This window comes from Dermochelys coriacea, chromosome 3, assembly GCF_009764565.3.
Source record: "Dermochelys coriacea isolate rDerCor1 chromosome 3, rDerCor1.pri.v4, whole genome shotgun sequence".
NCBI classification, from domain to species: Eukaryota; Metazoa; Chordata; order Testudines; family Dermochelyidae; genus Dermochelys; species Dermochelys coriacea.
In genome coordinates this window covers 34,309,382-34,381,470 of record NC_050070.1, presented here as the reverse complement: position 1 = coordinate 34,381,470, position 72,089 = coordinate 34,309,382, and the positions used below count along the sequence as shown (strand labels likewise).

At 43.3% G+C, this 72,089-nt stretch overlaps 1 long non-coding RNA gene across 4 annotated transcripts; it reads left to right on the top strand.

The window, feature by feature from the left end:
- The first annotated feature begins 20,585 nt into the window (after positions 1–20,585).
- On the top strand, positions 20,586–58,565 carry LOC122459628. 4 transcript variants are annotated; one of them, XR_006280438.1, is made up of 6 exons: positions 20,586–20,609; positions 31,092–31,312; positions 35,161–35,168; positions 54,686–54,692; positions 57,599–57,603; positions 58,554–58,565. It is a non-coding gene; the product is annotated as an uncharacterized LOC122459628 (long non-coding RNA). The 4 variants fall into 4 exon arrangements; XR_006280436.1 differs by lacking the exons at positions 35,161–35,168; positions 54,686–54,692; positions 57,599–57,603; positions 58,554–58,565 and adding exons at positions 50,277–50,279; positions 51,733–51,752 and having other exon boundaries at positions 31,092–31,316; XR_006280437.1 differs by lacking the exons at positions 35,161–35,168; positions 54,686–54,692; positions 57,599–57,603; positions 58,554–58,565 and adding exons at positions 38,236–38,240; positions 46,955–46,966 and having other exon boundaries at positions 20,587–20,609.
- The last annotated feature ends 13,524 nt before the right edge of the window (positions 58,566–72,089 follow it).

The following is a 72,089-nucleotide window of genomic DNA, read 5'->3' as shown; positions in this document are numbered from 1 at the left end:
AGGAGCCTCTGCAGGTTCTGGAGGCGGAAGACATGGACCTGAGTAAGCAGACATTTTAGGCCCTGCCCTCCCTCCTCCAGAGGTAGATGGAGAACCCCTGCAGGGACCCAGTGCAGTCCTGACCAAAAGAACTCCAGAATCGATGTCCGGAGGTAGACCAGGAAAGCCGGGGCCGGGACCAGGGTGTTGAGCCGGTACCAGATCATGGACAGGACTAGTTGATTAAGCACTAGCGCTCTCCCTCGAAGGGAGAGGCACCGGAGTAGTCCTGTCCATTTCCGGAGCCGCTCTATCACCCCACCCTCTAAATTCTGCCAGTTCTCCGGCGAAGAGGGATGCGTGGCAGAAAGGTAAACGCCCAGATAGAGCAGCAGACCCGTGCTCCACCGGATGGCCTGAAGCGCGGGTGGGAGGGAGCTCGCCTGCCGCCAGTCCCCACTACCAGCTCTTGACCCAGTTGACCCGCGTGGAGGAGGCTGCCAAATAGATGGCCTGGCAAGCCTCCACCCGCACCAAGTCGCCCGGGTCCTGGACCACGAGGAGCACGTCATCAGTGTACGCTGACCGGACCAGCCGCAGCTCCGGCTCCCGCAGCTCCAACCCTGTCAACCTCCTTCGGAGGAGACAGAGGAAGGGCTCGATCGCCAGAGTGTACAGCTGGCATGAGAGCGGGCATCCCTGCCGTACACCTCACCCGAAACTGACCGGTTCGGTCAGGGTCCAGTTGAGCCTGACCGGACACTCTGCGGAAGCGTACAGCTCCTGGAGAAAATTCACAAACCTGGGTCCGAAGCCAAACGCCTGCAGAGTGCTCAGGAGATACCCATGATCTATCCTGTCGAACGCCTTCTCCTGATCTAAGGACAGGAGGGCGAACGACAGACCATCCCTACACCCAAGTTCCAATAGGTCACGGACCAGATATAGGTTGTCAAAGATGCTGCGGCCCGGGACGGCATAGGTCTGGTCTGGGTGGACCACGTCCGCCAGGACGGACCCTAACCGCACCGAGATGGCTTTTGCCATGACTTTGTAGTCCATGCTGAGGAGCGAGACGGGACGCCAATTTCGTAAATCGCGGAGGTCCCCCTTCTTCGGCAATAAGGCAAGCACGGCTCGCCTGCACGAAAGAGGGAGGACCCCGCTCTGCAAAGACTTGGCCCTGACGGTGAGTAGGTCTGGGCCCAGGATGTCCCAGAATACGCGGTAGAACCCCACAGTCAGCCAGTTCATGCCTGGAGATTTATTGGTGGGCATGCGACGGAGGGCTTCCGAGAACTCGGCCAGAGTGAAAGGCAGCTCTAGCCGGTCTCGGTCGCCCGCGCTGACCATCGGGAGCTCCTCCCAAAGCACTCTGCAAGCATTAGGATCAGTTGGATCCGGGGAGAAAAGGCTTGTGTAGAAGGCTCTCGCCCTCCCGCACATCTCCACCGGATCCGTGAGGGGGGTGCCATCTTCTGCCAGTAGGGAGATGACATGTTTTTTTGCCCCCCTCTTTTTCTCCAGGGCATAGAAGAAGCGGGAGCCGCGATCCATCTCCCGAAGGAGACGGATGCCGGATCGAACAAAGGCACCCCGGGACCGATGGTCCTCGAGGGTCCGGAGCTCCTCCCGCTTCTCCCGGCACGCTCCGCAGAGGGGTGGATCCTCGGGGCTGGCGGCCAGACGCCTCTCCAGCTCTAAGACCTCCCGTTCCAACTGCTCCATCCCTCCGTCGGCTGGCGCCCCGGGTGTAGTCACGGCAGAAGAGCCGGGCGCGCACCTTCCCTACGTCCCACCACCGCTGCGCCGAGGGAAAGGCACGCCGCTGCCCTCGCCAGGCCAGCCAGAACTCCCGGAAGGACGCCACGAAGCCGGCATCCTCCAGCAAGCTGTTGTTAAAATGCCAATAGGCCGGCCCCGGCCTCTCCGCGCAGAGGGAGGCTGTCACGGTGGCTATATGATGGTCAGAAAATGGGGCCGGCCGGATCCTGGAGGAGTGGGCTCATGAAAGATGAAAGCGCGATAAATAAATGCGGTCCAACCGGGAGTGGCGCGACCGATGGGCCTCCACCCGGACAAAGGTGAACGTGGAAGTGTCATCCGGGTGGTGGTCGCGCCAGACGTCCACCAGGAAGTGGTGTTCGACTATCTTCTGGAGGACGGCGACGGCGGCCGGGCTCTGCTCGGTCCCCGAGCGGTCCCGCTCCTCAAGGATGATGTTAAAGTCCCCTCCCAGGACCAGGCACTCCTGAGGATCCAAGGTGCCGAGGAAGGCGGATGCCTGCTGATAGAATTGCAGCCGCTCTGGGCTCGCTGCTGGGGCATAGATGTTGACGAGGTTGACTACGAGCCCCTCCATGTGGACCCGGAGGTGCAGCAGGCGACCCGGCACAGCCTCGGCGACCCCCAGCACCTCGGGCCGTTGGTCGGGGGAGAACAGGGTCGCCACTCCAGCCGTATGAACTGTGAGGTGGCTAAAGTAGACCCTGTCCCCCCAATCCAGCCGCCAGCTGTCTTCGGCGGTCGGATCCGTATGGGTCTCCTGCAGGAAAACCACAGAGTACCTCCCCTCTCGAAGGAAGGAGAGCACCTGGGACCTGCGGAGACCCATCTTACAGCCACGGGTGTTCAATGTTGCAATGGTAAAGGGTGCCATGAGGAGGGCTGGGGGGGATCCTCGCCGGCAGGGATGCTCGTGGCTCCCGGCGGGCCGCGTAGCGGTCCATGACCCACCCCGTAGGTGAGTAAGGAGTCACGGAAGTGGCGGACCCGCTGGTAGGCCGCGGCGCCCTGTCTCCCGGTCCTTTTCCCCTCCCCCATGAGGGCCCTTGCGGCCCGGAGGATTTGATTAAAGTCCCCCCATCGCTGGAGGGCAAGCTGGACTTTGTTGCGGGAGCCACGGACGTCTTCTAGGAACTCCCGCAACTCCTCTCGCAGCGCATGGGGGGCTGGGGTTATGGTCTGGTTGCTTCCCGATGGGGCCCTTGGTACAGCCCCCTGGCCCAGCGAGACGGGCAGACAGGGTGCGGACCCCCGACGGGGCTCTTGATGGGTTGACCTGAATGCTGGGGCGATAGGGGGCGGCGGAGGGAGGATAGCAGCCTCTGGTGGGTCGGGACGGGCAAACACAAAGGCCATTCCCTGGGAGTCATCTGTTGGAAAGGGGAAGGAGACTGTCCCAGGGGTGGCAATAATATCTCGGGAGGTGGGCGGGAGAAGGGCAGGGGCAGGGGTAGAGGTGAGAGTCTGGGTCGGGAGAGGGCTCTCACTGATGCCGGGCGCAAGCTCTCTGGTGGATTTGGCAGCCACGGCATCAGGAGGTGGACTTTCTTCTGTAGGGTCCTCTCCCGGGAAGGAGGTCGAATGCTTCTCACCAGCGAGGGATGCCCCTGGTGGCTCAGGTTCCAGCCGCGTAGCAGTGGCCGTCGCCTCAACTGGCTCGGCAGCTCTCAGCGGGGTGCTCTCTGCAGCCGGGTTGATGGAGGAGTCCAGGGTCTCCTCGGAGGTGGGAGCAGAAGTAACGGTTAGGGGGAGGGTACATGGGGAAAGGGGGGCTGGAGTGAAGTCGCCCAGATCGAGGCCCGCTGGCATAGGATCGTCCTCCCCCTGGGTGACTGGGGTCAGACCCAGGGCCTCGATCTCCTCATATATAGATGGGAAATTGTTTTCCACTACCCCGGGATTCTCCCTGCCGGCACCTGAAGCGACGGTTGCTTCGGGGCACACTGGGGTTTCAGATGGTGCCTCGGGGGTCTTGGAGGGGAGAGACTCCCGTGGAGGGGAGATACCGCCTTCCAGTGCTGCCACGTCTTCCCCAGCCGGCTTTGGTGGATGGAACACACCCGTGGATAGAGCGGAAGGCTCGGCATCAGTGCCCCCCTTCCTGGTCTTCCGGGGGGCCTCCGCGTTAGATGGAAGGAGTGGAGCTCGAGCCTTCCGCTTGCCCCGCTTCCCCTGGACTAGGGCCCAGCCCTCCATGGCATCATCCGGGGGCTGGCTAGCAGGGGTTGTGTCATGGGGCAGAGGCAATGGCTCAGGGACTCGAGGGGGTAACGGTGGGGCAGCACAAGGGAGGGAAGATTCCCCTTGGGGCGGGCCCTCTCCCATGCTTGGTGGTGTCCCTACCGCACCCTCCTCCACAGGCTTCGCCAGATTGCGAACAGAGGGGGCAGGGTTCTCCCGCTCGTCTGGGCATAGTTGGGGAGGTTCCCCTTGGGCCCGAGCGGGAGCAATGGTGGACTGGGAAGGAGGAGGGGTGGTTTCAGGCGCTGGGCAGCCAGGGGTGTCGGCGATGATGGGGCCCGTGCCCTGCTGAGACTCGGGGGTCCCCGATGCCCCTCCTTCCCGGGCTAGGGGGCAGTCCCTTCGGACGTGCCCCATCGCCCGGCAGAGGTAGCACTGGGCCTCCCCCGTGGAATAATGCACCCGATAACGGGCCCCCTGGTAGGGGACTAGGAAGGACCCCTCCAGTACCTCTCCGTCACGCGCCACCGGCGGCAGTTGAAGCTGCACTTGCCGGCGGAACGAGAGGACGTGACGGAGGGCGGCGTCTTTGCAGCCCAACGGGAGAGGGCTGATGACAGAGATGGGCTTCCCCAGGGTAGAAAAGGCAGGTAACAGGGCGGCATTAGGGAGAAAGGGAGGGACGGAGGTTAGGACCAGGCGGAAGCCCAGGTCCTCTAGCGGTTCTAGGGGGACAAAAATGCCCCCTACCGCGAGGCCCTTCTCTACCGCCTCCTGGGCGGCGGCCTCCAATGTTAAGAAGAAGACGACCTTGCCATACATTTTGGAGGCCGCCACAATGGCCGTGGACCCCACCACCCTCACCAACGCCTGCACATAGGTCTCCACTTGGGGCGAGGTGGGCACCAGGAGGCAACGAACGCCATGCTTCCTGGTCATGGTGGGAAAGGGGCCCCGGCCGCTATAGATGGTAGCGGAGGCGGTGGGCTGGAGAAATGACGTAGCGGCAGGCGGGGGGCTGCCGCCTCGTGGGCGTATGCTCTGTGGGCCGGGGGAGGGACACCTGCAGAGCTGGTGGAGGGAACAGCGGGGAGGGGCGCCCCAGCTGGAGATGGGGCTGGGGCATTGGGGGCAGCCCCTGCCATGGAGGGCCTGGTCTTCTTAGCGGGGCCCTTTACCTTCTTCTTCCCCTGGCCCTTCCCGCCGGCTGGGGGGGCTCCCCCTGAATCTGAGTGGGGGAGAGACGTGGCAGCAGTGGAGGTCACCCCAATGCCCGTCGCTGTTGGTGCCCCAGTGGAGGCGATGGCAGATGGTTCGGCAGTGGAGGTAGAAGCTTGGGGGGGTGACGGAGGGGTAGGCGGGGGAGGGGGAGCTCGGGCTGCTGGAGGGGCCCCACCCGTCTCATCCCCCGCTATCATGAGCAAGGAGGAAAGGGTGGAAACCAAAAGGAGGAGGGGAGAGGGGAAGCAGGTCGACCACTCCTCCCCGCTAGGCTGCAGGCAGGGGAGGAGGGCGCCAAAAGTGGGGGGCTGGACGGGGGGCAATCAGGGGTTGGGGTCAGTCACCGACACAAGGTGGAATTCTGGCTCCTCTTGATGCACTGGGGAGGGGGGGATACAACAACATTGGGGGTGCAGTGAAGAGGTTGTAACTGAAATGGGGAATTGCACAAGCGCATGGGAGGGGGCATGGGCACACGGAGCGAGGGGCTAAGCAGTCTGGAGGTAGAACAGGGAAACCAAGGGGCTAGCTTCAGAGGCTGGGGCGGGGCAAACAAACAAAGGCTGCAGAAGGAAATGGGCGGGGCAGGCAAACAAACTGAAGCTAGTTAGGGGGTCTGGGACAAAAGGGAGGGCAAAGCTACAAGTGGCAAATGGGGCAGGTAGTAAAGGGCAAAGCTGGGGTGTAGGCAGTCAGGGGGGGCACATGTGCCCACGTGCACTTGCACAAGTCTTTTTTTAAGCTGGCTGCTGCTTCTGGCCCAAAGGGTGGAAATAGGGCGTGGCAAGCCAAGCAAGCAGCTGAGTCCAGTAGCAGGAGCTGAGGCAGATGGTATAGTGCCAGTGGGGGTGGTGGAGGGGGCAGCGGTGGTGGTAGCAGTGGTGGGGGTTGGGGGGACACACAGATGGATTGGGGGGCAGCTCCACGCCACACCCCCTGTGACCCTGGAAACACAGTCAAGACCCCCACCACAAGAGCACAGTTTGAAAATTACTCAATCTTAGGCCCCCTCCACGGTGGTCTGCAAAGTCTCTAGGTGTTTCCCCACTGGTAGATGGTCCTCTTCTTCTCCTCCTTGGGCTTCAGCAGCTCCAGGCAGCGGCCTCTGCAGGAGCAGCAGCTCCAGGAACTCCAGGTGGTGGTCCAGGCAGGCAGAAAGGACCCCTCTCAGGTGGTGGTGGTGGTGTTCACAACAGCAGTGGCTGGGGTCCCTCACTCCTCCTCTCTGGGGAGTGGGCTAGCAGTCCCCCCCCCCCGGGGCTGCAGTTGCAGCAGTAGCAGCACCCGAGAGTGGGGGGTCCAGCAACCAGGTAGGAGAGAACGGGGGCGTGGTTTTTGGCCCAGCCAGGGGAGCAGCTGGAGCAGCAGGGAGAGCTTAGGGCCTAGCAGCAGCAGGAGTAGCAGCTTCCCACCTCCCTCCAAGCTAGAAGGGTATGGGAGATCAGTGGGAGGGAGAGAGATTCGCTCCAGGCTAAACAAATCCTTGGGACCAGGTTAAGTGAAATGGAAGCTGCTCCAGGTCAATTAAGACACTGGGGCCAATTAAGAACTTTCCAGAAGGCAGGGAGAAGGCTAGGTTGATTGGGACACCTGAAGCCAATCAGGGGCTGGCTGAAACTAGTTAAAAGCCTTCCAGTCAGTTAGGTGGGTGTGCATGTCAGGAGCTGTGGGAAGAAGTTGCGCGGTTGGAGAGTAAGTAGTACACACCATATCAGGCACAAGGAAGGAGGTCCTGAGGTAAGGGTGAAGTGGAGCTTGAGGAAGTGAGGGCTGTTCTGGGGGAAGTAGCCCAGGGAATTGTACATGTCATGTTTCTAAAAGGTCAGCTACCATAGCTGATACTATTAGGGTCCCTGGGCGGGAGCTCAGAGTAGAGGGCGGGCTCGGACTCCCCCCCCCACCTTTGCCACCTGATTAATCACTGAGACTGGGAGACAATAGAGACTGTGCAAGGAAGGATAACTTCTTCTCACCTCCCTTGCTGGCTTATGATGAAAATGGCTCAATAGACTGTGACCCTTGTCTCTAGAGAAAGAAGGCTTACGTGGAGGGTCACAGTGAGCCTCTGAGGCTAGCGAAATCTGCCAGGAAATGCGGGACCCAAAGAGGCAAGGACAGCTTTGTCACAACTGGTGTCAGGAGTGGGATTTCGTTCACAGCGTGGCGAAAGAAAGAGGGTTGTTGTTTTTTTTTAAAAAAAAAGTGCACTGGGGGTTTGGATTATTTTTTGTTTTGGTTTTTGTTTGTTTGCTTTGTACCACAATGGAGGAGGTGGTAAGAGCTCTGGTACAAGCCATGGCAGCCCAGCAGGAGGTGACCCGGCTTCAGGCAATGACACAACAGGGGTCTATGTGGCTACAGCAGGAAACCAATCAATTAATGATGAGCCAGGTGACCCAAGACCGTGCTATCTTGAGAGAGGTGGTGGACCAGCTGAGAATCTTCACCACCCAGGCCCAGTGGTCCGATGGGACGCAAACCCTGAGGGCCACTGGTTGTCTGCCAAAGATGACGTCAAGAGATGACATAGAGGCATATCTCCTCTCATTCAAAAGGACTGCTCAGTGTGAGGTGTGGCCCCAGGAGCAGTGGGCCAGCATCCTTGCTCCTTTTTTATGTGGAGAGGCCCAGAAGCCTACTTTGATTTTCCTGCCACGGATGCCACTGACTATACCCGTCTGAAGGCAGAGATCCTAGCATGAGCAGGGGTAACGACAGCGGTAAGGGCCCAGAGGTTCCATGAGTGGAAATATCAGGAGAACAACCCCCCGAGGTCCCAGCTATTCGACCTCATACACCTTGCACGGAAGTGGTTACAGCCCGAGGTGTGCAGGCCGGAGGAGATTTTGGAAACCCATTACATGCGGGGACTGCCGCCAGATCTCTGCAAATGGGTAGGCTAGAATGATCCGTCCACGTACAACGAGATGATAACACTGGTAGAAAGATGGATGACAGCCAGGGGACTGACCTGACTACCCAAGGAAGGCCCCTTTCGAAGCAAGCACCTGACCCCAACCCTGGAAGGTTGGTCAGCCAAACCCCTGGGGAGTCCTAGGTGGAAGAAGGGGGGGGGGGGCCGAAAACCAGTGGGGATCCCAGAAGGAAGGGATTGGCCTGAGTGGGGGAAGCCCCGGGATTAAACCCCCTAACCCCCAGGATAGGAGAGTGATTAAAAGCAATTATAGATGTTATGCATGTGGGGAGTGGGGACACATAGCAGCACAGTGTCCCAGCACCGAGGAGCCTATGCAATGTAACTTGGGGGATTGGGAAGTCCCATGCTCCCTTATCCACCTTATGGGGGTAGTATTAGCACCGCATAATTACACCAGGCCAGTGAGGATAAATGGAGCAGAGACTATGGCGCTTGTGGAATCTGGGAGTGCTATCACCCTCATATTGGGTAAGCTGGTAAAAAATAGTCAGCTTCTTCAAACCAAACGTTTAGCAGTGACGTGCGTGCATGGGGCTGTGAGCCATTACCCCACCATCCCAGTGGAGATAGAGGTTCAGGGAAACCCCATTGAGGTGACCATGGGCGTAGTTCCTAAACTCCCATATCCTGTAGTTATTGGGAGGGACTATCCAGGATTTGATAATTTACTCCCCCCGGAGAGGCTGGAGGGAGGTGGGGACGCTGAGGACAGCGACTCGTCGGGGGAATGTCAACTCCCAAGGTTCGCTGAGATTTCTCAGGATCTGTTCTCAGCCCCCTGAAAGACTCGGAAGACAAAAAAAAAGAGGAAGGCCGCGAGGGCCTTGGCAACCCGGATCCTGACCCAGGGCCAGAAGACCTCCCTAGTAGGCAGATGGACATGAGCAGCCAACAGAGAAACTTCAACCACAGAAGGTGAGCCAGAAGCTGCCACCAGCCATGATGGCGGCGAGCTGTTGGAAGAAGCAGAAGCCGGCCCCTGAGAGCTTGGGCAGGTTAGTCCCAGGAGAGAGACTTTTGGGCAGGACCAGGCAGAGGACCCCAGATATGATAACACCAGGAAAGAGGTGGCCGAGATTGATGGGATACCCGTGGATTGGAAGGTCCGGGGTCCCGGACCTTACTTTATAGTAAAGAAAGATCTCCTCTACCACATGGTGCAAATGCAGGAGCAAGAGATACAACAACTTCTGGTGCCACGAAAACATCAAAAAGCCATATTGAGTCTCGCCCACAGTCACCTGTTTGGAGGACACCTAGGGGTAGAGAAAACCCAGGCACGGATCATGCGAAGGTTCTTCTGGCCAGGAGTACATGAAGATGTCTGGCGATATTGCACCTCTCGTCCGGAGTGTCAGTTACCTAGCCCTCACCCACACTTGCGGTCTCCTTTGATACCTCTTCCAGTAATAGAGGTTCCTTTTGAACGGATAACCATGGATCTGGTAGGGGCCCTAGAGAAGACAGCTCGGGGCCACCAACATGTGCTTGTTGTACTGGACTATGCAACCCGGTACCCGGAAGCTGTTCCTCTGCGCAACACAGCTTCCAAGACAATAGCTAAGGAGCTAGTACAAATCTTTGCCCGGGTTGGGCTACCCAAGGAGATATTGACTGATCAAGGGACACCTTTTGTTTCCAAGTTGATGAAAGATCTTTATTCATTGCTCCATATACAAGCCCTACGGACCTCTGTATACCACCCGCAAACAGATGGCCTCGTGGAAAGTTTCAATAGGACCCTCAAGGCCATGATCAGGAAAGTGGCGAGTTGGGATGGGAAAGATTGGGATATCCTATTGCCTTACCTCATGTTCGCCATCCGGGAGGTTCCGCAAGCCTCCACGGGTTTCTCTCCATTCGAACTACTATATGGGCGCCACCCTTGGGGCATATTGGATATAGCCAGAGAAGCCTGGGAAGAGGAGCCAAATCCCGGAAGGAACATAGTTGAGCATGTACTGCAGATGAGAGATCGGATACCCGAGTTACGTCCATTGTACGAGAACACTTGGAGAGAGCACAGGAGACCCAACGAACCCATTATAACCACCAAGCAAAGCTTTGACGGTTCCAACCAGGGGATCAGGTGATGGTACTGGTTCCCACAGTAGAAAGTAAACTGTTGGCCCAGTGGCAGGGACCCTATGAAATAATCGAAGCTGTGGGAGAGGTGAACTATAAGATGTGGCAGCCAGGCCGCCGGAAATCAGAGCAAATTTACCGCATCAATCTTCTAAAACCTTGGCACAATCAAGAGACATGCTTAGTCATGCAGGAGACCCTTCCCCAGGAGGCTAACTTACACGAGCAAGTGAGGATATCATCCGACTTGACGCTGATCCAAAAGATCAAGGCAGCTGACATGATTAATCGCAACAGAAATGTGTTCTCTACAAAACCAGAGCGGATGACTGAGACCTATCACCATATCCGCACGATCCCTGGAGCCAAGGTAACATTGAGACCCTACCGAATCCCAGCAGCCAAAAGAGAGGAAATCAAGGCCAAAGTAAAGAAAATGTTAGAATTAGGGGTTATTGAAGAATCTTACAGTCAGTGGTCCAGTCCAATTGTTCTAGTGCCTAAACCTGATGGTACCATGAGATTATGTAATGACTTTCACCAACTGAATGAAATATCCCAGTTTGATGCATACCCCATACCACGCATCGACAAACTGGTTGACTGACTGGGTAGTGCTTGATTCTTGACTACACTGGATCTGACAAAAGGGTACTGGCAGATTCCTCTGACCAAAGAAGCTAAAGAAAAGACAGCATTCTCCACCCCGGATGGGCTATTCCAGTACACCGTCCTCTCTTTTGGGCTACTTGGGGCCCCAGCCACATTCCAGTGCCTCATGGATAAGCTGCTGCGCCCCCATATTAGTTATGCACCTGCATACCTAGATGATGTCATCATCCATACGCCAGACTGGGGAATCCACTTGGAGAAAGTTGAGGCAGTACTGTGCACCTTAAGGTGGGCTGGCCTCACTGCTAATCCTGCTAAATGCGTCATAGGGCTAGCAGAGGCAAGATACCTGGGATATATTGTGGGAAGGGGCATAGTGAAGCCCCAAACGAATAAGCTAAAGGCAATTCAAAACTGGCTCCGGCCGACCCGAAAGAAGCAGGTCCGTGCGTTCCTAGGCATGGTAGGCTACTATCGACGGTTTATTCACCAATAGGGCAAGGACCTGGTGAAGGCCCGAGGTCCACACATGGTAAAGTGGACCAATGCAGCAGAGGGGGCATTTACAGACCTTCGGACAGCCCTCTGTAATGACCCCATACTCATAGCCCCGGACTTTAACAGGGAATTTGTTTTACAAACAGATGCTTCTGAGGTGGGGTTGGGAGCAGTTCTGTTGCAAATGGTGGGAGAAGAGGAACACCCAATCCTCTACCTAAGCAGAACGCTTCCCCAAGAGAACAGAAATATGCAGTAGTCAAGAGAGAATGCCTTGCTGTCAAATGGGCTATGGAGACACTGCGTTATTACTTCTTAGGCCGGCGATTTACTTTTGTGACGGACCATGCACCCCTCCAGTGGATGCAGCGGAATAAGGAAAAGAATGCAAGGGTCACCAGATGGTTCTTATCCCTCCAACCATTCCAGTTCCGCATACGGCTCAGGTATGGACGCCACCATGGCAATGCTGATGGTCTGTCATGAGCATACTGCCTGGCGTCCCAAGTTGCCCAACTCTATGGTGTTGGGCAGCGGAGGGGATATGTGACGGGGCAAGGCCAGATGGCTATGGAAGAGTAGTGGGAGATATATATTAGCTCCAGGCTAAACAAATCCCTGGTACCAGGATAAGTGAAATGGAAGCTGCTCCAGGTCAATTAAGACACCTGGGGCCAATTAAGAACTTTCCAGAAGGCAGGGAGAAGGCTAGGTTGATTAGGACACCTGAAGCCAATCAGGGGCTGGCTGAAACTAGTTAAAAGCCTCCCAGTCAGTCAGGTGGGTGTGCATGTCAGGAGCTGTGGGAAGAAGTTGCGCGGTTGGAGAGTGAGTAGTACACACCATATTAGGCACAAGGAAGGAGACCCTGAGGTAAGGGTGAAGTGGAGCTTTAGGAAGTGAGGGCTGCTGTGGGGAAAGTAGCCCAGGGAATTGTACATGTCATGTTTCTCAAAGGTCAGCTATCAAAGCTGATATTATTAGGGTCCCTGGGCTGGAGCCCAGAGTAGAGGGTGGGCCCAGGCTCCCCCCCCACCTTTGCCTCCGATTAATCACTGAGACTGGGAGACAACAGAGACTGTGCAAGGAAGGATAACTTCTCCTCACCTCCCTCGCTGGCTTATGATGAAAATGGCTCAGTAGACTGTGACCCTTGTCTCTAGAGAAAGAAGAGTTACATGGAGGGTCACAGTGAGCCTCTGAGGCTAGCAAAATCCGCCAGGAAACGCGGGACCCACGGAGGCATGGACAGAGCTTTGTCACAGTGTGTATAAAGCATCTAGCACTATGGGACCCAGACCGCTGGAAAGTCTGAAGACTGCCCCTATTATAGTCCACAAGTTGTAGCCTATAAGAGAGGGGGTTTTGGAGGATATGGGAGGAAATTCACTGTGGCCCCTGAAAATTCTTTTGACATGTCATAATGTAAATGAGGATAAATATTATATTGGGGGGGAAATACTTATGGCAACAGAAATGAATTTGCCAAATATAGCAAAAAGCACCTACAAAGTGAGTTCTGTACAATAAGGGAAATGTAAAATTGCAGGTAGGGTGTAATGAAAATGTCATATAAAGATTAGGGCAGGGGTTCTCAAACTGGTGGTCATCACCCCTAGAGGGTCGCAAGGTTATTACATGGTGGGCACGAGCTGTCAGCCTTCACCTCCAGAGGCTTGCTGGCACCAATGCAAAAGTATGAGAACCACTGAATTAGGGGGTCATTATTTAAGGAAATTACTTTCTAATCCTAAACTAGGAATGAAAGCACCAGAGAGGCTGGTTTCAAAACCACGTCTTCTTTCTTGTACTGTGAGGTACCCTGCACATGTTTGGGTGCTGTAAAAATAATAAATATCAGCTTATGGCCTAAGCAGGAAATACCAGAAATGTCATGGGGTGAGGAGAGAGAACCTGCTCCTATGAGATTCCAGAATAGTACTGCAGAACCCAAAGCATGAGCTTTTCAGTATTGCTCTGAACAGAACCAAATTGAACCTCCAAATCTTTGGAAGGTCATCCCTCTCTACAGCATACTGCTTAACATTTTTGCTATGGGGAGGGATTTGAAAACATTCTCTCCTCAACCCACCGTGCCTGTCAGCCAATTGAGCTGGCACTAGCTCAAAGACGTACTGCTCTCTGCCTCCCAGCAATGCTGCCCCAGTTATAGTTGAAAATCATTTGAGAGTTTACCTGGAATGAGTATACTTTGTGATGGCCTTAGTACCCTCAGACACAGCATGTTTGGCCCCTCTCCTGGCTGCAGCAAGCACACAGTGGTCTGGATCACCCAGGAGGTGATGGCTGAGCACTTGTTATAATGCGCTAAATGAGAGGCTTCTCCAGCAATGTGCTTGAAGATACCATTGACAAAGGAATTCATGATACCCACGACCTTGGAGGAAATATAGGCATCTGGATGAACTTGCTTCAGTATGTTGTACACATAGATAGAGTAACTCTCCTTCCTGGTCCTTCTGCATTTCTTATCCCCTTTTCTTTTGAGTCTGTCCAGGTGCTGAGTGAGCCACTATACCCTGCAGCAGGCAGAAACCCCACCCCCTCCACTAAGCCTGGAAGTTTGCCTTCTCACCTTGCCTCCTGACCTTCTTTCCCTCTGGCTCCATCTCCTCTCCTCTCCTCTGTAATCCAAGGATAAGTCTGCTCCTTCTAACCTTCTCCTCCAGAATCCTTCCTCCTGTTAGTCTCTAAGGTGCCACAAGTACTCCTTTTCTTTTTGTTCTTTCACTGTACCCCTAGAAGCTTTCCCAGTTTGCATCTCCATCCCTCCTGTTACTGCAATTCTCAGAATACCTTTCCCATCATTCTTATAAGAACAACAGGTTAAAGGGAGGGCAAGAGTAAGAGTAATATGAACATGTGTTTACATAAGCTAGCTATGGCAGTGAGCTAAAGCCCACTGAAGTCATAGGAATTTTTCCATTGACTCCAATGATCTTTGAATTAGAGGTGTAGCAATTTGATGATTCTGAAGCACTTCAATACTAGCTGGTCTGTTTTTAAATACAAATAAAATATTGGTGATGCCAATTCCCCTCTACACCTACCTTACCTCTGTGGACAATTTCCTGTATGCCTCACAGCACAAGTGACTCTTGAGGAGGAATTTGAAAACAGACAGGGTAGTGGCTTCACATACTAGTTTGGGGAGATTGTTATATGCATAAAGGGCAACATGGAAGAGGTCTGAAGAAATTTGTGGCAGAACTGGACAAGTGGAATATTGAAGCAGATACAGTTGTTGGGTCACTTGGAGAATTTGTGACCAGAATCTCTTGGTGGGTTAAAATAATTTAAATTCACTTTGTCCCTCTGCTTTGAAGTCATCATCATTAGAGATGGTTGGCATTTTTCAAAATTCTGGTGAAAAAAATCAAATTTCAAGGAAAAAAAAGTTTAAAAAATTGTTGCTAACTTCCTCCCTCTTTTTTTATACCATCTTTAACTGTCATTATACATTGGTGGAAGAAGAAGATGAACACGAGCATTTAAATCAGGCATTTCAATTCTATTTTAATTCCATTTCTAAACAGCTGGAGTGAAAAGGCAAATGACATCTGTAATTCCTTTTTTTTGTCCCCTCTCTGAGCCCTGTTTAGATTGCTCTTGTTTTGACAGGTAGGGTGAAATGGTGGGTGGCTGGAACAATACTCTGTCCCTCTGGGAACCACATCACCCCAGGAAAAAAAAGTAGAGCCAAATTCTGCTCTTGCTAAAAGGGACTGTGATGATGACATGCCAATACTCTGTCACTGTTCTAGCAGACTTAGGGCTAGATCCTTAGCTGGTGCATAGATTCACTGAAGTCTGCTTTACACCTGCTGAGGATCTGGCCCTTTTCTTTTTCATATGCCTTTAAGGTAACTTTCCCCCACTTCTGAGGCTGTATTTATATTTCCCACATCATAAAAACAGAAGTAGTATAATTTAAATGAAAAATCAGTCCTATATCATAATATATGATATGAAAATGAGCACCTATGATTTTTAAACTCCCTTTAAATTTGAAGCAGCTGTTTGCTTGAAAATCTGTATGGAATTCAAAATTAGCTTTCAAATGCCCATTTTAAAAAAAAACTACTATGAAACAAAGATCCTGAGATTTTGCCAAGAAATGCTTGTTGAATGAAAATGACATTAAAAGATATTCCAACTGCTACTGTTTTAATATAAATGAAAGTAAAACCAGGGTGCTGAAGCAAAAGCCATTATTAGAGGTTGCTTGACTGGCTAAGAAATGCTAATTCTTCTTGGGCCATGGAGCAAAAATGAATTATGGGAATAAATCTGTGATTCCATCAGTTTGTGCTTTAGTGCAGACTTGGCTGAAAAAGTATATTATGGTTCACAGGGATTAGAGGGTTTTTTCTTTAGAATTTTGTAGTGTTTTGTGCTCTTTCAAACTCAATGAAACTGAAGGTCTTTTTAAAGCAGTTATTTTGTTACTAGTAAGAACTAAGGGTTTGGAGAGCAGAGCAAGATATCCTCCATTGCTTCCTATGCTAAGGTCTATAGAGATGGTTACAGGAGCATACTCTCCATCCTACACATCCATAGCACGGCATCTAAATTCTTTGTCTCAAATGCTACTAACAAAATGTAGTGAGTCACTGAGTTTGCCCAGCTTACATGTTGTTAGTTTGTTGGTATAAGGATACTGGAGAGAAGGTGGGTGAGGTAATATATTTTATTGGACTAACTTCTGTTGATGAAAGAAAGAGACAAACTTTTGAGATACACAAACCTGAAGAAGAGCTCGAAAGCTTGTCTCTTTCACTAGCAGCAGTTGGTCCAATAAAAGATATTAGCTCACCCACCCTGTTTCAGCTCATGTGAAATTCTATCTTTCATCTATAACACAGACCTCTGACTTTTGCCCTATGGACAGCAGAACTCGGGGCATCTCATTTATTTATGTCTACAGTATCTTCCAGGCATAGATTCAAGATGTGGTCCAAAATAATCCCTTAGACCTGACTGTTTCTTGGCAGAGAGGCATCTCTATGCTGTTCCAGGGCCACCATGTTTTCTTAGCCAAGCAGCAGACTGTTCATCATAGATCCTTAGAGTACGATTCCCCCTTTTTAAGGCATTTGCTGTATCGTATTTTAAAGGAATCATAGACAGAGGAATGTATTATTTTCATTCTCCAAAATGTCCGCTTGCTTCCCTTCACATTCCAGGACAATAACCTTCTCTTCATCTTCCAGATCTTTCATGGATTTTCTCTGCCTATCATAGTTCCACGACCTCACCTCTTCCTATTGTGCTATTTGAAAAGCACAGCAAATAGAGACTCCTCCTTCACTTCTTGCCTTTCTGGTTTACTTAGATATTTCTTCCATAGTGTCTCTACAATCTAGAATGGTGCCTCAGACTTCTTGCAACTGACTCCATCACTCTTTTCAAAGCATATCTCAGAATTAGTTGGGTGATTAAGGCAAACTTGTGGCTCAATTAATGCAGGGTTTTTTTTCTTCCTGAGAAATGTAAATCTTTCATCCTTCCAAGCATCTTTTCACATCTTTTGGTCTATGATCTATCCAAAGAATAATTTGCTAGTTTACAGTCACAAGTAAAACCAAGCATCTTTTCAGCTCAGAGCATGTCAGAAGTGATGCTATAAAATAAAATAACTATTAGTTAATCCACAAAAACATTACCATTTTCTTTGTGTCCCCTTCCCAAAACAGCCACTCGCTAACATATCAGTGCTTAATTCATATCTTATTATCCAAATGTTTAAGGGGTTTCTCTTTCTAAATTGTCTCATGCAAAGTAATTTATTCTGCTCCTCATCTCAAGTGACACATTCAAGCTGGTTGTTATGCAGGGAAAAGGCATATGCAGGTATAACATGAAAATGAACAATATGTAGTAGTAATTATATTCAACAGACCATTAGAAGAAACGATTGAGTCCTTACAGTTATCCATTGCCAGAAACACTTGTGCTAATTAAATAAATTAATGTGAGATGCATTTATTTACCTTTTAAAATAGTTCTCTCCATAAATTCCTCAGCCCAACACATTTTTCTTTAGATTTAAGAGGATGAAAAGGAGGACTGAATTAGTAGACTACAAGTAAGTTAACTTGACTAACAACTACCCAGACTCTTGCTATTGGTGATGAACACAGAACAGAATTGAAAGACTCAGTTCCTTGGTGTGCCAGTTAGTAGTTCATGCAGAGTGCCTTAGCTGATTTTTAACAATACAAAAAGATGGATACATTTTCTGCTGGGCCTCTAGCTAGCCTTCACTTGTGCACACTTAAGCTGGAGCATATACACACTCCTGTTCCTGTGCTTCGTACGAGCAAACATCCACTAAAAATTGTAATGTGCATGCACCTGCAAATGTGCACCTACCCTACTCTGGAGGCACTAGGACCCAGGTTGTGCCTCCCCCCAGACTCCTCCCCTTGTCAGCTACAGAAAAGAGCCTGCCAGAGACTCCAGTGGTAGGAGCAGAATTAGCCAAAACAGGGACTATTGCACTGGGGGAAGGGGTAAAATGGGGTCCAGCTGGGGCCACCTTTCCGCTCCCGCAGCAAGCTGTGGACTCAGAGGTGTATAGGGGAGATCTCCCTTCTCCCATTTTGTGAGCTGCGTTGAGGAGCTGGCCAGAGTCTCCAGTTGGTAGGGATAGCATTAGCATCAGTTAAGGATTCCTTAAGGGGGTGAGTTGGCTACAGGTATTTGTACATGTACAATATAAGCACAATTGGAGGACTGAAAAATGTGCTCCAAGATATCAGATTAAAGTGTTCTCTTCCAGGGTCTTACCTCACCTTGCTATAGTAGCATCAATCTGAACGATGGAAGAAAAAAGGTCAATTTTTAATTTTATTCTGATTTTTTTAAACATAAAGGTATATGAAAGTGCTTTCATAGTGGTTTGTAACTTCACAGCACCATGAAACATAAGCTAATTTATTAATCCATTTTACAGATAGGAAACCTGTAATAAAGACATATGAAATAGCTGTGTATGGTTACACAGAAGACAAAATTGTGCTCTTTGCTTCCATTCCAATACTCTGCCTAGTAGAACATGTTATCATTCTGTTCTCTGCTTTGCTGCTTTCCATCTCATTTTCTTTTCTTTTCCCAAAGTTGTTAACAAAATACTGCACACCTGAAACCACTTTTTTTGCAGGTAGTTGGAAACTGGATTACCCCTGCAAAGTATAGCTGTTGGTTATATTAGTTCACATGCGATCCTGGCTTTTACATTATTTCATTCCAACACTTCAGTCGTTAATCAATGTCACATCAACAGCCACTCTTGTGTTCCCCAACGTTCTGAAGCACTCCTACATTTTACAATAAGCATCATTTGGCGCTCCTCTCAGAATGTTCAGAAACAAAAGCATTTACAAGCTACTGCTCTGTTGTAAAACATCAGAATTGGTTCAAATTCACTGGAGAGGATTCAGAGGATATAGCAGAATAAATTTGAAGCTACAAGTTAAACCGGCAAAAACCTTAGGATCTATTTGGATAAACAGTTAAAGGTTCAACTGCAATGGTGATGATAATCTAGCTAGATAATCATCTTGTTCACTTGTAGTACATTTAAGCACAAAAGAGAATTCTCAGGTACCTGGTGGTGGTATTCCCATATTGAATCAGAGTCATTTTCAGGCCTTGGCTGTTGATACACTAGTTTATTTATGAATATTGTGTAACACAAATTTCTTTTGGGGCTCTATTGTACGAGACAGGCACAGCCCGACTTTGGTGGCAGAGAAGAATTGCACTGAATGAGGCAGAGCTCTGGCACAAATCCTGTTTCAGGGAGGCAAAGTTCCTCTTGAGACTCTCCTGAAGCATATGCTCACCACATGTTGCCCAGACAGCTGTGCTAGCTGGTGGATACAATTTTACTTCCATGCAGTTGTCCAAATGCTGTTAGGTTTTATCTTCAGTTCTTAAAGCCACTTTGAAAATGAATCTATTTAATTTAATATTTCAAGGTCAAAGTCCTGAAAATGCTTTATCTCTGCTCTCATCCAAGGATACCTGAGACTGATATAGGTTATCATAAAATTCAGGAAACCTATTATCATTCTTTTAGATCAGTAGTCACAGCATCATCCTCTAATTCAATTGCAAAGGTAGCCTTTGCCACCTTTTTTATCCTAATGAGCGAGGGCATTAATCTTCGACTTCTGGATCTCTGCACCTACTGCATGGGATCATCTCAGCTACATTAGTTCATCCAACTTTGTGCATGAAAGATCATTTGTGATATCAAAGACTGAGAAATCCAGATATTCATACATATTGCTGGGCTTTAAATTAACCGTAACCATTCAGGGGAAAAGACCTGGGTGTCACTGTGGATGGGTCTATGAGCAAATCTGCTCAACATACAGCAGAGGTTAAAAAAAAGAAAAAACAACAGAATGTTAGGATGTATAAGAAATGAGACAGAAAAAAAATACTGAAAATGCTATAATGCTGTTTTATATAAATCAATAGTATGCCTTCATTTCAAATACTTTGTTCTGTTTTAACCATTCCATTTGCAAAAGAAGATATATCATAAATAGAAAAGATCAAGACATGCGTGACTAAAATGATTAGCAGCATGGAAAGATTTCCACATAAAGAGAGTTAAATGATGAGGATTTTCCAGAGAGGAAATAAACAAGACTGGATATGATAGAGGTATGTACAATATTCACAAAAAGAAAAGGAGTACTTGTGGCACCTTAGAGACTAACAAATTACAAAAGCTTATGCTCAAATAAATTTGTTAGTCTCTAAGGTGCCACAAGTACTCCTTTTCTTTTTGCGAATACAGACTAACACGGCTGCTACTCTGAAACCATACAATATTCAGTGTGCAGGGAAGGTAAGTTGGATATCCCAAGTCACTCACAAGAATAACGGGACTCTACTGAAGCTTAAAAGCAGCCAATGTGAAAGTGATGTTTTATGTAACACATAATTAGCTCGTGGAACTTATTGCTACAAGATACTGAGTCTACTAACTTATCTATTTGTTTTTTAAGAATAATGAGAACATCCATAGTTACATTATTCACACTCTCTCTCTCTCACACACACACATACACACTCATTTTCCAGGGCATAAACTGGCAAATTAAAGAAAAATTCCCCAAGGACAGGTTATTCCATAATTGTCCATTATGCATACTGTAGTACCTTTTGTTGAAGCATCTGGTACTTGTCACTGTTGGAGGAAGAATACTAGACTAGATGGTTTCAGAGTAGCAGCCGTGTTAGTCTGTATTCGCAAAAAAGAAAAGGAGTACTTGTGGCACCTTAGAGACTAACAAATTTGAGCTTATGCTCAAATAAATTTGTTAGTCTCTAAGGTGCCACAAGTACTCCTTTTCTTTTTTTAGACTAGATGGATGACGGCTCTGATCTGGTATGGCAATTCCTACTTTCCTTGTTAAAGTCTAAAATACGCTTTCATTCCTATTTTGTCATCACTGCAAGGATAAACCACAGCTTATTTGTTTTACACAGAAAACCATATGATATAATTTCAGATGCCACATATGTTTAAGTGGATTTCACACTTGAAGTGTAGCAGAATCACATTCAGAGCTGAACAGGGATTTAATTTCCAGAGAGATCTGTTTTTTAAAACCATAATCCAGAGTATCTTGGAAAGTAGTTTTGCATTGTTAATGTACAGCACGTGAGTGCATCTGCTAAGGCTGAATGCCTGTATAAATCTACAAAGTAAGACTCTGAAATTGCCTAGGTGACAGGATAAATCCAAATGATGGGGGAAAAAAAATCAAAATTAGCTTCCTGCTGCTTAACCTGAGTTACTGCATGTTGGTTACTGTGCACATTCCTGTTTTTATTACTTTTTTTTCAGATAGGAAGAATGTTTGGGTTTATTTTTATTGGCTATCAATTTTCTCCTAGGATCAAAATATCACCAGTTGATTAGGTATTAATGAGGCTTCATTAATATTAAGTTTCTGGCTCCACTACCTTGAACAGCTGTGATCTTATAACTTAGTGAATGTGGTGCACCGATAAAATCTTTCTTTCCAATGAAAATTATTAATAAATGATTGACCAATGTAATTTATCACTGGCTACATTATTATTTCTTAGTACTAAGGTTGCATTATAAATTGACTCTTCAGGAAAAGGTAAACTGATTGGCTTACTTCAGGTCTTTCCTCCCATTCTGACATATGGTTCTGTTTAAATGTGTCCATGTTTGCAACTTACAGTTGACATTTTTGGCACTCACAGTAGTGTCTTGCAATTATACAAAGTCTAGAAAGGAGGATTTGCTTTTACAGCAGAATTCATAAAATAAAAAAGTTTTAGTCAAATTTATTGGCTGCAATGTGCCTTCCAGAATGCAGACGTCTGGTCTGGTGGAACTCAATAGATTTCTGTTCACTGTACACACACACGCACACACACAAGCGTGCACACATACACACATTTTATGAAAGCTTTTGTGTGCAGTAAAATGTTAAATATTTTTAAACATAAAGTCAGTTTCACCACCTGCAGTGCTTATTATCAAACAAGCTTAATTTCATTTGTTCAGAAAGTCTCCCTCCCTCTCTCCCTATTTGAGTATACACTGAGTCTGTAATATCTGTTGCTTGGTAAAACCAAGTTTTTGGAAGATAGCCAGGATTTTCAGTAATTCTCATTATGATGCATTTCTAAGTATTTTGTTTAGTTATTTTCAAGGGCTTCATTGTAGGTTCAAAACCACAAGTGTTTAAAGAGGGCAGGCTGAGCTCTCATACTATATGTTTCAAACAGAAACTGTTGCTTATCAGTTGTGGATGGCACATTCCTGATGGCTGAGTGTTGGCATGAAGCTTTAACTTTTATCTGTATGCTAAAAGGGAAAAGATTCATTTGGGCTTGAAAACACCACACAAAATACCTCCAAATTTCCTTCTTTATGTTCTATTCCAAAATACATATTGATTCTTGATGAATCCACTGGATGACCTGTCTGTCACATGATTATTGAATAGAGCTCCCTGTCTCCAAACCATTTAAAACCATTGCATAGTAAGGAAATGCCTAGAACAGCAACTCAGCTACAAAACATGGTCTATCCTTTGTGTTCTGTTGGGTTGTTTTGTACATAAACAGCGGTATTCAATAACAGATGAGTGACATTAGTGTTGTGTGATTTAACTGCAAAATTTCTGAGTGAGAGTTAATCACCAGTTCAAATCTCTAACTGCCTACATTAAATCCTGCAGGTTAAACTGTAGGTGGTGTTTGGGTGAGTCCACAATCAGACATGGGCATGGGGAAACACCCTCTTTTCCTCTGTGAAAGGACTAAGCACTTGTTTATAGTTTGAATTTTCATGAAGACCTAATTCATTGACATATAAAGAGCCTTCCTTTGCTGCTTTCCCACATTAAGAGCAAATGGTGTTGGAGGGTAATTGACACTTAGGAGGAGGTGTTCCCATTGTCTCCGGCAGCCATCATACAGTATTTCTGCACTTTGAGCTGGGAATCACCTCCCCCAGCTTGGAGACCTATACCAGGTCTACACTACAGATGTATGTTGTATAAAAACATGGCTCAGGAGTGAAAAATCCACCCCCCTGAGCAACGTAGTTATACTTACCTAATCCCACATGTAGACAGCACTAAGTGGATGGGAGAGATTCTCCCATGGACATAAGTACTGCCTCTCAGAAGGTGGATTAACTATGGGAAGCTCTCCCATTGGCGTAGGAGCATCTGCAACACTGTAGCACTGTATGTGAAGACAAGCTTATACCCATGCTAGCTCTCTTTGAGCTAGCCTACTCAAAATTAGAATGTAGCTGTGACAGGAGGGGCTGAGTAAGTATTTAGTGCCTTGAACAGGCACGTGCTTGGGGTGGCTTGCCCCTCCTGCCACTCTCACGGCTGCAGCTACATTTTATTTTTGGCATGCTAGCTTAATAAGAGCTAGCATGGGTATATCTCCTCAAGCTGGGAATCACATCTCCGGCTTAAAGTGTAGACGTAATCTTAAAGTGTAACTGCTCGTCTATTGTAACTTCTTAAAGGAAATGAACATAAGTCCTTGAAAAAAAGAGGAAATACATGTCAAAGAAGGAAATACTATTAAAATGAAGGGTTAGAGGCTGTAATGGGTTGCCTTCAACTGTTTGGAAACCAACATTAAATCTAGTCTAAGGCCATGTCTACACTACAGGAACTATACCTGCATAGCTACAGTGCCATACCTATTCCAACATAACCTTGTAGTGTAAACAGCCTACAGCAATAGAAGGTTTTTTCCATCTCTGTAGGAACTTCATCTCCTCAAGTGACAAGCATTCTTCCATTGGCCTAGCTGTCTCTACATTTAAAATGTAGGTTGGCTTAGCTACGTCACTCAGGCGTGTGGATTTTTCACATCCCTGAGTGAGGTAGCTATGTCAACCTAAACTTTAAATGTAGGTCTGATGGCCTGATCCTAGTCCCTGGTGGTCATGTGTCCACATCACAAATTATCAGACAGTTTGGAATTTCCCACCCACTCAGCTATGGGGAGAGCAATAGAAGAGTTTTTACAAGCTAAGATGGAGGTATGTCATGGACAGAGCTACATAAAGAAATGTTAACAACTCCTATCCCAGCTTTCAGCGGTTCTTGCCTATCTAGCTATGGTACTTATATGGCCCCATCAACATAGTATATGAAAACCTCACATTTTTAATGTAGTTCCTTGCAACATCGCTGAAGTAGGAAAATACTGTTATCCCCATTTTACAGATGAGAAACTCAGACACAGAGAGACAGAGGCCCTATCTACAAGGAAGGCAGTGTGGCCTAGAGGATAGCAGACAGGGCTGGGACTCAGGCCGTGGCCTTTTGGGTGACCTTGGGTAAATCATTTCACCCCTCTGCCTCCATTTCCCTATCTGTAAAATGGGAATAATGGTATGACCTCCCTTTGTCAAGTGCTTTGAGATCTACTGATGAAAAGCTCTATATAAAAGCTGGGTATTATAAATATTACTAGATGCGCTTTGCCAGTATATGTGTGCTGGAAAATTATACTGGCAAAGAGCTCCTAATGTGGATGCAGTTTATATCGGCAAAACTTCACTTTTATTGGCTTATTCCAGTGTGCCCCTCTCCCGCACCTGCAAGTGCAATAAGCTATACCAACAAAAGCACACTCCTGCCTGTATCTTTTGCCAGCATAGCTATGCCAGCAGAAGTCTGTAGTGTAGATGTGGCCTTAGTGGTTTGCCCAGAATAATACAGGATGTGGCAGAACAAGAATTGAACTGCACTCCCTCACTATCCAGATTAATGCTCTAACTAATAGACCCTCTTTCTCAATATCTTTGCTTCTGCTTTCAATCTCTCGCATCCATGGAATGCAATATATCCACGCATTGTAAATATACCAAAGCAAGAGAAGATATTATTTTAGAAATATATAACATTTTTTATTGTGGAGCAGTTCTTGAAAAGTTAAGCACCACTCATAAAAGCTGATTACATTAAGGGGCTTGTCTACACATGAAAATGATTCTGGAATAATTGTACGTGTGAATTTTGAGTGCAATAGCTTTTCGGAAATAACTCCATGTGTAGACAAGCTCTCAGATCAAGGCTTTCACAGCTTCAAAGAAGGTTCCACATGGCTATCAACTCAGAGGCATAAGCAGAACCAATTGAAGAGGCCCTTTTGACTTTTCTGTACAACCCAATATATTATTTCTGTCAATGGAGAGTCTCTGCTCTCTTTTGGGACAATTATGTGGTGTCTGGTGACTTTTTTAATGGCAGCCACTGTAGATACACACAGTTACACAGTAATCATGCTCTAACATAGATTTTCTGTCTCTCTACTTATAGGGCTGTAGTATCTGAGAACCTCACAATCTTTAATTTAGTTATCTTCACAACACTCCTGTGAGACAGGGAAGTGCTATTATTCTCTTTCTATATTTGGGGAACTGAGGCACATTATGCCAGATTTTCAAAGGTATTTAGAACTTGTCTACTTCGGGGGTGCCTGGAATAGCTAGTATGGAACAGCTGTTCCATGCTATCTTCCCATGTGGATTACCTAAACCACACAAAAGCACTGTTAGTGAGTAAGGAGTAAAAAGAAAAGAAGTACTTGTGGCACCTCAGAGACTAACAAATTTATTAGAGCATAAGCTTTTGTGAGCTACAGCTCACTTCATCGGATGCATTCCGATGAAGTGAGCTGTAGCTCACGAAAGCTTATGCTCTAATAAATTTGTTAGTCTCTAAGGTGCCACAAGTACTGCTTTTCTTTTTGTGAATACAGACTAACACGGCTGCTACTCTGAAACCTGAGTAAGGAGTGTTCATGTGGGGAATTAGCATGGAATAGCTGTTGCACTTTAAATTCACATCTTAGCTATTTTCCGCTAACTACCCTGTGAATTCCCCATGTAAAAAAGTCCTTACATGCCCAAAGATGCAGATAGGTGCCCAATGTGATTTTTAAAAATCTGGCCCAAAGTGACAGAATGAGTCTGTGGCAGAGCGGGGAATGAGTACAGGTCTCCCAAGTTTCAGACTAGTGCCCTAAACACCGGACCATTTTTAACAGCAGGTTAGAGCTGGAAGCTAATAAACTTTTGCCTGTACCTTTAAAGTATTAACTATATATTATATATGTTTTTCTGTAAAACTACTAAACATATGCTTAACCATCTGGTAAGAAACAATCAAATCTAAGCCCACAAGGTGTCTGAAAATTCAAACACTCAATCATATGTACTTCCTTACAGCTTTTTCATATGCACGCCTGAATAATAGCTTTGTATAGTATAATGAAATGACAATGCAAAAATTAATTAACAGTTCACACTGGGTTGTTTAATGATGCCACTTCAGATAAGATTACAAACTTTAAGGGGAAAGGAGGTACATTTGCCTCCCCCTCACCCCCAAGAAAGAATGAACTGGCTTCATTGTATTTTCTTCAGACCATTCTGTTTTCTTGTCTCATTGCTTTGATCATGTGACTCCTCTCTTTGCATCCCTCCACTGGCTCCCCCTTCTCCATGGCACCAAACCCATGTATTAATCCAGAGCCCATGCCCCTGGGTCCCACCAGCAGCGGCATGCCCCAGGGGGTGGGAAGAAAGGCCAGGCTCTTGGGCACCCTGGCCCCCGCCCAGGGCAGGCAGAGGGTCTCCAGCTCCCGACAGCAGCCCAGGCTCCCTGGGTGGCTCTTACCAGTTCGTGGCTCTGGCTTCCGGCCTCACTAGGGGAACAGGGTCCCAGGCGGAAGAGGAGGAGAAGGGGGCAGGACCACAGTTCTGGTCCCGGTGGCCCGCCACTTCTACCCAGGTTCTGGTGCTCCTTAAGGACAGCCTTAAGCTCCTAAATTGATGATTTAGTTGGGGTTGGTCCTGCTTTGAGCAGGGGATTGAACTAGATGACCTCCTGCGGTCTCTTCCAAACCTAATCTTCTATGATTCTATGAAATTGGACAGGGCCTGTGGGCATGAGCCTGTGAGTTTATCCGCCACTGCTTCCACACTGGATAGCCAGAGCTCAGATCACTTTCATACTAGAGTAATTCAGCTCTGCAGCATTTGTTCTTGTGGGACTGTGCATGTCAGCAAAATAACTCGTGCCCATAAGAATTTAAAGGATCAGGTCCATATGCTGCTTCAGATCTCTGCCCTGCCAGTTCAAAAAGAAGAAAGGAATAAGATAGTATATCATGTAATGACAAACCGAATTATCAAAAATATATACAAAAAACAAACTGATGCACCAAAGAAATGTTAAGTGAAGAAGAATTACTGACATTCACAAAAACGCTCCCCTTTGCTCCAGCTAAGATCTTGTTTAGACTAAGGACATTTTCAGTGATCTTGATACATTGATGCAGTTACAGGAAGTGTGTACTCCTAATGAAGACGCACAGCGAGGGTGTAAAATAGGGCTTTTGCTGTGGTAACTTATCCCAGTATTTTGCGATAGTCAGCCATGCCAGGGCAAGCCTGTCTTATACCAGTGCAGCACATCTATACAGGGGTAACACCTATGCAAAAAAATAGACACCAGTATAAACAGGGCCTTTTGAATTGAGTTGTCAATAGAGCCAGCCTTAAGCACAAGGAAGATGACAGACCATCTGGGGCCTTATACTTTTGGGGGCTCAACCTACTTTCCACAACTCATGGGCTGATCTCATTTTACAGTAGCAGGGGGAAATCAGCTTACTTCTTGAGTCTCCCCTTCTGTGGCTTGGGGTCCTGTCTATTAGGCCAGCACTAGCTTCCACTCCTCCTTAAAGTCAAACACGAAGCAGGGATTGTCAAAAATTCATCCAAATAAGCCTTCTTTGTCCTCAACTAATACTTGATGAAAGTCTGTGGGTCTGATTAAGCACAGTGAAATGGCTTACAGGAATCCATTCCTTGATCCAAAGATTGTTTTTTTTCTCCCTTTTTCCTGTCTTTAGAGCTGCCCATGACCCACTCTAACTAATAGCATGAGACTGGTGAAGCTTTATTTATGGGCTTTTCTAGGATTCTTATTTTTATTTAAGAATTTTTTATTATTTTTATTACATTATGTGATGAAGTGGGGTTTTTCCCTTGTTATATTGTATGTGAGCCTATGTGAGTCTTACTGTTTTGCATGAATGCTGTGTGTGCCTCAGTTTCCCTGTGTATTGTACCAATGCATAGGTGGAGGGAATAAAGGTGTGTGAATTTTGCTGAGACCTTCGGGGGCAGGTGAGGAGGCTCCAGCTGCCTGCACGTAAGTGATGGCTGATGCCCTTCATAACCTGAGAACCAGGATGGGGATGCAACCAGGTGACACTTTGCCCGGGACGTGAGACAAAGACCAGGAGGAGGGACAAAAGACCCACATCAGTGGTGGGTTGCTGGCAGCTGGGCCTTGGAGGGATTTGGAGGGGGGAGTCCAGGGCATCCAGCCCAGGGTCCCCCCCAAGATGGACTTTGCTGAAAGTCACTGATTTCTGTGCTAACAAGCTCTGTTCTGTGCTGTGTTCCTGTCAACTTTCTGTTTTGCAATGCTGGCTGAGAGTCACAGCTGACTGTGGAGTTGGGTGCAGGGCCCTCTTGCTTCCCCAAGGGTTTCATCCAGGTGGACCCACCAAGGGGAAGTGTACAGTGTGAACAGGGATTCTGAATACCCCAAGGTCAGACCAGGAAGGCCATAACCGAGGAGGCTTTTTGCCCTGGACAGCATGCCCTGAGGGGAGTCACGCCACCCGAGAGTCCTGGCTGGCTTCATACAGATCAGTTCCCTGGACCTGTGACTCTGTCACACAGAAGGACTCAGAGATCCTCCATTTTGCTAGGTGCTATAAATACGTACAGTAACATGGCTGCCCCAAAAAGCTTATCTAAGAAGTAGAATCTATTCATCTTATAAACATTGATGACTTTGTATCCTCACTACATCACTGCAAGACAGGGGAGAATTATTGCCCCATTTGCTGATGGAGAACTGAGATACCGAGAGAGAGAGAGTAATTGGCCCACAGTCACACAGGAAGTCTATGGCAGAGCTGTGACTTGCACCTGGATAGTCTTAGTCACAGTCCACTGCCTTAACCACAAGACAATCCGGCTGCTGACAGAATTTCCTTGGTAGCAAGCCCACATTTCTGGAATTCATTCCCTGCAGAAATGCAATTGAGTGTGCACTTGGTTACTTTAAAAAGAGCTGCAAGACACACTTCTTTGTCCACACTTTCCACTGGTTGAATCCTGGTTTCTTAGCTTACTGCAGGCAGCAAGTAGGATGGTGCTTGGTCTCTCTTTTTGTGTTTGTGTCTCAGTTTAACCCTTGAAAGGCTACCAGACAGCACAGTAAGAGGAATCAAGTGCATGTTTGTAATATTAAAATTATATGCTCTTACAACAGATCACTGTTACTGAGAGTTACCAAAAGAAACTACAACATTTGCTCAAGAAACTCCCTGAAAAAGCACAAGAACAAATCCGCACAGACACACCCCTGGAGCCAGGACCTGGGGTATTCTATCTGCTACCCAAGATCCATAAACCTGGAAATCCTGGACGCCCCATCATCTCAGGCATTGGCACCCTGACAGCAGGATTGTCTGGCTATGTAGACTCCCTCCTCAGGCCCTTCGTTACCAGCACTCCCAGCTATCTTCGAGACACCACCGATTTCCTGAGGAAACTACAGTCCATTGGTGATCTTCCTAAAAACACCATCCTAGCCACTATGGATGTAGAAGCCCTCTACACCAACATTCCACACAAAGATGGACTACAAGCCGTCAGGAACAGTATCCCCGATACTGTCACGGCTAACCTGGTGGCAGAACTTTGTGACTTTGTCCTGACCCATAACTATTTCACATTTGGTGACAATGTATACCTTCAAATCAGCGGCACTGCGATGGGTACCCGCATGGCCCCACAGTATGCCAACATTTTTATGGCTGACTTAGAACAACGCTTCCTCAGCTCTCGTTCCCTAATGCCCCTACTCTACTTGCGCTACATTGATGACATCTTCATCATCTGGACCCATGGAAAAGAAGCTCTTGAGGAATTCCACCATGATTTCAACAATTTCCATCCCACCATCAACCTCAGCCTGGACCAGTCCACACAAGAGATCCACTTCCTGGACACTACGGTGCTAATAAGCGATGGTCACATTAACACCACCCTATATCGGAAACCTACTGACCGCTATTCCTACCTACATGCCTCTAGCTTTCATCCAGATCATACCACTCGATCCATTGTCTACAGCCAAGCGCTACGATATAACCGCATTTGCTCCAACCCCTCAGACAGAGACAAACACCTACAAGATCTCTATCATGCATTCCTACAACTACAGTACCCACCTGCTGAAGTGAAGAAACAGATTGACAGAGCCAGAAGAGTACCCAGAAGTCACCTACTACAGGACAGGCCCAACAAAGAAAACAACAGAACGCCACTAGCCATCACCTTCAGCCCCCAACTAAAACCCCTCCAACGCATCATCAAGGATCTACAACCTATCCTGAAGGACGAGCCATCGCTCTCTCAGATCTTGGGAGACAGACCAGTCCTTGCTTACAGACAGCCCCCCAATCTGAAGCAAATACTCACCAGCAACCACACACCACACAACAGAACCACTAACCCAGGAACCTATCCTTGCAACAAAGCCCGTTGCCAACTCTGTCCACATATCTATTCAGGGGATACCATCATAGGGCCTAATCACATCAGCCACACTATCAAAGGCTCGTTCACCTGCGCATCTACCAATGTGATATATGCCATCATGTGCCACCAATGCCCCTCTGCCATGTACATTGGCCAAACTGGACAGTCTCTACGTAAAAGAATGAATGGACACAAATCAGACGTCAAGAATTATAACATTCAAAAACCAGTTGGAGAACACTTCAATCTCTCTGGTCACTCGATCACAGACCTAAGAGTGGCTATACTTCAACAAAAAAGCTTCAAAAACAGACTCCAACGAGAGACTGCTGAATTGGAATTAATTTGCAAACTGGATACAATTAACTTAGGCTTGAATAGAGACTGGGAATGGATGAGTCATTACACAAAGTAAAACTATTTCCCCATGGTATTTCTCCCTCCCACCCCACCCCCCACTGTTCCTCTGATATTCTTGTTAACTGCTGGAATTAGCCTACCTGCTTGTCACCATGAAAGGTTTTCCTCCTTCCCCCCCCTGCTGTTGGTGATGGCTTATCTTAAGTGATCACTCTCCTTACAGTAAAGGAAGGGGAGTGCTTGTGGCACCTTAGAGACTGGCAGGTTTGTTGGAGCATGGGCTTTCGTGGGCTACAGCTCACTTCATCGGATGCATCCGATGGGGTGGGCTGTGGCTCACGAGGGCTTGTGCTCTAGTGGATTTGTTGGTCTCTGGGGTGCCACAAGTACTCCTTTTCTTTTTCAGAATACAGACTAACACGGCTGCTACTCTGAAACCTCTCCTTACAGTGTGTATGATAAACCCATTGTTTCATGTTCTCTGTGTGTGTGTATATAAATCTCTCCTCTGTTTTTTCCACCAAATGCATCCGATGAAGTGAGCTGTAGCTCACGAAAGCTTATGCTCTAATAAATTTGTTAGTCTTTAAGGTGCCACAAGTACTCCTTTTCTTTTAACAGATCACTGTGTCAGAACTGAGAACATTATACCATAGTGGGTATCTGTGCTGCATGCTCTGTGCAGTTCAGAATGCAGAGTACATTGCAGGCAACATATCTAGGAAAGGTTATCTATTGGCTTCTAGGTTTATTTGCATCAGGTGAGAAGACCTGGGTAGACCCCTTGTTTTCTCTTTTTTATAAGGGACAAGAATGGCCTTGTTTTGTTTAAATCTTACAAGGTTTGTTTCATGACACACATTTCTAGTCTATGTTAATACAATTTTTGTGTGATATGATTTGTGGGTGTATTTATAGTGGTATAGAGTAAGAAAACCTTAAGGAGATGGGATCATTCACTGGGCGGTTGATTCATATGCAGCATAACCTCTAGGCCTTTACAAGGGAATGAGGTAATATGTTAAATTAAATCTGCCTGTCTCCCTCTAAGACCTAAAGTGGTCATTTTTACTGTACTGCATAAGGAATGAGAAAAGCAATTCCTGTTGCTGTTTATATCGAATTATTCATATGTTGGACTGAAAAAAATAGCACCTTGAAATGGCTATTTGAATATTTATACTAAGAACACTCCAACCATGGAAGGTAACATGATATCTTTTCAATAGCTGTTGTTCAAAATATCTAATATAAATCATCATGCTGATCAGAGAACATTGGGCTGACCTAAGGAGCATTTGGTTCTAATTAATACAGTACTTATTTTTACTATACATTTTAAAATTTCTCATGCAATTTTTGCAAACCTAAATATAGAGTTAGAATCTCTTGTTTATTTTTTAATTATCTCCACATAGCTAAATAAGTTTAGGAAGCTAACAGACTCCCTCTGATCCTTGCCCCAAGTGATTTTCCCACACAGCCCATTCGCAAGGTACAGCTGAGGATAAAAGCTATTTATAGCTTTTAAAGAAATGAATGCATCCGATGAAGTGAGCTGTAGCTCACGAAAGCTTATGCTCAAATAAATTTGTTAGTCTCTAAGGTGCCACAAGTACTCCTGTTCTTTTTTAAAGAAATGACAGTGTGCCTGTGTATGCTGCATGCTTTCTACATGCATTCCAAAGAAACACATATACATACATTGTAGGAGGGACAGCTCAGTGGTTTGAGCATTGGCCTCCTAAACCCAGGGTTGTGAGTTCAATTGTTGAGGGGGCCATTTAGGGTTCTGGGGCAAAATTGGCTATTGGTCCTGCTTTGAGCAGGGGATTGGACTAGATGACCTCCTGAGGTCCCTTCCAACTCTAATATTATATGAATCTATGTAACACATCTGCATGCTGCAAAAGAAGAGATCACATGGAAAAATACATTAGCGATGGAATTGTTACTGTTTCTTTGCACACAGAGCACATATTACCTTCCATCTGTGAAGAATTTAATAAAAAACAAAATCATAAGAATAGATCCTGCATGTGTTCTGCTTGAAGAAATGGCTTTTTTGAAGAAATGGCTTACTTTTGTGTAAGATCAAAATCTGAATGATAGGTGATTGTTGCTGAGTGCCTGGGTCAACCTATAAACTTACTTTGATCCCTTTCAACATAAAAAGTGACTAACACTGAAAAAGTGACCTCACAGAACTGCACAACTTTTCTCCCCATACAAGTGAGCACAGCTATAAACCACTATTGATCTGAGACAGCCTAATAAAGATAAAAAGAGAGCATACAAGCCTGATTCTGCCAGCTTTACTCACTAGGCAAACTCCCATGTCAGTGTGAGGCTTGCAAATTCAGGGTCTGTATTAATTAGAAGGGTGAAATCCTGGCCCCTTTGAAGTCAATAACAAAATTCTCAGTAAGTTTACTGGATCCAGGATTTGACCTGAAACATTTTCCTTAACATTTTCTTGAACATTATTGTTGATACATTTCTATTTAAACTGCTTCAATTCAACTTACTGTACATTGGCTGGATTAGTGTAACCACAATGAATAAAATAATTTGCCCAAAGTTAATTTGTTTTGCAGATAAGAAACAAAATAGTTTTTGAGTATTATGATATATAATCTCAGTATAATTACTAATGCCATTTATTTTTGTTTTAGTAGTGTTCACGGCTGATGTAATCCAGTCATGCCATTTCCCATTGATTCCACCCTTAGCGCTTCTGGTTGCAAAGAAAACTTTGAAAACATGTTTCAGAGTAGCAGCCGTGTTAGTCTGTATTCGCAAAAAGAAAAGGCGTACTTGTGTCACCTTAGCGACTAACAAATTTATTTGAGCATAAGCTTTTGTGAGCTGCATTCAGTCAATGCATCCGATGAAGTGAGCTGTAGCTCACGAAAGTTTATGCTCAAATAAATTTGTTAGTCTCTAAGGTGCCACAAGTCCTCCTTTTCTTTTTGAAAACATGGATGCTGTTTACACCAATGCAGTGTTATGTTCCTGAGCCTGCAGACAGCCAAAAACAAGTGACCTGAAAGGTGTGAAGTGCCCCCAAATGGATTATTAAATCTGAAACCTAAACATGATAGTTTAAATAGAATATTGTTATTTTGCTGTTGATCACTTTAGCAGAATCATCGAGCTCATGTGCTCATCCTACAATGCTAAATTGCCTCTCTGTGTCAAAGACCCCAAAAGTTCCCCACTCAATTGTCAAAGGTTTGTGCTGCACCCCGATAACCTGTATGGTGCAGTTATGAATAGCTGTGTGTGTGTGTTTCAGAGTAGCAGCCGTGTTAGTCTGTATTCGCAAAAAGAAAAGGAGTACTTGTGGCACCTTAGCGACTAACAAATTTATTTGAGCATAAGCTTTTGTGAGCTGCATTCAGTCAATGCATCCGATGAAGTGAGCTGTAGCTCACGAAAGTTTATGCTCAAATAAATTTGTTAGTCTCTAAGGTGCCACAAGTCCTCCTTTTCTTTTTGAAAACATGGATGCTGTTTACACCAATGCAGTGTTATGTTCCTGAGCCTGCAGACAGCCAAAAACAAGTGACCTGAAAGGTGTGAAGTGCCCCCAAATGGATTATTAAATCTGAAACCTAAACATGATAGTTTAAATAGAATATTGTTATTTTGCTGTTGATCACTTTAGCAGAATCATCGAGCTCATGTGCTCATCCTACAATGCTAAATTGCCTCTCTGTGTCAAAGACCCCAAAAGTTCCCCACTCAATTGTCAAAGGTTTGTGCTGCACCCCGATAACCTGTATGGTGCAGTTATGAATAGCTGTGTGTGTGTGTTTCAGAGTAGCAGCCGTGTTAGTCTGTATTCGCAAAAAGAAAAGGAGTACTTGTGGCACCTTAGAGACTGTAGCTCACGAAAGCTTATGCTCTAATAAATTTGTTAGTCTCTAAGGTGCCACAAGTACTCCTTTTCTTTGTGTGTGTGTGTGTGTGTATGTATTAGGGCTGTCAAACTATTTTTAAAAAATCACAGTTAATCGCATGATTTAAAAAAATAGTTGTGACTAATAACAGTTTTAATCACTCTGCTAAACAGTAATAGAATACCAATTTAAATTTATTATAAATATTTTTGGATGTTTTTCTACATTTTCAAATATTTTGATTTCAATTACAATGCAGAATACAAAGTTCAGAGTGCTCACTTTATATTGTTATTACAAATATTTGCACTTTCAAAAAGGTAAACAAAAGAAGCATGAAGAGGCATATGAATGTTTAACATAGCTAGCATGTAAATACCTTGAAACACCAGCTGGAATAGTGCCATGCGAATGCCTGTTCTCACTTTCAGGTGACGTAAATAAGAAGAGGGCAACATTATCTCCTGTAAATGTAAACAAACTTGTTTATTTTAGCGATTGGCTGAACAAGTAGTAGGACTGAGTGAACTTGTAGGCTCTAAAGTTTTACATTGATTTGTTTTTCAGTGTAGTTATGTAAAAAAAAATTGTACATTTGCAAGTTGCACTTTCCGATAAAGAGATTACACTACAGTACTTGTATGAGGTGAATTGAAAAATACTGTTTCTTTATCTTTTTACAGTACAAATATTTGTAATAAAATAATATATTTATAATTTAAATTGGTATTCTATTATTGTTGAATAACATGATTAAAACTGTGATTAATCATGACTATTTTTAATCTAGTTAATTTGTTTTGCAATAATCACTTGCATGAACTGCAATTAATTGACAGCCCTAATATATAGAGATATTTCATAATAAACACAGGCAATGTGATGACAGCATAAAATACATTGAATTTAATAACAAGTTAAAGAACACAAGGGGAACTAAGTTTATTATTAATACTGAGTGATTATTCTTTTCATGTTTAATTCAATGAGAGTTCCATGCAGGGAGAAACCTCAAGCTCAGTTCCACCATGTATATCAAATTCAAATATTTTAAATGAAAGAGATACTTTACATAGCAACACAGGAATAACTGTCCCAGAAGAAGTATAGACCTGTAGTTAATGCACTATATTTTTGCTCAAGTCAGCTTTAATGAATTCTCAACTCTAACATAGCCATCTTATGTTACCTTGTCCATATCATATAATCTCCCTGCTCCTCAATTCCCAATCTGTGAAATGGGAATAAGAATATTTTCATTCTCCCACCTCTTTCCTATTGAGATCATAAGCTTTTTGGAGTAGGGACAATATCTTGTTATGCACAGAAAGCTCTTACTAGCAAAATAATACCTCTATTTCAGTTGTGAATAATAATAATAATTAATAAAGAATAACATTCATAACATTTTTTAAAATAAGCCATTTTATTATGTTTACAAAAAAAGAGGATGCCTCTAAAAATTGCTTTTGAATTTTTCAAAGGCAGAAAATGCATTAATAATGGAGGATTTCAACTATCCTCATAATGATTGGGTATATGTCACCTCAGGAAGACAGAAAATTTCTTGACACCATAAATGACTGTTTCATGGAGCAGCTTGTCCTTGAACCCATAAAGGGAGAGGTAATTATTAGGGCTGTCGATCAATCTCAATTAACGCATGCAAATAACTCAAAATAATTAATCATGATTAATTTTTAGTCATTATTAATCGGACTGTTAAACAATAGAATACCAATTGAAATTTATTAATTATTTGCAGATATTTTTCTACATTTTCAAATATATTGATTTCTATTACCACATGGAATACAAATTGTACAGTGCTCACTATATATTATTTTTTATTACAACTATTTGCACTGTAAAAATGATAAACAAAAGAAATAGTATTTTTTCAGTTCACCTCATACAAGTACTGTAGTGCAATCTCTTTATCGTGAAAGTGTAATTTACAAATGTAGGGTTTTTTTGTTACATGAGTGCACTCAAAAACAAAACAATGTAAAACTTTGGAGCCTACAAGTCCACTCAGTACTACTTCTTGTTCAGCCAATCACTAAGACAAACAAGCTTGTTTACATTTATGGGAGATAATGCTGCCCACTCCTTATTTACAATGTCACCTGAAAGTGAGAACAGGTGTTTTCATGGCACTTTTGTGGCTGGTGGTGCAAGGTATTTAGATACCAGATATGCTAAACTTCCTGATATCCTTCATGCTTTGGCCACCATTCCAGAAGGCATGCTTCCATGCTGCTGATGCTCATTAAAAAATAATGTGTTAATTAAATTTGTGACTGAACTCCTTGGGAGGAGAATTGTATGTCTTCTGTTCTGTTTTACCCACATTCTGCCATATATTGCATGTTATAGCAATCTCGGATGATGACCCAGCACATGTTCATTTTAAGAACACTTTCACAGCAGATTTTACAAAATGCAAAGAAGGTACCAATGTGAGATTTCTAAAAATGGCTACAGCACTCGACCCAAGGTTTAAGAATATGAAGTGCCATTCAAAGATTGAGAGGTTTGGAGCATGCTTTCAGAAGTCTTAAAAGAGCAACACTCAGATGCGGAAACTACAGAAACTGAACCACCAAAAGAGAAAATCAACCTTCTGCTGGTGGCATCTGACTCAGATGTTGAAAATCAACATGCTTTGGTCCACACTGCTTTGGATCGTTATTGAGCAGGACCCGTCATCAGCATGGAAGCATGTCCTCTGGAAGGGTGGTTGAAGCATGAAGGGACACATGAATCTTTAGCACATCTGGCACATAAATATCTTGCGACACCGGCTACAACAATGCCATGTGAATGCCTGTTCTCACTTTCAGGTGACATTGTAAACAAGAAGCGGAGAGCATTATCTCCTTCAAATTGTAACCAAACTTGTTTGTCTGAGCAATTGGTTGAACAAGAAGTAGGATTGAGCGGACTTGTAGTCTCTAAAGTTTCACGTTGTTTTATTTTTGAATGCAGTTATTTTTTGTACATAATTCTACATTTCAAAGTTCAACTTTCATGATAAAGAGATTGCACTACAGTGCTTGTATGAGGTGAATTGAAAAATACAATTTCTTTTGTTTTTACAGTGCAAATATTTGTAATAAAAATAAATATAAAGTGAGCACTGTACACTTTGTATTCTGTGTTGTAACTGAAATCAACATATTTGAAAATGTAGAAAACATCCAAAAAATTTAAATAAATGGTATTCTATTATTGTTTAACAGTGCAATTAATCACGATTAATTTTTTTAATTGCAGGACAGCCCTAGTAATTATTGATTTAGCCCTAAGTGGAGCACAGGTTCTGCTCCAGGATGTGAATATAGCTGATCTGCTCAGTAATAGTGTAATGTAATTAAATTTAACATCATTGTAGGAGGAAAAATGCCAAAGAAACACACCACAGTTGCATTTCACTTCAAAAAGGGGAACTACACAAAAATCAGTAACTGTTTAAAAGATAGGAAACAAAATGTAGGCATAAATGGTCTGTTTTCACCATGGAGAGAGGTAAATAGCGGGATCCTTCAAGATTCTATACTGGGACCTGTGTAATTCAACATATTCATAAATGATCTGGAAAATGGGGGTGACCAACAAAATGGCAAAATTTGCAGACAATAAAAAAAATTACTCAAGATGGTTAAATTCAAAGAATTACAAAGGGATCTCACAAACCTGGGTGACTGGGCAACAAAATGGCAGATGAAATTCAACGTTGATAAGTGCAAAGTAATGCACATTGAGAAACATAATCCCAACTGTATATACAAAATGATGGGGTCTAAATTATCTGTTACCATCATCATCATGGATAGTTCTCTGAAAACTTCTGTTCAATGTGCAGCAACAGGCAAAAAAGCTAACAGAATATTAGGAACCATTAGGAAAGGGATAGATAATTAAACAGAAAATATTATAATGCCACTACATAAAACCATGGTATGCCCACAGCTTGAATATTGAGTGCTGTTCCGATCGCCCCATCTCAAATAAGATATATTAGAACTGGAAAATGTTCAGAGAAGGGGTTATGAGAAAATGATTAGGGGTATAAAACGGCTTCCATACAAGGAGCGATTCAAAAGACTGGAACTGTTCATCTTAGAAAAGAGACGATGAAGAGGAAATATGGCAGAGATCTATAAAATCATGAATGGTGTGGAGAAAGTGAATAGGGAAGTGTTATTTACCCCTTCACGTAACACAAGAAATAGAAGTAATTCCATTTAAAAACAAATAAAAGGATGTACTTCTTTATTCAATGCACAGTCAATCTGTGGAACTCATTTCCAGGAGATGATGTGAAGGCCAAAAGTATAACTGGCTTCAAAAAGAAGTATGTAAATTCATGGAGGATAGGTCCATCAGTGGCTATTAGCCAAGATGGTCAGAGATGCAATCCCATGCTCCGGGTATCCCTAAGCCTCCAACTATCAGAAACATCTAATACTGGCCAGTCGAAGATAGGATACTTGGGTTAGATGGACCATTGGTCTGACCCAGTATGACCATTCTTATTTTCTTGTATTCTTATTTTCTTTAGGCCTCAGTGGATTTACTTTTATTTATACCACTTTGTCTGATGGCCCAAGAACTCACAGGTGACTTAATCTGTGTGTGTGTGAGGGTGCAATTTAAATATTTTTGGCTGTAACATTGATACTAAACTTCAACTTGATGAGATTATGTTTTGTACTAATACTTACCCACTCAACAGGGAAATTGGGAGGATTATTTTGCTGATGTTTGGATAGTGATTTGAAGATGAAATGTATTATGTAAATATTAAGTTTCAGTTTTATTATTTAAAAGTGACGATTTACAAATCCCAGAAGTTCAGAGTTTCTAATAGTAATAAAGACCCCTTCAAAAGCATAAAGGAAACATAGCATCCCTTTGAATACAATACAAAAATGGCAGCAAATTCTGATGACTACACAATTTATACTTGGGCAAACTCTGAGTTCATTGGAAAATTTGCCTAATTAATAGGTAACAAGAACTAAGGGCTAGAATTCTTCCATCTCTACAATACTCAAATTGGTCAGTATCTTACTCCTGTGAGTTGTTCAATTAATTTCAATACAATAAATTGCAGAGTAAGCTGCTTTTCAATAGCCCAGCAACCAATTAGAGCCATGTTTAACTGTAGATATTGCTTCCATCCCAAATGTGTATTCAAAGTAAAGCCTGTACTTAAATACTTTCCCAAATTGGGGTCAGGCTGAGTAAAGATGATAGAATCTGGTCCTGAGTAAGAAATGTAAAATTTGGTCTGACATGATTTCAAAAGCAGAGCGGGGTGACATTTTTCACACAATTTTTTAAACTAAAATAAAAGGAGATTCAGGTCAACCAAAACATTTTGTGAATTTATGTTGATTTCAATGGCTGGGAAAAAAATTGGAAATGTCAAAACAACCCATTTCAGCACTGTCATCATAAAACTTTCGATTTTGGATGGCTAGATTTACAAGGGGATTTAGGCAGCATGAATTAGAATTAATTTGCAAACTGGATACAATTAATTTAGGCTTGAATAAAGACTGGGAGTGGATGGGTCATTACACAAAGTAAAACTATTTCCCCATGTTTATTCCCCCCCCCCCGTTCCTCAGACGTTCTTGTCAACTGCTGGAAATGGCCCTCCTTGATTATCAATACAAAAGGTGCCCCCTCCTGCCCCGCTCTCCTGCTGGTAATAGCTCACCTTACCTAATCACTCTTATTACAGTCCGTATGGTAACACCCATTGTTTCAAGTTCTCTGTGTATATAAAATCTCCCCACTGTATTTTCTACTGTATGCATCCGATGAAGTGAGCTGTAGCTCACAAAAATTATGCTCAAATAAATTTGTTAGTCTCTAAGGTGCCACAAGTCCTCCTTTTCTTTTTACGGATACAGACTAACACGGCTGCTACTCTGAAAAAAGGAAAAGGTGGTGATGGGCCCCTCAGAGATAATAGTCCAGTAGTTAAGGTATGTATAAGGGATATGAGCGACCAAGGTTCAAATCCCCACTCTAGAGCAGGGACTTGAACCCAAGTTTACCCCCCAGTTTTGTTAATCTAGCCTTTCATTTCATTTGATTTTAATAAAAATACCCAAGATAAATGTTTTGATCAACCCAAAATGAAGTTTTTTCCAACTTCTTCAATTCACCAAAAATTCTGGAAAATGTTGGTTTGGTTCGATAAGAATCAAAATTTTGGTTTGACTTTTTTGAAACTGCCAGTGAACCAAAAAATCCCTTTATTCTCACAGCTCCAGTTAGAAGTGAGAGAGTTTAAATCTTTATGTGAAACAAACCAGAAACTGAGTATAGGCTACACCCTAATGGTGTCAGGTCAGCATTTCGGACTTGGAGTTGAGATGTGGTTTCCCACACCAGGCACTGCCAAGCACTGCTATTTTTATGGGAAAGAGGCTTCTTTTTTTAGACTATTATAACACTTGAAAAATATGTTTGCTGACAATTTTTTTATAAGTAAGAATTGATAAACGGGGCTCCAGTTCCCCAAATGAGCCACAGTTAACTTATAAAAAAGACAGAAAACCAAAGAACCACCAGAAATGAATCTGAGGTTTATGAAAGAATGCATCTATAAAGACTGTTATCAGGAGGTAGAAAGTATTTGGAAATTACCTCATTCAGTATCGTGCATTTAACCATGAGTTAGGAAGTTTCTGTTCAAAGTGGTCCACGAAACTGGCTCTTGTTAGAAAACAAGTAGCCACCAATGGTTGTGCAATTGGGTGTAACAAAAATAACTGTAAAACATAATAATATTCATACTCAAAGTAAACACAGTCCAATTCTACTGTGATTTACACTCCATCTAATCTAGTGGAGTTAAAGCTCTGCACAAGGGGTTGGGCAATCTGGGTTCAATTCCTGCTTCTGCCACAAAGATCTTGTGTGCCCTTCAGAAGTCAGGTAATGTCTCAGATCTACATCTATAAAGTGGGAATATACATACTACTCCTTGTCTACATAGATTGTCTGGGGCAGGGACTGTCGTCTTCTATGTATATATACAGCATGTAGCACAATAGGGCCTTTACCTCAGTCAGGGTAGCTGGGTTCTACTGTTATATAAGTGTGATGACTGGTGTGTATGTTGCCTTCCTGCTTATTGCTTCCTCTTCCTGTTCCTGTTTGTTTTCTGGTTCTGCTTCTTAAACTAAGTGTTAGAGTTTCTGTTCCTATGTGTTCATAGTGTTGGGGGTGTACAGTTACTCAGGGCCTGTTGCTACAGCATCATCATTTGGACTGTTGTTATGCTTTGTTTAGATTGTTGCTGACTTAACTGGTTCATGGTTATTACGTGTTTTGACTGACCACGCATCTGTGGGTCCTGCTTCAATTTCCTTGTGTTTTGGGATTGCTGTTCTGGGGTGCATCAGAGAGTAACAATGAGATAACTATAACCTGTCAAAAATGGGATTTTGTTTTCACCGGAAATTTTGACATTTTGAAATTACTTTCTGTTGTGAAGTGGAAGAAAACACTCCAAATACCTATTTTTTTTTCCATAACAGAAAATTCTGAAAAGTTACAAATAGGAAATGTCAAAATAGATAATTTCTACATTTTTGCTTGAAACAAAATCAACTGGCATTTTGAAATGACATTTCAAAACAATATTTTGTTTTAAATCAACATTTTGAAATGGAAAATGTCACTCCAAATCAACATTTTGAACAATAAATGTAGTGTCTTTTCAAAACATTAATTCAAAAGGAAATTTTTCATTTGGAGTCTCTTGATCAGAAAATTGAAATCTTTAATCAAAACTGATGTTTTCCCATGGAAATTTTTGATTTTGGTGAAACATTTCCAATGGGAAAATGTTTCATGAAAAATTGTGAGCAACTGTAACAATAATAATGCTGAATTTAGTGGAGTTACTTAGGATAAGCGGTGGTGCAAAATTTGACCCTTAGGTTATATTTAGCACGTTGCACTGCTGAACGCTATGTAAATATCTGGACTGTGATTTACTTTTGGCCTGAAATGAACATGTTTGTCAGCCACTTTCTTTATTGTCAGGTTATGATGGAGGTGCATCTGGACATTATGACATGGTACAAGAGGTCACAGCACCATACTGCCCCGTGCTCCACCCCACAATGCCTGGAGCAGGAAGCCAGGCCAACCCCTGTGGGACAGGAGCTGCCACTAGTGAGTGAGGGGCGAACTTGCACTCAAGCCCTATGTGAAAATTCATGTCATACCCCTGCTTTTGTCAATTGCATAATGTACTAGAAAAGGCGCAACACATATATATATAAAGAACACCAGGTCACCCTCTCCCACCCCCTCTGTCACTGTCCAGATCCTCAGGTGGTATATGTTAGCATAAATCCATCGGATCTGGCCCATAATCTTATTTTCCATAGTTGATTCATTATTCCTCAGCATATACAGTCTATTTCCAGTTCCTACTAAAAATAATCCCCCAAACCATTTCCATTGCCAGCATTCTCATTTGTTTTGGCTATACCCCCTTTCTGTAAAAGCAACCATGGCCCCAAAATTCCCCAGTACTAAGCTCCTTTTCATCAACATTTTTATACACATGCTGAGGACAAGAATAGTCAAAACTCATTGAAACTCCTTTTCTCTTTCTATCTGTTAGGGAGCATCAACAGACAGTCCATAGTTAAACCTGTAAGTGAACTTTCTAGATTTTCCATTATTCTTATTACTGTAGGATCTATGAGACCCAGTCCAGGATTAGGGTCCCATTGTGATAGGTGTTGAACAGAAAAGTAACAAAGAAGATAGTCCTCACCTTAGAACGTTTACAATCTCTGTGTCATAAGATGGGACAGGAGGACAAAACAGACAAACAGTGTGGGAGCATGTTGGGAGGATGAGATAACAATAAAAAGAACAGACCTTTTTCTTCTCTCCCCTAAATTCCTTCCCCCCTGCCCCCACACCAAAAAAGTTATATTTGCCTAAAACTGCAACTTTAGCCGTTGGGCTGAGTTAGAGTTTTTCTACAAAGTTGAAATGAACTGGAGTAGAGGTAGCTGAATTACAACATGCTAAATACAGAGGCATTTATCAGAGATCAAAAAGTCCAACTTTTTTGTGGAGGCAGGGACAGTTGCTTTCTAGTAAAAAATAGAAAGCAAGAGAAAAATCACAGGTTTTTTTAACTCTCCTAGATGACATCTAGTGCATAGCACCAATATTTAGATCTAATTTTGAAAATATCTGACAATACCACATTAAAAGTTTAGAGAAGTTTTCTACCCCAAAATCCCAAACAAAAAAAGTAAATTAAAATCTGAAATTTAGTCAAAAACTAAAACCTTACCCCAAACAGAGATTTTACTCCCAAATGAGAGACTCCATGAAGTCCACTAGAGAATAAGCTATTGCTAATCCATGATACATGGAAGGCACTCACATACCACAGTGATGGGCAGCAGTATAAAATCTAAAATAGATAGAATCAGGAACTTCTCTTAACCCTTTCTTAAAGGGATATTCAAAGAAACTTAAAGGTGGCAAATTTTAAAAAGATATCATAAAATACTTTTTCACACAATTAGACATAATTGTGGACATAATTAACATATAATTAAGACCAAGATCTTAGGAGGATTCATGTGTCCATCCAAAGATGGCCTGAGGAGGAGAGAGACACGAGAGATCCTCTGAGATCATTATTCATCTTGAGCAGGAGCACAAAGAGGATAGCAATTACTCAATTCATTGTGAAATTGGTATGTGGATCCAGTAATGACATCTCTGAACTAGTTAAGTGACAGCTATCTATCATGAGGAGTAAGAGGGTCAGTTAAGTCAGCTGCATCAATATAGCTTTGCTGCTATAGCGCATGTGGTGAAGACGCTCTCTGTTGACGGGAGAGAGCTCGCGCATCAGCATAATGAAACCACCTCCCCGAGAGGCGGTAGCTATGTTGATGGGAGAAGCTCTCCTGCTAGCATAGCACTGGCCACACCAGTGGTAGGTCGGTGTAACTTATGTCATTCAGGGGAGTGGTTTATTTACCTCCCTGAGCAACATAAGTTATACCGACATCACCTGTAATGCAGACAAGCCCTAAGAAAATTCCTTGTTCAACAGTAGGAGAAAGTGATTCTTACTGTGATTCTTAACCATTGTCACATGATAGGCCAGCACTGTGAAAGGTGCTTTAGTCCAGCTGCCCATAGTGAACTGGAACAGAATAAACCTTCCTAAGGAGCAGATAAAAATCAAGTAAGACACAGTGCTCATTGTCAAGGATCTCCTGGAGCATCAAGAGGAGAAGCACAAATGCTACTATCCAGGAGCAGCTGAACTGAGGGGTGAGGTAGAGGGAGACTAGTATCCTCACCTGTCCTGGAGTGGGAGTAGAGGCAGGAGTTGGATCCAGAGGGGCTGGAGTGGCTGCCATAGGGCTCAGGATTCGGCCATGGAGCAGGGAGAAGGACATGGAGGGGAAGCCCCGGAACTTTCCTTCTCAGCCTGTAGATGGCTGCCCCCTTATCCCCCACCGTGTCTCAATAACACCATAACTTGCCCCTTCTGTCCCTCATGCCCTCCCACCCCTCGTAGCAGAGAACTTCCTCTCTCCCCTGTCGATGTCTGCTAATCTGGGTTGGAGAGAAAGGTGGGAGATGGTTATACTACTTAGACATGTCAGATGAGGGAACAACTGACGGTATATTACAAAAAGGCATGTCAACTATTACAACATGAGGCCACACATCAGAGTTAAAGAAATTGTATTGACAAGATTATTTTGGTAGAAGTTGTGATACAGTAAAATAAAATCTTCGACAAGCGAAAGGCACTTATTCTATGTAGTGTTTTCACTCCTGTAGAGTATACAGTGTGACTCGGACCAAAAATCCTATAGTCCTCACCAGGTAATCTTATTTGCTTTCTGTTTCCAAGTTCCCAAACCTGTAATCCTTTGCATATATCAAAAATGATAACTTAAAGAGAGTGCAGGATTAGATAGGTGACTGGTACTAATTCAGCACAAGGAGGATGCATAATGGAAGGAAGCTGAACAGTACCTGCCTAAAAATGATGTTCTGTTCAGTGTGCAGGGCTGGCAGCAGAAAATCAATATTACGTGGATGCATACACATCACTAGACAAGGTTTCTGCTACCCTAATGCTGTTCTCAAGACAAGAAAGTAAAAATATCAAAAATTGAAGTAATTTATGAATCACTGTCTTTTTTATATTATTTTTCTCTCCAAGTTATAGGGAACAAAGTAACTAGTCCATATAATTAGTGAGTAACTAGTCCATATAATTAGTCCATAATAATTACTCTTACCTCCCACAACCTTTATAGTTACCATCGCTGGTCAGTAATTATATGCATATACATACTCATAAGCATGCAAATGAGTTATACCTCCTTCTGTTGAGTTAACTTTTAACACAGTCATGCAAGGATGCCCTTAGAGATAAATTGCAGGGCACTCACAAAGAAATGACAGTGCAAAAAGAATAGCTCTTGAAACAAGTGATCTCACTAAAAAAGTGAAAAACTAAATAGTGTGTTGTCCATGAACATATTACTCGTGCCATAAAAGGTAGTGGATTCCTGGAGAGACTGTTACTCAACCTGGTCCAGAGTTTCCAATATCAATTATTATTCTCTTTATTTTCTTTTTGCCTCTTTTCCTATCCATAGCCTCTTCTTACTTCTGTCCTGGGTCTTCACACTTTATGAGCACTGACTGCAACTCTAACAGCCAACTCTTGATCCTAGAGAAATCAACTGGAGTTTTGCCATAGAAAAATTCAGTGCAGTGGCAGGGGTAACTATCGAAAGAGAGAAACAAAACTCTGCTTGTTGGTGAGTAATTCTTGCAAACCTCCAAAGATATAATATAACCTGTAGACACTTCCTTCGGGAATTTGTACAAAAGAATACTGGGATTTTTGATTATATTAGTGATTTTGCATTTGGCACTCCAGATAACATGCATGTTAATATGAATGCTCCTTATGGGTGACTGGCAAGGTTATAGGGAAATATAGGGTATGTCTGTTGATAGTCCATCACTGCTGCTGATGACGATATTGTTGCAGTTCTCATCTATGGCTATACATGTGACTCTGAAGTCCGAACCCTGATGCACAGTCAGCCACGCTGAGGGCATGGGAAGTTTGTATCTGTGATGTTTGATGATGCAGCTCTGTGGTGTCTTTCACATACAGCCTGGAGATGAATTTGTCGATCTTGTTCAATCCTGTTACATGCTGATCTTGTCAGAGACCACCAGTGAATCTTATTCTGAGCCATTTGCTCAAGTTCTTTGGGATTGATGCCAGCCCACTGGAGACTGCTCTTCAGATTATCTTTGAAGAGCTTATCTGGACGATCCTTCTTTCATTTGCCCTGATTTAGCTCCCAATACAAAATGTATTTTGGGAGATGGTGGTCTTCCATTCTGATGACATGTTCAGTTCACCTAAGTTGTGCTCTCAGTAACATTTCCTCAATGGTAGTTGTGTCTGCTCCTTCAGGGACCTTAATATTGGTCCCTCTGTTCTGCCAGCGAATGCTCATTATTGAGCAGAGGGAGCACATGTGAAATTGCTCAAGCTGTGTAATGTGACACCTATAAAGAGTCCACCTCTCAGATCTATACAGGCGAGATGTTAGAATCACTGCACTATAGATCTTCAATTTGGTGGAGAGAGGAATGTTGTGCTGCTTAAGGACTTTTTTTCAGAGTTGGCCAAGGGCCTGGCTGGTTTTACTAATTCTGGAGGATATTTCCTTATAAAGGGAACCATCACTTGAGATGATGCTGCCCAAATACTTGAACTGATCCACATTTTTCAGCTGTGTGCCTTGGATGAAGACGGCTGGCACTGGGAGATTGGAATGAGGTTCTGGTTGGAACAAGACCTTGTTCTTCCCAAGACCGATGGTGAGTTTAAAGAGCTGGGATGCTTCAGAAAATCTATGTCTATGGGCCATCAAGGCGCAGTCATCTGCAAAAAGTGCCTCAACAAGAAGTCTCTCCAATGGCTTGGTGTTAGCATTGAGTCTTCGAAGATCAAACAGGGAGTCATCGAGTCAGTAGTGGATGTATATCCCCAGATCTAAGTCACTTGTGGCATGGCTGAGGACACAGGCAAAGAACAAGTTGAACAGCACTGGAGCAAGTACGCAGCCTTGCTTCATTCCATTTGAGATTTTGAATGCATCAGAAAAGTCACCATTGGTGAGCACCTGCACTGTCATGTGGCCATGGAACAGATGGATAATTTGTAAGAACCTTTTTGGCAGCCTGGTTTATGCAGAATAGCCCATAAACTCTCTCTGTTGACAGTATCAAAAGCTTTGGTCAAATCAATGAAAACTGCTTACAGGTCAATGTTCTGTTCTAAACATTTTTCCTAGATCTGACTTATGACAAAGATCATGTCCACAGTACTATGACCTGGTCTGAAACCATACTGCGCTTCTGGTAGGTTCTCCTCAGATATGTTTTAATGAGTCTGTTCAAAAGAATGCAAGCTAGTATTTTCCATGCTGTAGAGGAGAGCAATGCCTCTGTAGTTTCAGCAGTCAGCTTTGCTGCCTTTGTTTTTGAACAGTGATACAATAATAGCATCTTTGAAGTCTTGTGGCATTTCTTCTTCCTCCCAAATGCTACTCAAGAAATCATGAAACACCTTGATGGCTTTGGAGCCTGCTACTTTATAGAGTTCTGCTGGAATACCATCCTTTCCGGAGGCTTTGCCAGGGTTCAGTTGTTTGATGGCTTTCATAACTTCCTACACAGATGGAGGGAGGTCAAGATCCTCTTTGATGGGCTTCTCGGGTAGATGATCAAGGACATGCCAATCAGCTGTGGATGGTCTATTGAGTAAACTATTGAAGTGTTCAGCCCATCTCTGTACGATTCCCTCCTTCTCTTTGATGAGGGTTGTGCCATCTGCCAACTTCAAAGGGCCTGTGCCAGATTTAGATAGTCCGTAGACTGCTTTGAGAGAGTCAGAGAATATCTTCGTGTTGTTTGTATCTGTGTAATGTTGGACTTCTGGAGCTTTCCTCTCCCACCATTCATCTTGCATTCTCCTCAGTTCAGACTGGGCCTTGCTGTGTAGGTACTTAAACCTATCTTTCTTTGAGATGGAAGTGAGTTCATTCTGCCATTCAATAAATGCTTTCTGCTTGTCACTTAGGAATTTGGAAATGTCCTCATTGTTCTCATCAAACTAATCCTGGTGTACCCTTTTCTTTGGTCCCAGCACTGATTTAGCTGTATCCATAATCACATGTTTGATGTCTATTCTCACTCAGTGCTGCAATATCAATATTGTAGCAGCCAAGTTCTCTGTAAACGGGATCTGTTCTTCTCTCAGGCCTTTGTGCATCACCTCTGTCCATAAGGGTGCAGACATTCCATGCTCCTAGGGTGAGTCTTTTCTTCTTTGTTGTTTTTTGACTGTTGTAGGATGATCTGCCAGCCATGGTAGTCTGGCCAGATGTTATGGGACAGGAAGTGTTTAGGGCACCTTTTCTAGCCCATTCCCTTAAAAAGTGTGAGCAGTGCTCTCCTAACAAAGGCTGCTCTGTAGCCTACAATGCTGCTGAACTTCTCTGCTGCCCTGGGGATGGAGTTGAATGGCCACTAGTCCCAAGGCCGCCTACATGCAGGATTGTGGCTATGACTACCAGTGGTCATCTCCACCTGTCACTTTGTCATGCCCCCATCGCCACAGTACTTGGATTAATGATATAATCTTAATGATGATGAAATTTGATAAAATGATGTTAATGGGATGAGGGTTGCAGGAAATTTTTGAGTGAGAAAGCCATTGCACAAGGGCAATCCCACTCTCTTGGCCGTGGAGGCCAGATTCCAGTGACAAGAAGAATCGTTACGGCTGGAGACTTCCTTAGCTGCAGTGGGTGACCAGGACATCTTCAGTGCCTTGTCATGCTCTCCGCTCCCCACAGTATGTTGCTGAACTGCCTTCATGGATGTTGAATGACAAATTGATTTTCTTTGCCCAGTCTGCCAGAACAATCTTTGCATGCTAGAGAAAGGGAAACTGCCTGTCTCACCGAGGGTAAAAGACCCATCAGCTACCCTCACATTGTAGGGTAGGTCTACACTACAATTAAAAACCCACAGGTGGCCCATGCCAGCTGACTCAGGCTAAGTGGCTGTTTAACTGTGGTGTTGATGTTTGGGCTTGGACTGGAGCCTGAGGTCTAGGACTCAGCGATGTGGGACGGTCCCAGAGCTTGAGCTGAAGCCCGAGCCCAAATGTCTACACTGCAATTAAACAGCCTTTTAGCCTAAGCCCCTTAGCTCAAGTCTAGCACAGGCCAGTCATAGGTGTCTAATTGCAATGTACCCATAGTCAACATTTTCCTGGGGTGCTTCCCAACTGGCTACATTATATTATTCCTGCATTGCTTGTTATTGTTTCTCTATGTCTCTATGAAAAATTATATGTAAGTTAGTTTTCTTGCAAAAATAGCATCAATAGATTGATTTACTTCTGTGACTGCTCACAGGTTAGCATGTTCCTATAATACCTCCAGTCATTGTTAGGATAGATGCTGCAACTGAGAAACCAAGTACAGTAGTGATTTTAACCACTGGGAGCAAAGCTTGGCTCCTTTTAAATTGCAAACAGATTATTGAAAATATGTGAGAAGTAACATGTAAAGTGTATGGAGGACACTGGCTATTCTGTCAGAACCAGAAAATCTCTGATGCAGCTGCCGTAAGTAAACAATTTGTCCAATCACCAGCTCAAGCAGGAAGTCACAACTGATTGAAGCTGTACCTATTATTATGTACTTAAGAGGCTTCTGCAACAACAAAGAGCAGTACATGAGAACACTGGGAAGCATGAGATGGGAAGGCTGCTGCTTCACCTCCACCCATTGGAATCTCATTGCCAGCCTGGTTACCATTCTCTTCCTTTTTGAAATGGTTACTTAGGAACTCAGCTGTAATGAACAAGTGCTGCCATTTAGCAGGTATCTACACCTTAAGCTTTCAGTATGTAATATTAATTTTTGATTGAGAGAGGCTGCTGCAGAAAATCTGGCAGTAATTGAAAGTTATAAGCTTCTATAGGCTATAGAATCATGTTTGAAAAGTGTGTGTGAGTTTGCACTGTGAAGCAATGCGTGTCACAAGGACAGATTAGAAAACACACCTTGACTCTGTGCTGACAAGCTGTACGTTGCTGTAAAGTTACTTTCATAAACAAAGGACTGAAGGAAATGGCAAGCAACATCCATCTCCTTTTTCTTGTCCTCCTTTTTTACAGCCATCCAGCTGTCCAAGTAAATCTCATGAAATAGAAGGTGCTTCTATTTCTAAAACATTCTAGAGTACCAAAGGCTAATGACAGAGTAACAGCTAAATTGGCTTGTACATCACTAGCAACAGCATAGCTAATTCCTCTCCCCCCCACCACCTTTTTTTTAAATTAAATTTCCAGGGGGCAAAAAAGTGTTAAGCCAGAGTAGGTCAGATTGAGAATGCATATTGGCAAGATTGAGAGTATATCTTGTAAGCAGGGCCGTCCCTAGGGGTTCATGGGGTCCGGGGCAAATTAGCCTGTATGCAGGCCCCCCTTAACATTTTTTATACAGGTGAAATCAGGTTACAGTGAACTTCAACGGCAGCTGCTGGCTGGAGGTTAAATATTGATAGCGCCCAGCTGTATAATTAGAATGTTGTTATATTATTCTGTAGTTCTTTTTTATAATTATAATGAAGTTTATATAATTTTAAAAACAAAAAAAACTGACTGATAATGAGTTGAAATCCACCTTCCTGGACTTCCTTGCAGCAAACTCACTTCCCAGGTGCATATGGTCTCGCTACCCTGAGTGGATTTTTTTAAAAATGTAGGTTTCAAAGTAGCAGCCGTGTTAGTCTGTATTCACAAAAAGAAAAGGAATTTGTTAGTCTCTAAGGTGCCACAAGTACTCCTTTTCTTTTTTAAAAATGTAATTACACATTTGCAACTCTGAGAGCCCATGTCTCAGGAACTGGAGGGCTCTTCTAGGGCTTATATGTGCCCTGGTGCTGGGGGACCCCAGGTCCCTCCAGCATGGAGGAGGTGCTCTAAGATCTGTTTTCTCTGGGGGGCTGGCAGGGGGAAGGGAGGCAGAAAAGCAGATGGATGGAGAATCCCAGTCCTGGTGGGTGGTGGAGAGAGCAGAGTTTTGGGCCCCCAGGTCCTGGTACTGCAGGGATGGGACCCCAAGGCGGGAGAGCTGAAAGGCAAGGAGGACTCTGAGGCAGAGGGTGATAAGGGCTGGCCCTGGCCTGGAGGTAGCATTGGAGGTCGTCATCCAGTGCTGGGAGAGGGGAGAAAGGGCAGTGGAAGGGGGAGGTGTGGGGCACTGGAAGGACTCCACTGCTGGGCAATGGGCAAGGGACGATGGAGACTACTGGCTGGCACTCCCCTGTGCTAGGGACAAGGGGCCCCCCCTGTGCTGGTGGAGGGTCCTGCTGGAAAAGGGAAGGGTCAGGGTCAACCTGGGTCTGCCTGCCTTGGCACTTGCGGTTGGGGGGGCTGGGATCTTGCAGCGGCAGGCGATGCCAGGAGCTGATAGAGCTGAGTGGAGTGGGCTGGGACCGGGTCTCACACTGCTGCCGCCTCAGAGACTGAGCCTGAGCCCAGGGGGCTGCGGGCAAGAAAAAGAAATAACATCCAAGCCATTGAGTGTGGGGTGTGGGCCCGACCTCTGCTGCCAGTGCCAGGCCCCCCGCTAACCCCCTAGGCCGTCCATTCCCCCCCACCACCCGCATGTCCCTGAAGTGCAGGGCCCGGGGTGATTGCCCCAGTCCGTCCTATGGACGGGACGACTCTGCTTGTAAGGATAAATAAGCTAACAGGAAGCATGGTTGTTACATAAAGCCAAATCAAGCATTTTACAAAGTAATCATGAAAGCAACAAAGTATGCACTTGCGGGCATTCTGTGCCAAAAAATTAAAAATTCTGTGCACAATATTTTAAAATTCTGAAAAAATCTGCAAATTTTATTTGTCAAATAAATGTGGAAGCTCCCGCATAGTATTGGAGAGTACAGTCCACTGGCTGCTCAGAGGTGGGAGATCAGCGTGCAGCTCCCCGTGGGACATGGACTCAGCAGTGAGGTTGCACCCAACACTGACACAGTGCAAGGAATGGGCCTGCCCCAGAAACATCCCAGGGCCCTGCCCCTACATGCCAAGGGCACCAGGTGTGCGCAGGCAGGCTCAGCAAGGCAGGATCCAAGTGTGGAGGGGTTTAGCGTGCAGTGATCCAGGTGTGTGTTGAGCGGGTTCTGTATGGGGCAATCTGGTGCAGGCGGCTCAGTGGGGGATTCGGGTGCAGCGGCGATCTGGATGGGGCTTGTTGGGGGGGTTCTGGGTGCAATGGTAATGGGACTCTTCAGGGGGGTCCAGGTGAAGATGGTTGGGGCTCATTGTGGTGGTCTGGTGATAGAACTCATTAGAGGGGTCTGGGTGTTGGGGGGCTTAATTGGGGGGTACAGATGCTGTGGGAGTGGGGCTCGGTAGGTTGAGGATCCAGGTGTGGGTGGCTTGTTGGGATAGTCCAGATGCAGGGGGAGCGGGGCTCATTGGGGAGTGATCTGAGTGGATGGGGGTGAGGCTCAGTGGGAGGGTCTGGGTATGAGGGGGTCTGGATGCATGGGCTTAGGCGATCCCACCACCTGCAGCTGAGGAGCAATGGGTGCAGGAAATGCGGGGAGGGTAGAGTTTGCAGAATTTTCTACAGCCGGGGAGGAATCTGGGGGTGGGTCTGACACGTCCTGGGATGCCATGCAGGGGAAGAGGAAGTCCTGTCCTCCCCAGCCCAGCCAGGATTAGCAGCTGAGCCTGGTGCAGGGTAGGAGTCACCAGCCGGCTCTTCCCCAGTCCACCCTCTCTTCCCCACAGTGATTTACCTCTCTGTCAGCTGCCTTGGGCACCCGAAACATACTGCTGGGGAGAGTCGCATGACCACTCTTGTGGTTTCCCTTTGCTTTCCCATCAGAAAGTATTTTTTCTGTGGGAAAGCAAAAAAATCTGCAGGGGACATAAATTCTGCATATGCGCAGTGGCACAAAATTCTCCCAGGAGTAAAAGTATAAAAATGATTGGTCCTGTCACAATATAGGGCTTGTCTACAAGGGAAAGTTATACTGGTATAAGATAAGGTGTGAATTTAAACTGCTATAGTTAGACCTGTTTAACTCAATGTGTGGACTCTCTGTTTCTGTAATATAAAAGTGCCTTTTTCTGGTTTAATTTTCATCACTTTGGAAGGGGATTAAACTAAACTGAAAAAAGCCACTCTTATTCCAGAACAAGAGTGTCCACATGGGGATTATACCAGTATAACTAGACTGGTTTAACTATGCTATCATAACTGGTAAAACTTTCCAATGCAGAGAAGCCTTTATTTTGGGATATGACACTTTTAAAAAGTTTTTAAGAAGTCCACAGGAGATAACAGCAATTCAAAAAAATAAATTTGACTGATATATTTTTACCATAACCATCCTCCAATCTTCATCTTTTTTTCATAAGGACTTTAAAATAAAGCCTAAAACTGTAGATATTTTACATTTAGAAAAGTCACTCTGAGTTAAACCATGATTCAGTGTAAAGAATTCTAGTTTTGTGATAACTCATAAGATGAACTGTTTTTCTATGAATGGAGAATGTTGTCTCAGAGTTGATTGTTATTCTCAGGGGGTCACTACAGAGGCAAAGTGGAGGTTATCTGGATAATCATAGCTTTCCCGAGTTGCAAATATTTGGATCCTCTATCAGTTTAAAGTTTTGAAACATGCTCCTCTTACTGCTTCCTACCTCCTGCAGTCATTTAAAGATCCTCAGAGCTCCAGAACATCAGTGGTTGCCATTGGCCCAGGCTGCTCCTAAAGCCCCGCAGAGCTGCAAATTTCTGTAAGGCTTCTCACTTTGAGTTGGTGCGGAGGAGGAAAAGCACCGAGGAGCTTAGGAGCTCTATAGCCCTGAAGAAGCAGACAGGGTGAGAGGGGCTTAAGAGAAGCCATGGAGATTAAGCAACTCCCTATGTAACTTGTAGAACTTTTAGGTCTCTATGATAAGCTCCATATACTTTCCTAGTCAACCTATGTTCCACCTTCAGAGCTTATTAAGGCTTCTAAACAAGACTTCAGAGGCTAAAGACCTAGGGGCAGATCCTCAGTTGCAGGAGTGAAAGTAAAGTGGTATGGTCCGGTACAGTGTACTGGTAAAAGGTAGCCCCCAATACTGGCCAGTACCCTGACTTTAAAGTACTGCCGTGACAGCAATTTAACGTTGCTGCCCCTTTTGCGTCCCCCATCGGCGACCCTGACAGGTCTCTACCAATGGAGGGGGGCACAAAAGGGGCAGCACTTTAATGTCACTGACCCTTCTGCCCTCCCCCCCGGCGCCGATGGTGGGGGGTGGTGACGGCAGAAGTTGCTGCCTGGAGCCTCGGGCCCTTTAAATTGTCACTGGAGCCCCCGGGTGGCATGGGCCAGGGAGCTCAGATGGACTGGCTGTGGGATGCTGATCCCCAGCCCTGCCCCTTCCACCCGAGGCCCCACCCCTTCCAGGGGGATGGGAGGTGCCAGAGCTGCCGTGTATTGGTAAGAGCTCCATTTTACTTTCACCCCTGCTCAGCTGACATAAATTGTCATAGCCTTGTTGAAGTTATTGACTTTGGATCTTCCCCCAAGGGAACATACAGAACTTAGAATGTTCCTCAACATTTCAAAGACCCACAGGGGCAGGAGCTTGGTTTGGCAAGGTTTGAGGTGGAGGAGCTCTGTCCTTGTGGCGCTTCTGATTCTGTGGGGGGGGGGAACCTGCTCTTTGTGGACGTTTAGTGGATTGGAGCTGGGGAAGGTGACTGTGTTGCAAAGCTACTAAGTTCTACTATCTCAAAGCTTCTGCTCTGAGAGCACCTAGGAATCTCTTCTGCCCCACAGCTATGTTGTTTTCACCTTTTGAACTACTGCAGACCCCAGTTTTGCTATCCCAAGCACTCCAGCCAGTCATAGTTTCCCATCCTGTGAACCACTAAAGTAAGAGAACCCTACTTCTGAAGACCTTCCTATGTAAAAGAAATGTGTATCAGTAGGTTTATTGGGGGTCTGCAGCTGTTCCAGCAGGGTGGTGCAAATTCCATAATCTGGAAATCATTCCTTACGTGTGCGCTTTGCAAACTTAGCAAGAAAGGCAAAAATATATTGTGTGCACAACATATGATTTTTCCAATGGCCATAGCTCAGTCACATCAAAATGAATTTTCACTGGAGCCCGTGAAAGTTCTTCCCAGTGAGGGCTCTTTTCTTACCAAATGCCAACTTTCTGTTTCAGCAGATCCTCCTATCCAAAAAAAGATTGCAAGAATGAGTAAAGTATATATTTTTTCAAGTCACCTGGCACTCAAAAATGGCAGAACTGCTTTTGCTCAAACTTTCCAAAAGTATTCACCTTCAAACAGAGAGAAACCTTGGAAAATCTCAGGCTAAAAAAGGAAAGTTTCAAAAATATATCAGTGACCGAAAAGACCTTAACCACAGCACTCACTCCAGTTCTGACTATAATTATTATTTATATATTACATTTGCAAGCATCAAAGCCTTTTATAGACCTATAGACTCAAGGTACTCTGGAATTGCAGCCAAGTCTGTGGTAGAACATGGAACGTGTTGTAACAGTATGTTATGTTAAATGTTCCATCCATGGATATTTTATAGACATATTATTATTTTATTCACATTTCTCTATAGGTATATAATGTAATTAGAACTGAAAGCCCCAATTACACTGAATTGAAAAGGTTGCTTACTAATTGACAATAGACCTCAGCTAAGCAGCAACAAAAAAGTGCTTAGTTTGGCAACCTTTGTTTAAAGAGTTCTTTGAAAAAAACCCTTTAAGAATGCTATGAATGGAATTGAACAAACCTTTAATCCTCTTCAGTTCACACATGTGGTAAAGTGAATAATAGTATGGGGTCTTTTTCACCTTTCATTTCTTCTCACCAGTAACATAACTTGAAATGAGATAAGTACAAAGGCTGAGGAAAGATGGTGGTAGTGGTGGTGGTTTCTTTAACCTAAACTTCTGAGATTCAAGCTCGCTAACTCTGCTGCAATAAACCCACAGATGCATTTCACACAGGAGAGATGAAGAAAATAGTTAATATTTATAATTCCACTCAAATGTGTTGAGACTCTACAAGGTATTTTTTTCCTTCTTCACTTCAAATGAGTTTAGAACCTTACTGCCCTCTCTCCCCACCTTCCCAATGCTCCAGTTCCATTGTGGGTATCAGTGTGAAAATCATTCCATCATGCTACAGTCCCTTTTTCCTATTCAACACTACACTGCACACGATAATTAAACCTTGGGGGCTTGGAGATTTTGGACTAAAGCTGAAATAAATGTAGTAGTGAGGCCTCTTCCCCCTCTATATCCCACCACTTGCTGTGGGGATTTTCTTTAGTTACACATGGCTTCACAGGTAAACAAGCTTGGAAAAAAAAATCACAGGCGGGAATTGAATTAGCACCTTAGTGTTGCTTGTAATGAACCAGTTTGCTTAATTAGATGATCATAAAAGTATAACATTCTAAAACATCATGGGCTGCCCAATCCTGTAGTCCTTATTCAAGCAAAATACCCAGAGATTTAAACTGGAGTTCCTGTGGAGTAATTTAAAACCAGAATGTTAGGGTTAAAAAAGGAGCCTTTAACCCACACTAAGATTTATTCTTTATCAAATATACGAAACAAAGTACAGGTTTTCTTCTAAATAATAATAAGTTTGTGAGATATGTAGGCCTTGATTCTGCATATCATCTTTGTTCAGCAAAGCACTTAACAAATGCTTAATTTTAAACACCTCCTCACATGCCTGTGACTGTTAAGTAAAGCAAGTTCTTAAGTCCTTTGCTAAATCAGAGCCAAATGATTCAAAACTACGAGTCTCAGGGCAAAACTGGTGGCGGCTTTGCAAAGCCTCTTCAAATGGCTTTTGCTTTTATAAAACCAAGCACCAAACAAAAGGGTTTCATTGATTTAGTTCCAGTGTATCCAAATCACTTGAGTTTGGTTAGGTTCAGAAAAGATGAGCCAGATTGGGTCTGTTTCTTAGTTCATTTATAGGTTTCAGAGTAGCAGCCGTGGTTAGTCTGTATTCGCAAAAAAGAAAAGGAGGACTTGTGGCACCTTAAAGACTAACAAATTTATTCGAGCATAAGCTTTCGTTAGCTACATTCGTTGCATCCGATGAAGTGAGCTGTAGCTCACAAAAGCTTATGCTCAAATAAATTTGTTAGTCTCTAAAGTGCCACAAGTAATCCTTTTCTTTTTTTAGTTCATTTATAGTGACACTTAGTGCATCTGGAAACCACTGTAAGGAGCAGTGAAAATGATTTACTCAGTGGGGTGGCCTGGTAATGGGCGGAGGAGTAGAACTGTGCTGAATCCAGTGAAGGGCTTCTTTGAGGGCAGACACAGGAAGTTGCATGATAATTGTGGTCTCTTATAGCAGTTTCCTCATTCGTCAAGATTTGGTTTTGTAAACTAAGAGTGGTTTGGATCCAAGGGTCATTTTGCGGGGAGGGATAGCTCAGTGGTTTGAGCATTAGCCTCCTAAACCCAGGGTTGTGAGTTCAATCCTTGAGGGGGCCATTTAGGGATCTGGGGCAAAAATTGGGGATTGGTCCTGCTGTGAGCAGGGGGTTGGAGTAGATGACCTCCTGAGGTCCCTTCCACCCTGGATGTTCCATGATTTATCAAAATGTTCAAAGTCTGACCTGGGACCTGGTGGGAAGGGTTGGATAAATGGTTCTGCCTTTGGCCCATCTCTTGTCACAGAAACATCAGAGTTACTCTTTGAATATAATGTGTATCATTGAATCCACAGTTACTTCATTTTGTTCTGCATGAAGCAGTTAGAACCTGACCCAATCTACACTGAAGTCAATTGGAGTTTTTCCATTGACCTCAATGAGAACAGTAGCAGGCACCTGCTTCAGGATTTAAGCCAATCTCAAAGTATTAGGGGTTAAGATAAACCACATCAGCCTGCTGAGAAGTTTCTTGATTCTTCCACTGAAGTCTCTGGTGCTAGCCATAATCAGAGAAAATGACACCCCCCTTCTTCAGTCCATGGGAAGCAGAGCAATGATTAGTGAAATTGCACTTACCTGCATTCCCATGGCCTAATGAACACTGATGTCTGAAAAGTTGCCTCTATTTGGACTAATTTGAAAGAAAATACCTAAACATCATGGATACATTGTGGATATAGTGCATTGTGAACACAGTGCATTTGTTTTTATAAAATTATAGCGCCCTTGTCTAATACTGATAGTGTCATAATGCTGAATAATAATATTTATATTTCCCTCTATATTGAAAATTCCATACATCATCCTGTGTGTCTTCACTCTCTATCTCTCTGGTTTCCAACAGTCTAGTATCCTAATGTCAGGGCTGGATTACCCAATAGGCAGACTAGTACATGCTTAGGGCACCACCAAAGCACAGGACACCAAAAAAAATGAGATTTTTTTTTTTGAAAAAAATTGATATTTGATATTTCAAAAAAAGTATTGAAGTAGTCATCATGGGAAAAATCAGAACTTTGTTAGACTTCCTTACACTCCACTACACACTCTTCCCCCCATTTTTCTGTTCTCTTTTTATTACTTATCCCCACCAGGGTGGCTTCCTACTAACATAGATCGAAATAATGCGTGGAAATCAGATCCTGTCATGTATTGCAATAAATTTATGTTTTATTATTGATATATTCTTCTGAGTTATACGTACTTGATTTGTTTTTTTTCTTATATATATATACATAAAAATAGTGTACGTTGTGTAATTTGTTAACCATGTGGAATGAAATTTTACAACACTTTTACCCCACAAGTCAAGCTCTCCAAGAAAAAGAATTGGATTTGAAAACATGTGCAGACCTCTGTCAATCATTAGCAGGCCACTTACACACTTTGAGGAATGATTTTGAAAGATGTGAAGACATATCAAAAGATATCTTGCCTGATACTAACTACAAAGAAGCCCAGTTCCACAAGTGAATCAAGAAAAAACAAGCAAATGATAGCAGTGCAACAGAAACAGCATTGAATCCTAGAGACAAATTTCGCGGATCTACTTACTATGCTATAATTGATACACTTGACGCTCATATGAAGAGGAGAGGTGAAGTGTACCAAGAAGTATCAAGTAGATTTTCTTTTCTAAATGATATGGACTTATCTGAAGAACAATATTCACAAGGATCCCAAAAGCTAGTTGACTCATACCCTGTTGACTTGACCATGAATCTCTGTGGAGAAGTATGGCAGTTCCACTGTTATATGAGCACAAAGTTTAACGAAACAGGAAAAATGAAATTCAGTCACATTGATCTTCATGACACAATATTGAAAGATGGAATACAATGTGTGTTTCCAAATGTAGAGATAGCACTACATATTTTTCTAACATTGATGATTACTAACTGCTCCACAGAACGCTCTTTTTCTCAGCTGAAAAGAATAAAAAACCCTCAGAGAACAACAATGTGTCAGGCACACTTGATTCACTTTCCCTAGTGTGTATGGAAACGGACATGCTTTGTGGAGTTAGCTTCGATGAACTTATCCAAAATTTTGCAATCAGAAAATCTAGAAAGAAGCTATTTTAATTTCAGCATACATGTAAGTTTTGTGTCACTTCAAAAAATAAAATTTTATCTTATGGTATACTATTGTTTTTATTTTGAATTATATATGGGGGGGCACCATAATCTTTTCAGTGCTTAGGGCCTCTAAAAGTCTTAATCTGGCCCTGCCTAATGTCCTATAAAGGTTAATGAATTTGTCTTTACAAAACCGCTATTAAATAAGGAAGTAGTATCATCCCCATATTACAAATGGAGAACTAAGTGCAGAGATTGTGACTTGCCCAAAGTCACTCCAGAAATCTGTGGCACAGCAAGGAATTCAATCTGGTTACTCTCAATCCAGTGCCCTAACTACAAAGCCATCCTTTCTTTCCTACCAGAAAACAAAATGACAAGTCTTTGACGCATCTTGATTAGAGAGCAGCTCATTACCCCCAATCTATCCATGGTCATTTCCTTGTGCTATCTTACATCCAAAAGTGAGACTGGGGGGCAGGGAGAAGATGGTAGTGCTCCTCATTAAGCTCTGACTGTTTGAATTGTCACAGTGATATGCAACACACACTAGGTTGTGCCAAGGTTTAAAATATGCTTGTGTATGCGAGTTAAGCCCCACTAAGCAGCTTGATCTTGGTTCCACCTTAGTGAGGCTTGAATTTGCCCATAATGTCTACTAGACTTGGGCTTGCCTCCTTCTTGAGGGGGAGGGGGGAAGTGGTGGCATCTCCCAAACATCACCCTTGCTGACACTAAAATGTGATGTCACTCTCAGCAGTTGTGAAGAACCGTGGTCCTCTTTCTTACATGAGGAATGAAATAGATAATAATTTTGGCATTTAAATCATCATTACTAGACATCAGAGTTCACACCTCACTGATGTGAATGAAGCCATTCACACCTCTCAAAGCTATTGTTCCAGGCTCTCTACAGACCCAAATAGACATTTCTTCAACTGTTTTATACTTGGTTCACATTTGCGGTTTCCTGTGCAACATACTAACAACTAAACATTGTTTTAAACAATGATAGCTCAGATTCTACACAGAGGTGCCAGTATGTTGTACCACCCCGTATATCTTTTCTGATATCCCAGTTTGTCTTCTGTTTTTCTGATTAGTGTGCTTTTGCTTAAGGTAGTTCAGGAGAATGGGAAGGAGAGATGATGATGGAGGAGGTTCTTATGTTGCCTATATGACTGTCAGTCTGTTAGCCTCCTTATTTCTGGTAAATTACTGGAGACACATCATGGGGTGAGGGACTTGTTAGATAGCATGGTGTGAGGGACTTGTTAGATAGCTATAATCTCATTCCCTTCCCTGAGCCTAACAGAATTATTCATAAGCTATTTCTCCTTATTCATTAATGAAATCAAAATTACAATGTCATGCCAAATATTTCCAAAACCCTCCCTCGTCCTGTAAGAGACTTAGCAAGATTTTTACAAATAGATTCAATAGTCAATCTGATTGTTTTCTGACATGTGTACAGAATTCCATGCACAGTTACCCCTGCTCTGTACTCAGATTTGTCAACTGTACATGCAAATGACCAATGATGCAAACATCTGTAAGGCAGGCACTCACCAGGGTTATTAAAAAGAAAAGGAGTACTTGTGGCACCTTAGAGACTAACAAATTTATTAGAGCATAAGCTTTCGTGAGCTACAGCTCACTTCATCAGATGCTTATGCTTTAATAAATTTGTTAGTCTCTAAGGTGCCACAAGTACTCTTTTTCTTTTTGCGAATACAGACTAACAGGGCTGCTACTCTGAAACCAGGGTTATTATTTATTGATCTGACTGGCAGTATTTGTTTCTGCTGATTAATAATGAAACCATTCACAAGTTCAGAATTACATTAAGACAGTTGTATTCATGTATTGGTTTAAATAACTTATTTTCATTGCTTTGAGTGGTCAATACTTTATTTAGAATACTACATTCATTTCTTGGTGCTTGATGGCTTAGCAGTGAGCATATAACTTTGAAAGGGGATAGACAGTTGCTTAGCTAGGCTTTTCTCTTAAGGAAACAAACTTTTTATCTCCAGGAAGACAGCTAATTTAGCTCTCACCACCTTTGCTTCCACTCCCAAGTACCCTCTTATCTTGGTAATCAGGATGCAGGAATTCACAATCTATCCCTCTTTATAGCTCTCTTTCAGTAGTGTTACTGTTTGAACTTCATACCACTGGATAAAAGAGCTACCACACCAGCTCAGGAAGCAGTTTTAAGTATGAAGTAAATATTCAAGTTACTTAACAGCCCATACATGAACTCAATTACATCCTTCATCTCTCAAGATATGAATAAAAAAAAGACTTGGCTTTGATCTAGAATTAAGCAATCAGCCTACCATAGGCTTTTTTTATTAGGATTTTATTAGTTGTAATGATTAGTGGCTAACACAATAATGAATATGGAGTTGGGAAGCTTTAAAATCCTGTGCCAGGTCAGGACATATTTCTTGCACATTTTACTTGAATTACATAGCGGAAGATTAGATTTTTTTATCTGCAAGGTACAGTGGGGATATATTGAAGATATTTCATTAAATAGGTTATGGAAAGGTATTTGAAAAAAGTACACACCTTGATTCTTCAGTTAGAAACTGTAGCCTGTTTATTTTAATCCAGATTTTAAAATTAAATTGCAGCAGAAGTTACTGTATTCGTGTACCAGAATGTTAAAGCAGATGTTTACATTTAAAAAGAAATACAAGTAGGCATCAGAAGTCCTCTTCACTACAAACACTCTTCATATGTTCCCATGTAGAATATAATGTCTGTATAACAACTTCTCAAATGTCCAAATTCCCTCCTATTCACATACTATAGAACAGATGTTATCCTGCTTTTTATTACTTTAATTTATGAGCCATACATATGCTACATTATGGAACTAAAGCGATAAAAATGTTTACTTATACTTGGACTCTATTTCTGTATCTGTAAAATATTTTTCTACTCTTGTTGAATTGATCATTTGGGTTATATTCCCCATAGCTAACCTTCGTATTTTGTATTTGGAGATTAAAATATAGCTGATCAAAAACAGTTCGCATATACAAAGAACCAAGTTAGAGCAGAAATAGTGCAGCCTCACAAATATTCAAGATCCATAAAAATGGCCATGTTAGGAAGGGACTTATTTTTAAATGATCTAGTTAAACAAAATGCAATTATGGCTAACAAGGCAACAAAATATCCCCTCCTGGGGTTAATAAACATACCCGGAGGAACTCTGAATTTAGGGGAAGAAACCAGTGTAACTCTAATTGTGTCTTAACTTGACCATTTAAACATCCAACCTTCTCCAAAATAAATTAGTCCAGGGGCCAGCTCTTGCTTTTTTATGTCTGAAACCCCCCATTGAAGTCAATGTGAGTTTTTCCATGAGTAAGGCAAGGAATTTGACTTCGTGTTTTTATAGTGCGTTGAAGATATAAATTATGAGCCAAATTCTGCCATACTTACTTATGTTGAGAAATACCTTACTGCTCACGTAATCCCACTGATATCATTAGAACACTAAAATAAGATGCTCAGCATGAGTGAAGGTTGCAGAATACAACCCTATATAATTCTAAGCATAATTAATTATTACTGAAGTGGCTTTTATACAAATCACATCTCCACATGTCTGGACTATTTTTTTTTTAATAACTTGACTTGTTTGTGTGAAATGTTCTGGGATACACACATAGTCTGGTGTCCATTTCTTTGTCTAGTCATAAGGGTATTTCATCTTAAAACATTAGCCCATGTATATTATTTTAATTTAAACAAGTAACTGCTTTAGTTAGAACTGCAATAATTCCACACCCTTCTCAGATACTGAGCTAAATTTACTATAATGTCTACTCAGGCTACTGGCAACATGGACCTTAGTGGAGCATTCCCCAACCATGGAACACCCACTTAAGGAGGAGGGCAGTGTGACAGAACCCCTACATGTGCTCCCTTTGACTCTGAGAGGGGAGCAGGAGCAAACCGGACTAAAAATAGGGAGTGCCGACTGGGAAAGGGTATGGCCAGGATGGCTGAGGGATGTGCTGATTCAGCAGAGGTCTTGTGCAGCCCATAGTAGCAGGGGAGGAGGGATGTTCTACTCTACTGGGTGCTCGACTGAGACTCAAGAGACTTGGGACTAATTCTCAGCTTCTTCATCTCAGACTTTCTCGATGATCTTAAGCAATTAACTTAATCTACTGTTTGCTTCAGTTTCCCAGCTCTAAAATGGGGATAATGCTTTCCTACTCACAGGGGTGTCGTGAGGCTATCAATCCACTCATGCTTGTGAGGTGCTCAGATACTCTGGGAACAACAGCCATAGGAATACCTAGATAGAGATTAAGGAGCCCTGATGGGAAGTAAAGCTGCCTTCCACTGGCAGGAGGCATGAAGGACGATAACATGCCTTCCTCAGGGTTTATCCCCTGGGGAGCAGGGGGACTCATAATTTACACCTGCCTATGCATGAACCAGTGAACCTGTTTTCACAGTACAACCCTATCTCCAGCAGTTCAGTCACACCATTCATATCAGCCCAGATGTGCACCTTGCGTTTCAGTGTGACCTGACTCTTATATGGAAGGTATAATAAGACTTCGGTTGAATGAGTCAATTGCAATTCCTGCTCCAAAGAGCATCCACCAGGGAGTTCAGCGCAAACATTGGAAAGGAAATTTTTCACAGTTTGCTCGAGAGTTGCCAAAGGTGGATTCATCATCCACTTATAGTCAAAAAAAGTATGTGTCTGAGTTATTGCATATGCACATACACATACACACACACACACACACAAGTACTATATGTAAAAACTTAGCTACTTAGACTAACTGTGTACACAGTGGGCCATAAGAAGCCATTGATGGAAAATAATGGAGAGTTCTGCTTGAAAACTGATGACACAATAGACTCATTATAATTATTTCTTTAAGCTATATACTGTATGGCAACATCAATCATATGAAGCATTATACAAAGGGTTAGGCCAAATCCTGCCGTCATTTACACCTGTATAACCATACCCATATCTTCATTTGGGTTGCATGGGTAAGGATAAGAAAGAATTTGGCTTTATATACGTTTAATCTACATTGAAATTTGTCCATCTCTCTGTGGGATTTGTAAGGCACCTTCTCACTGCTATGTCTCTAAATGCTGTATACTCAAATTATTTAGCACAGATGTGTCTGACTCCAATGTTAGTTTCATAACTCTTCCATGCCATGATTCCTAGATTTATTTCCTTTGTCTTCTCTCTTCATTTTCTTTTTCTCAAAAAGAAAAGGAGTACTTGTGGCACCTTAGAGACTATCAAATTTATTTGAGCATAAGCTTTCGTGAGCTAAAGCTCACTTCATCGGATGCATTCAGTGGAAAATACAGTGGGGAGATTTATATACATAGAGAACATGAAACAATGGATGTTACCATATACACTGTAACCAGAGTAATCACGTAAGGTGAGCTATTACCAGCAGGAGACGTTCTTGTCAACTGCTGGAAATGGCCCACCTTGATTATCACTACAGAAGGTTCCCCCCCTTCCCCTCTCTCCTGCTGGTAATAGCTCACCTAAAGTGATCACTCTGGTTATAGTGTGTATGATAAACACCCATTGTTTCATGTTCTCTATGTATATAAATCTTCCCACTGTATTTTCCACTGAATGCATCTGATGAAGTGAGCTGTGGCTCACGAAAGCTTATGCTCAAATAAATTTGTTAGTCTCTAAGGTGCCACAAGTACTCCTTTTTTTTTGTGAATACAGACTAACATGGCTGCTACTCTGACACCTGTCATTTTCTTTTTCTGACCCTTTCTCCTCTTTGTCTTTCTCACTAATGCCATATGATAGTGTTCATGTGAAAAGTTTTTAGGGGAAAGGTAAGGTCTCCTGTTCAGTCTGAATATGATCTATGTGGCATATAGTTGTCTTAAATAGATACTGTGGCTGGAGCTATTGGTTATCTTGTTCCATTCAAAATTGACTTGTGAGAGTTGAGGGGAGAGGTAGCACTGAGGGGAGCCCAACACTATCAGCACTAGCACACACAGATGGGAGACTTACAAAATACACACATTGTATTCTCAAAAGTTGCTTTCATTTTTATTGCTCTCAATAACTCTCTAGGTGCTGCTTAAGGCAAATGAATCAATTTTAATTTAAAGTTACCCTGACTAGGGGAGCATATGCCACTTACTGGGGCTTGTACACCAGTGGGCTTTGCAGGTAAATACAATTTTGCAGAAACATTCTTGAAATAAGAGACTCCAGGAGGGTGGATTGTCTTTAGAGATTAATCACTGGGCATTTCACTCCCTAATTCACAAAATAAGCCCCAAACCAGGGCTTAATTCTTGAATGTGATTTAGCATTTAATTTTGTTCCCCACCATACCCCTCCTCTAAAACAAACAGAATTTTGTTTGTTATGCCTATGGGCCTTTTCTCTGCACACAGGATATGAGTAACTCACTATGCTTATTCTCTATGTGTGTTTGCAACTCCCATTGAAATCATATAGTCCCACAATCTCACATATGGGATATGAATTGCAAACACACACACACACACACGCACACACACACAAATAACTCCCATTGCAGTCACACATGTACACAGCAAACACAAATTATTCCCATGGAAGTTGATGGAAGTTATGCTGTTGTGTTCTGTGGATGAATGAGTTGGCCGGGGGTGGGTGGGAAGGAGCATACAGTCTTAGAGAATTGAGCCCTGAAGCGTACACAAGCAGAATGAGAGAGAAGGGGGTGGGGAGAGGAGAGAGCAAGCTTTTCAAATATACAAAGGTGAACCACCCATTAAAAACAAATTGGCTCCATCAACCCCATATAAGCTTAGCCTGCCTGGAACAGGACTCATGTACTCTATGGACATTTACACTGATTTGTCGGGACTGCTGTGTATTTTGAGAGGCCAGGGGGAAAAATAATCCAAACCACATTGGCATTTGGGACATATTTACATCTGAGATCCAAAGCATCTTATTAAAATATACTTTCCCAAACATTACATTATTATTTTTAAAATAATCATTTCTCTTGTGCACATTTTCATTCCCTTATTCTTTATTTTTTCTTTCATGTGAACAGAAGCAAGTGGTGTATAATACATTTGGTGAGGCATAGGGCAGTGACTGCAAGATACTGCTGAATGCACACTATATTATTTAGCCACTCAGTTTCCCCTGTGTGCCACCATTTCATTGCTGCTCTGAGAATGCAGCAAAATGGAGACTAATAGAGACAAAGATTCTGTGGACAGCACATACTAGTTTGGGCTCATGTGGACTGATCTTTCATGGGAAATAAATTAGCCTTGACCTATGAGCACATTTGACTTTTGCTCCCATCGGCAAGCTTATCTTAAACCCACATGCAGGTCACAGTGTGACTATCGAATTTTCACAATATAGATATTTTCAATGTGGCGTGTTGTGCGCTGCTTACCTTCCCTGTTCTCAAAGAACATCCTCCATAGCAATATTTCTTCATGAAGCAAATATTCTTCCCTGCACATACGTAAGGACAGAATCCTTGCTTGCAGTGATGGGATACAAAAGGCATGTGAAATTATTCAATTTTTATGAGAATACAACATGTGTGAAAATCCTTGTCCTAATGCAGATAAAACAGAAAAATCTAGGAAAAATTGTGTACTCAGAGCCAGATTCTCAGCTAGTGTAAATGAGCACAGCTCATTGAAGTCAGTGATACTGCACCCACTTGCACTGGTTGTAGATGTGGCCCATATCATACTATGCAGAAAGGGTTTGATTCTGCCACCCTTATTCATGCTGAGTATTAATTAAAAAAACACAGTTAGTCCCATTGTTTGGTAGAAGAAGGTAGAAGAAAGATAAAGAATTTACTTTGCCTTTATTCAGATTTAAATTAGCTGAGCATAAGTATATACACAATTTGGGTGCACATGCAATATGACAGGATGTGTTCTCTTTGCACTCTATGCAGCCATATGCTTTAATACTTCAGTGTTCATTTACACTGTTTTGAAAAGGTGCATGCACCCAGTAACCAAGCAAGCAAAAACTCTTAGAGCTGAATCACCAGCAGACAATGATTACCTTATATTAAAGTATTTTTTCACAAGGCTGTAATTTATGCAAGAAGATTATTTTAAACATATCGTGTAGATAACATTATTATAGTCTCACCACTTTTACTTGTGTCGAGTAGTACCTTATTCTGTGACTAACCTATTAGTTTCATTCCATTTACCAAAAGAATGGGTAAAAGAGAGTCCCAAAAAAGTAAACAAAATGGAATGTAGTAAAGAGAAAATTATTGGAACCAGAGGTTTTTTTCCTCCAATGCTAATGCCTCATTTTAATCCACACAAACATTTTAAAATGCTTTTAGGTACGTAAGGTGGTTTGGTTTTTGTTTGTTTTTTTTTTACCGTGAGATAACTAATGCATGATGCTATAAAATCTTAGAGGAGACAAAGCACCTGAAGTTTTTACCACAAGGTATTTTAGCAAGTCAGCACTATACCCCCTGCATGTGGCTGACCTCACTTAGTTTACCTTGCGGTACAACTACAGGGCCTTGTCTCCACCAGGACTTTACCACGGGATAAGTAATGCACATTTGTTGCTCTGTGGTAAAAACACATCTTTTTGGCTGTGAGGACAAAGCCTTAGATAAAGAAGGGCTGCTTTAAATAATGCATAAAATAATACCTTAAAGCATCTATCATATTCTCTGTCAGGCTTCTAAGCTCCCCACTACTCCTCCCTGCAGACATGAAAAAGTATTTTTGTGATAATGGAATGAAGCTTTCTATTTTTAAAAAAAGCAGTCCATGCACATCTGCTTTGTAGCAGACTGGGACCAGGTCTACATTCAAAACTTTTGCCAGTATAGTAAAGTTGATTGGAGTTGTGATTTTTATAATATTTTTATACTGGCAAAAGTCCTAATGCAAATGCAGTTATACCAGCAAAAATGTGCTTTTTGCTGGTATAGCTTATTTCATTAGGGAGACCTGATGTAAGCTATACTGCCAAAAGCACTCTTTCGCTGGTCTGAACTGCATGTATGTTGAGAGGGTTTGCCAGCACAACTATACCAGCACAACTTTTCCAGTATAGATTGGGCCTGGGAAAACACTTCATAGTTTTTATAGGAGAGTTGTGATAGAAAGAGTCTCAACAGACCTAATGCCCAAATAGTATTTTTCACAGATTGGGTCCTTGTGCCTTTAAATTCTTTCTTTGCATACTATGTTATCCTACCATTCGCTGTCGCACTCTCTCTCTTTCAGCCTGATTCAAAGCCCATTAAAGTTTATGGAAGGACTCCCATTGACTACTATGAGAAATGGTTATGGCGCACAACTGAGCGCACTCTCTATGTAAAGCCACTAATTAAAGAATCTGCAGCCATAACCTGTTGATTCCATCACAGAACAATATCTGCAGTCACTAATGGTAATGCCTGTATGGCAAAGAGATAGATGCCTTAAGAATACCTAAAATACATAATTGTACAATTACTCTAGTAACCATATAGTGGCAAAAATAAACCAGCATTTAAGCGTGTTAGCCAGCTAACACCAAACCTTTCATCCTTGTTCCTATGGATAACAATACAGTTCAGTTTCTAATTCATTCAAAATACCTTATTAGCATGAAAAGCTGTACAAGTGTGAAAAGGATAGACTCTTATGTCTTTGGCAGAGGTAGATACTATATGATACGTGAATCATCACCCCGGATGGGGTTTGAGAGAGTTGTTTTACATTTATTCCCTGTGTCCATTTGTCATTAGTGTCCATTCTTGATTCAATGGTAGGATACAACATAACAAGAGGCTAGAATGGGCTAGTTTCAGTCATACTGTACACTATAGCTTATACAGGAACTGTCAAAGCTGATTCCCCACTCTGGCACTTCGAGTGCAGAAGGTGGGGGCCCTCAAGGATTCTAAAAATTAATGACAGGTTTCAGAGTAGCAGCCGTGTTAGTCTGTATTCGCAAAAAGAAAAGGAGTACTTGTGGCACCTAGAGACTAACAAATTTATTAGAGCATAAGCTTTCGTGAGCTACAGCTCACTTCATCGGATGCATTTGGTGGAAAAAACAGAGGAGAGATTTATATACACACACACACAGAACATAAAACAATTGGTTTATCATACACACTGTAAGGAGAGGGATCACTTAAGATAAGCCATCACCAGCAGCGGGGAGGGGGGAAAAGGAGGAAAACCTTTCATGGTGACAAGCAAGGTAGGCTAATTCCAGCAGTTAACAAGAATATCAGAGGAACGGTGGGGGGTGAGGTGGGAGGGAGAAATACCATGGGGAAATAGTTTTACTTTGTGTAATGACTCATCCATTCCCAGTCTCTATTCAAGCCTAAATTAATTGTATCCAGTTTGCAAATTAATTCCAATTCAGCAGTCTCTCGTTGGAGTCTGTTTTTGAAGCTTTTTTGTTGAAGTATAGCCACTCTTAGGTCTGTGATCGAGTGACCAGAGAGATTGAAGTGTTCTCCAACTGGTTTTTGAATGTTATAATTCTTGACGTCTGATTTGTGTCCATTCATTCTTTTGCGTAGAGACTGTCCAGTTTGGCCAATGTACATGGCCACACAACAGAACCACTAACCCAGGAACCTATCCTTGCAACAAAGCCCGTTGCCAACTCTGTCCACATATCTATTCAGGGGATACCATTATAGGGCCTAATCACATCAGCCACACTATCAGAGGCTCGTTCACCTGCGCATCTACCAATGTGATATATGCCATCATGTGCCAGCAATGCCCCTCTGCCATGTACATTGGCCAAACTGGACAGTCTCTACGCAAAAGAATGAATGGACACAAATCAGACGTCAAGAATTATAACATTCAAAAACCAGTTGGAGAACACTTCAATCTCTCTGGTCACTCGATCACAGACCTAAGAGTGGCTATACTTCAACAAAAAAGCTTCAAAAACAGACTCCAACGAGAGACTGCTGAATTGGAATTAATTTGCAAACTGGATACAATTAATTTAGGCTTGAATAGAGACTGGGAATGGATGAGTCATTACACAAAGTAAAACTATTTCCCCATGGTATTTCTCCCTCCCACCCCACCCCCCACTGTTCCTCTGATATTCTTGTTAACTGCTGGAATTAGCCTACCTTGCTTGTCACCATGAAAGGTTTTCCTCCTTTTCCCCCCTCCCCGCTGCTGGTGATGGCTTATCTTAAGTGATCACTCTCCTTACAGTGTGTATGATAAACCCATTGTTTTATGTTCTCTGAGTGTGTGTATATAAATCTCTCCTCTGTTTTTTCCACCAAATGCATCCGATGAAGTGAGCTGTAGCTCACGAAAACTTATGCTCTAATAAATTTGTTAGTCTCTAAGGTGCCACAAGTACTCCTTTTTTAAAAAATTAATGCTGGCCACTCCAGGCTTGTATTAAACTCCCAAGCTTTTCTCTGACCTTGGCTGGGTAAATGATGCCACCATCGAAGTACAAAAAACCCCTTGGGACTCAGAAAGGTGCGCTTGGTAATTTCTCCCTTTGGGGT